Genomic DNA, 72089 nt, shown 5'->3' with positions numbered 1-72089 from the left:
CTTTGTGCTCAAGATGCTTTCAGTTTGGGGCAAGAATACAAAAAGCTGAGGAAGGGATCCCTGCGTGGCGCAGCGGTTTAGCGTCTGCCTTTGGCCCAGGGCGCGATCCTGGAGACCCGGGATCGAATCCCACGTCGGGCTCCCGGTGCATGGAGCCTGCTTCTCGCTCTGCCTGTGTCTCTGCCTCTCTCTCTCTCTCTGTGTGACTATCATAAATAAATACAAAAAAAAAAAAATTAAAAAAAAAAAAAAAAAAAGCTGAGGAAGGATTACAATAGAGTGACTATCACTCTACAAGACAGAAGGATAGAAGTCTGTAGGAGCAGCCGAAAGATGACCTGGCCCAGTCCAGCAGAGGTGATGGAGAGCATTCCAGAAAAGCAGCATCTGAGCCAAGATCTCAAAAACAAATAACATTTGGCCATTCAAAGGGACAAGGGAGATGAGGAAAAGAAAGATACTCAAGTGAAGAAAACAGTAGGAATGAAGAGAAATGGCAGTGTTGTGTTCCGGCAAATGCAAAGGGTTCCGAAGACTACAGGGCAGGAACAAGTGAGGTGGGCTAGGAGCAGCCCAGGATCGGCCTTGCCTACTGCGCAGAGGAGATGAAAATTGGTAAAATTGGTTCTGAGGACATGGTGAACCAGCAAAGGGCTTAAGCATAAAGTGACAAGATTAGTTAAACCCTTTTTCAACTTATCTTACCTTCACTTTGTGAGGGTTAAATTAATGATAAATAATAATCTGGATCTTCCCTCTGCCTTGGCTTCTGAAGTTGCATCAAGATTGCATGGATAACCATAACCACTTTTGTCTTTTCCTCTGGAGGTGCCTATCTATCTGTTTTGATTCATTTTCTTTAGTGTTTTATATATTTTTCCCCTCTACTATCTGTTTCTGAAAGTTCCAGTTAGATACTGGCTTCTGAGATTCATCTTCTATGATTTTTATCTTCTTCAAAATCTCCATCTCCTTGTCTTACGGTTCTACTTCTGGGAACATTCCTAGAATTTATCTTCCAATCCTACTACTCATATTTTTATGGGAGGAACAGCACTATCATATTTTGAATTTCTAAGAACGTTATTGGGCTTTTTTTTCTTTACAGTAATCTGTTATTATTTATGGACTTAATAGCTTCCCAAGAATATTCTTCCCAAAGAATATTCATAAACAGTTTTAGCATTTGAATGATCCCTGAATTATCTCTATTTTCTTCCTTTTCCCTTATTTACCTTATTCCCTTGTTTTTACCTTATTTATTTCAGTTCTTCTCTCCATAATTAGGATTACCCTTAACTTTCTAGTGATCCAAGGTTGTTTGTTCACAGATAAGAGTGGTGCTTTAAAATCTGAATGGAAGCTCAGCCCAAGGTCAGTCCAAGGGTGGACTTCCCTTCAGGGAGGTCTGGTAGAGAGCCCAACCATTTCATCAGGGCTTCCCAACCTCTGACCTATTGGGGTCTTTCTTCTGGTGATTCAGTTTTTCTAGAAAAGTAACCTTTTAATCTGTTCTCTTTGGGCAGCATCCTGGTTGTATGTCTCGTGCATATGAAGGAAAAGGGGACTGGGAGTCCAAACCATTCTAGAAGTTTCTAATAAGAGCAGACTTATTAGTTCCCTTGCATTGAGCTATGATTGACCTTCACTCATCTGTCATCACACCTGGTGTCATGGAATCACCAGCCACTCTTATTCAGTTTCTCTAGTTAATTAATGATGCTCTGATTCTCTTGTGGTAATAATGGGGAAAGAGTAGGAGGTGTTGTAGGCATAAGTGTTCTTTCTGTTCATGGTGGGCCCTGGGGAATTGGAAGGCCCTGTTAGGGTTCCATTCCTTGGGGGAGGATCAACTTAGATAACCTTACCATCTATCTACTCCTTGGTCCAGCCCCATGCCTCAACCTCCATCTACCACGCCAGCTACTGCGGGGAGCTAAGCCTCTTTGGGGTTCTCAGTGTGAACTGCTTTACTGTGCTACCTGCACAGACATGAGGTCTGGATTCCTCTGCATTAAGAAGTCAATGTCTATACCTTTATCTACTTTCTGTCACTCAGTGATCTGTTCAAATAGCTTGCCTGCTGAAGGCCTCTTCTGTTCCCTTTGTCCTTTTAGGTTTACAGCCTTTTATTCATGTAAGTTTAGTGGGGACTTGGGAGAGAGGAGAATAAACATGTGAGTTCAATCTGCTTTCTTTAACTGAATACTGTATTTGCAATTTAGATTTACAATGTTTTAGCTCAAATAATTCCTTAGGCTCATGCATGGAATAAATATATTTTCTGAACCATAAATCAATAAGCATGATCTGAACATAATGAGAGACATTTGAAGTCAGAGCTATCATGAAAATTTAAAGTGCATGGTCGTAGCTCCTAGCTACGGGTAGCTAGAAGATAGCTAACACCTACCCTCTGCTTGCTTCTATTTTTATACTGTTTCTGGCCTCAGTTAAATTTTCTAAAGTCATCAGCCAAGATAGAATAATAAGATGTCAGGAAAATGAACCCAGGCAGTTCTCACTCACGATCCCAACTTTCTCATCCTGATCCCCCAGATACTTTCACCAATATTTCATGGAATTTATGCACACAACTTCAATCTTTAACCTAGATAAGCGTCGACTTTTCCACTCTCAGCTCAAGAGGACATATCTTTTTTACTTTTGCATTATTTGACACCACACAACTGAACCAACAGCTAAGATTTTAAAAAATCTGCACTTTGCAGTAAGTTCGGTTACTCTGATATTTACTATTCTCCTGCTCAATTGTTTGATTTCTTCCTTTTTCCTTGTAACTTTCTCAAAAAACACCTTCTCCACAGGGCAAGACCTGGAGGGATTCTCAAATACTAAAAGTTTAAAAATATATATATATGCATAGGTATCCTCCTCAAGGAGGGAAGCAATTCTATTTGAAACGTCTTAATAAATCTTTGGTGTGGATGATAAGAACCTGAGGGCGTGAAAAGGCTGGCACCGAAAGAAATAAAGACAACTCAGCACATGACCGACAGGAATTTAGAAGCTTGTGAAGACAGGAGGGAGCAAAGAAAAGGGATTTCTAAATCACTCTGTACATGAAAAGAATAGGCATTCAAGGTTAGGAAAGAGTATGGCTCTGCCAGGGAGCAAAGAATAAGACTTTTAATTATAGAGATGTGTAATATTCAAATATGTGTGTGTACATGTCACAATAAATAAATATGTATTTTTAATATTATTAACATATATAATATATTTAATTAATATGTATACAATAGATGATTGATAGATGATAGATAGATAGATATATAGATAGATAGATAGATAGATAGATAGATAGATAGATAGATGATGCATGTGACAGAAAAGATATGCAAAGGTCTTGATTTAGGTGGATTTCATAAAGGGGTTTGAGAGAACTGATCAAGGAAAGATGTTGAGTTTGACATGGTACTAAATAGAGGTGGCAGCTGAGGAACAGCAGAGTAAACCATGACTGAGAAAAAAAAGTAGCAGAAACAAGAGCTCCAAGCCCGCAGTGGCCAGGAAAACTGTAAATCATCTCTCTCGAAAATCCACGGAGAGACAGAAGGAACTCAAGGTTCGAATTCTAAGTTCATAAATACATCAGCTGACAACTGGGCTGGTTTTATGTGATGTCTCAGAGCCTAAAAAAAAAAAAAAAGGTAAGCAAAACTTGTAGTTTGCTGAAGGAGGCTGCATCTTATACTCTATCTGCTTTTGATGAGGACCAAACAGAAAAAGTCTTTAACCTAAGTACAGACAGTATAGAATGCCGCAGGAAACCCCCTTAGCTGCAAGTGTCCCTGGGGAGGTTGAGGCAGGGAGACGTGGCATTGTGCAGGGAATGTCAGCATAGGGTGGGAGAGATTGGGCTGGATGGCTCCCAAGGTTCTTTAAGATCCTGAGAGTCTAGGTTCCAGGAGGTACACAGATTCAGACCATTCCAGTTTTCCCCAAATGTAACTATAAAGTCAAACTGATGTTATGTATATGCCTCCAAGCTCTCTTAGCAAAGTTCAGCCACACCACATGGCAGTCCTTGTTCTTGTTCAGGCCGTGGTGGGGAAATAGAGGTCTTGCAGAAACTATTCCAGTATTTCCTGTTGGATCAATTCTGTCGTTCTCTAACAACACCAAAAGGAGAAATGAATAGAGTCGAAAGTGGAAAAGCTTCCAAAACCAGGAGGAGGTGGGCCAGCGTGGAAGAGCAGGGTCAGCCTCTTACCAGACAGAGGTCTCCTCCTGGTCTGGACTGGGTTTTCATGTCTGTGAAAAGGGTCGGCATGCTAAATAATTGTTGGTGTATGTGATGCTTTCTCATAAGCACCCTCCGAGGACTTGCATTTTAATTCAAGACGCTGTCTTTAGTTTAGGGATAAATCAGTAAAAAGGGTCGGCACTAACCTGTCATTTTCCTCTTCTATTTTAAAGCTCTCTGAGCATGGGAGTTAACTTCTCCCAAAACAAGCATTTGGAAAATTCCTGGTTAGGCCGCTTGCTTGTTTTGTGAATGATGTTTGTGGTCAGCTATAACATATATAGCATGCCTTCTTCATATTGCTGTCCTTTTCATGCATGTTTTTCTTATTTTGGCATTTTTATGGAAGTGATTAAATATTACTTGGTTTCAAGCTGGTGTAGAAATTGTAGAGATGTGGAAAATCCTCTCTAGCTGAAATCCAACATACACATACCCTCACAATCATAAATACACATGCATATGCATGCAGCATTCCTAAAGTATGCCCCAATAGCTTTCTTTCCTCTTTCTTTCCTTCTTTCTTTCTTTCTTTCTTTCTTTCTTTCTTCCTTCCTTCCTTCCTTCCTTCCTTTCTTTCTTTCTCTCTCTCTTTCTTTCTTCTTTCTTTCTTTCTTTCTTTCTTTCTTTCTTTCTTCTTTCTTTCCTTTCTTTCTTTCTTTCTCTTTCTTTCTTTCTAGTGTGGAGGGAGGGAAATGAAAGTAAATATGATTTCCATTTCATGTTTAGCTTGCTTTCTGATAGAGGCAGCATTGTTTGGGTGCCCGGGCCTCCAGCTCTTACCCAGAGTTCAATATTGTAGAAATGTTGTTCCAAGTCTTATTCAGAATGACTGAAATATTTGTGCAGAATGTCACCTTCCAAGCTTTCATGAATGTTTACAAGTTTCAATAGCAAGTTGGAGTGGTATAGTAACTCTTAAAGGGATATTCTTACCCCACCCCACTTTCCAAAAAATAAACTAAAATTAAGCTGAGCAGAAAGTAAATCTTGGGATTTTAAGATCAAACATTTGGGACACACTGATTAGCATTTAGTAAGTTCCAAAAAATATCCCCAAGAAACAGAATATTTTTTATTCTATTAAATCAGCTGTGCATATGTTGTATGATAAAATCTAACAATTTTAGAAGAAACTCTGTATTTTGTTGTTAGAAAATTCAACTTCAAAAAAAAAAAAAGAAAATTCAACTTCTATTGATCACTCAAGAGAAGGGGAGTATGAAAGAGTAAACTTGGGACTCATGCCAAGATAAATTTTTTATAAGAAATTCTACAGCTCTCAGAAGACTTAAAAAGTCTATTCAATGTTCAATATCACCTGTAGACTTAATGTGAGAAAAAAAATCTATTCCATTAATTACTTCTTTGAAGATTTAATTGGAATACTGGCTTCATTGCTATATAATTCAATAGTTGGATCTGCACAATATTTATGTGATAACTAAAAGGAGATCATATATTTAGATATATTTTTAAATACTCTACTTACATATGTTATTATAATAATGATTGACTGCATATTCAAAAAATTTCTTTACCTATCCATATTATTTAGTTGCCAGGAGACAAATAAGAAGCATCTAATATTATTATCATTAAATAGGTTATAATCCACTTTTAATTTCACAGTAAAATTCCTTTTAGATGTGTATTTATTCAGACTCTGTGGGTATATTACATACTCAGTGCAAATAACATCTTTCTCTGCCTGGTCTTTGTTTATAATTTGGAGAAGGGTTAATAAACATGAATCTTAAAAACTAAGCACGTTGAGGATCCCCTAAAAAAAGTAAGATAATCTCTAACTCAGAGCATTGTTGAATTATTTGCAATTTAAAATATATTATGATTTACATAAATCAATTAAAAGCAAAATGTTTAATTTTGTTTTTGTATCAAAAATGTGTAATGATAGTATACATTTCTGTCATGATCAATTTTATCTCTTTTATTAACACAGGCAGGGCATGTATTTTTCAAATTGAAGAATGCTGCAAACAGAGAGTAGTTATTTGCCACAGGACACAAATAATGGCTGTGCCAGTATTAGCCACAAGGTCAACTATACCCTGGCCCAGTGTACCCTCTATTGGAGTGGAAAAAGGATCTTTTCTACTGAGGAATCTCAAACTTGAACCTTCCTTGCTTTATATAAATTATCTTATGATTCTTGTGTCCTCATTAACGTTTGTATTCTTTAAAATGACTATCTTCCATTATATTTTAAGAAGATCCATTCAGATAAATAACTTACTTCTTTAATTAACATAACACTTTTATGGTTTAAAAAAAATATTTTCATTGTGTCCAGACTTAGTGGCAGTTCAGTTTGGGGACTATTCAATAATAATGAATAGCTTTTGGGGATGCCTGGATGGTTCCGTGGTTGAGTGTCTACCTTTGGTTCACGTCATGATCCCAGGGTTCTGGGATGGAGCGCCGCATTGTGCTCCCTGCAGGGCGCCTGCTTCTCCCTCTGTCCATGTCTCTGCCTCTCTTTCTGTGTCTCTCATGAATAAATAAATCTTTTTTTAAAAAAAAATAATGAATAGCTTTTGAGTAATGAGTAATTCTTCAAAAAGATTATTTCAGCCCAGAATGTTTCCCAATCCAAAGAATAAGTTTTTCACCTGATCCGTCTCAGGTTTTACGTTTTTTTTGTGTGAGTAGTACTTTGCTGCCAACTTTACCTCTATTCTCCCTCTATTCCCTCACATTGTTTTTCTTGCTTGGATCAGAGGCTCTATCTCTCCCTATGAGCTTTACTCAGGGCTGCTATAACCAGTGAGCATTCCTCCGCTAAGAAGAACCAGATGGCCACGAGGAGATGTTAATGTTTCCCTCACATGTCCTCTGGGCAATCCTTCTTCACAGGGGACAAGTGTGCTGACTTACCACTACTCTGAGACTTATACTAATCCAAATAACACAGGACAGTTGTCCCATCTTGATGGCAGACATAAGGCAGAAGAATCCTACCTTTATGCAGCAAAAAATCAACTGGTTTGGAGAATAATCTGTTTGCAGAAAGTCGTGAGTTGTACTACATATGATATATACAGTGCCATTTATTATACATACAATAGTACCAAAGTAATTTTCCAATTCAACTAAAATATTTTAGGCAAAATAGAAGTAGAAGGCCCCATGATTTTACATTTTAGTGCTCAAAGATACTTGGAGTTTAAAAAGTGTATGCATCTAGGGGTGCCTAGGTGGCTCAGTCGGTTGAACATCTGCCTTTGGCTCGGGTCATGATCCCAGGGTCCTGGGATCAAGCCCTGCATGGAGCTCCCTCCTCAGTGGGGAGTCTGCTTCTCCCTCTTTCTGTGCCTCTCTCCCACCCCTGTCGTGTTCTCTTTCTCTTTCTCAAATAAATAAAATCTTTTTTAAAAAGCATTTGCAATCTAGCAAAATAAAATAAAACCATAGCAAGTCCTTAGCATCTGTGCTAAGAGACTATTACATTAGGGATAATTTAAAATTCTAATAATCTATATGCTTCTTCCTTCTCCTTCATCATATGTTTAAAAGTTCATTCAGGGGTCCCTGGGTGGCGCAGCGGTTTGGCGTCTGCCTTTGGCCCAGGGCGCGATCCTGGAGACCTGGGATCGAGTCCCACGTCGGGCTCCCGGTGCATGGAGCCTGCTTCTCCCTCTGCCTGTGTCTCTGCCTCTCTCTCTCTCTCTGTGTGACTATCATAAATAAATAAAAATTAAAAATAAAAATAAAAATAAAAAAATAAAAGTTCATTCAGAGTAGATGAAAGGTCACTGGTGGGGTAAGGAGAGTTAGAAGAATGTGTTTGAATCTTGGCACCTTCACAAGCAATCTACATGCATTTGAAGGAGTACATTGATTCTCTGAGACCTTTAAAGTGGGGACAATTATATGACTCTAATTTGCAACAAGGATATGAGGATCAAATGAGAATATTTTTGAAAGTTCTTTAAAGTTGCATGCAAAAATGCATGATCAACATCTTCATGAATGTCAAAGTCCTATCCTATTCCTTTCCTGCTCTGGTTAGAGGGGCCACTCAAGCTTGAATGACAGGAGGCTAAGCAAGAAGAGTGATGCCCCCCCTCTTCACCCTCAAGAGATCAGCAGTACCTTCTCAACGGAGAATTGCCATTTGCAGCTATATTCTGACTACGAAAGACACTGCCAAAAGAAAATCTACTTAAAGCTTTGTAGATTAATTCCCTAACTTGATCAAGCAAGGAAAAAGAAAAAAATAAACTCTGGAACATCTCAGCAGACAAGCACATGACAGCAATACAGGCCTCTCTCTAGGGCTCAGAAGCCAGACTTTGTACCTATTTGCTCTCCTTGCCCCCGTAGTGTGAAGCAGACAGGAAAGGCAGGTCAGTTTGCAAATCATCTGACTCCAGCCTGAAATCAGTAACCCAGAGTAAAAGCGCTCCGGAGCATAGTGGTATTAAAGACAGGGCCAGGCTGGGCCTTGTGATAAGGCCTGATGTTGGGTAGAGAGTGGCTATGATTGCATTGACCCTTGATCCTGAAGGCTCTCCTGCAGCACCACAGATGTCTGCACCTGCCCTGGAGGTGACCCAGGGAACAAAGCCATTATCTCAGTCAAGGGGCACCATGATATCTAGAATCCAAATTCTAGGCTTCTAAATGCTGAAAGAATATTTATTTTCCTACAAAATAGGTCCATGTGAGAAGCTCTCCAAGCTAAAGCATGGAATCCTAGGGAGTGAAGCCATGGTTTGTTTATCTACAGCACCCAACTGGCGAACCAACAGTAACTAGCTTATGGAAAATGTTGGATGAATGAATGAGTGAATAAACGATGAACAAATTAACTGCATGTAACACCTAATAGTAACAGTGATATTTAATTTTTTGTATTGCAGAAATTTGCAAATATAAACAAAAATAAAGAGAATTGTATATTGAATGCCTATATGCCCATCACTCTGCTTATGGTCTTGTTTTGGGGTGCCTGGATCTGACTCTTGATTTCAGCTCAGGTCATGATCTCAGGGTCAGGCTCTGTGCTGAGCGTAGATCCTGCTTAAGATTCTCTCTCTCCCTCTCCTCACCCCTCTCTGCTTGTGCATTCTCTCTCTCAATCAACGAAAATCTTGCTTTTATTCCCCCTCAATTTGAGTGATGGAGTAGGCTATTTTAGAGAAAATCTAAGATATCATCATTACGTCCATGCATACTCCACATTACATCTCTAACATATAAGGATAATGCGTTTACACACTTGACAAAATTAACAATAATTACTTAATATCTTGTAAAATCCCAGTTTCTCTGCCTCAAAAATCTCTTTTAATGTATTACTTATTAGACTCATAATCCAAACAAGACTCACAAAATTGCATGGTTTGTCTTTTAAAGTCTTTATAAATCTGTAGCAGTTGCTCCCACCCCACACCACTCTATTTTGTTAACACCATTGACTTTTGGAGAAAGTAGGCCATTTATCCAGTATAATGTGCCACATTATGGATTTGGTTGACATGCCTGGTGGTGTTATTTAATTTGATCCTCTATCTATATTTCCCTTAAACTGCTAGACATATTTAGAGGCTTATTAGAGTCAGGCTACCTCAAACATACTTCACCATTTGCTGTGTACTTCCTATAGCATCTCATGGAAGAGATCTTTTAAAAAGCACCAAATGGCAGGAATCTATTTGGCCTGTTAACATGTTATAGAACCTAACAGGCTCAAATTCTGGACCTATAAAAAATCAGATCCTCAAATTAAGCAGTATATCCCCTCTCTTTTTTGGTTTTACTTGCATTAATGGATCTGTATCAGTGCAGTAACTAACTATGTGCAGCTGTTAGTTTCTTGAACTTGGGACCAGAGGAACAGTAGGAGAAGTCAGACAAGTTGAGTGGGCACTCCTCTCACTAAAGAAGGGATGTCCCCATGGATAAGGATAAACATTTCCAGTATGGAATAGGTGAGAAGGGAAAGCTAAATTGTGTTTGGAGATTACAATGATTTGCTGATAGCTACCACCAATGAATCATATTGTGTAAAGGAAGTTAAAAATCATCAGGCTTCGTCAGGATAGGTGCTCTGGGGAAGGCACATATTAGAGAAGAGGAAATAGAGGATAAGGTAGGAGAGCACAGTAGTAGCAGTGCAAGTAGTTAGAAGCTATCAGATAATAAGAATAACACATAAAAATGTTCCAGATTTTTTCCTCATTAACACTTTAACACTTACCTCTTTTATTATCAAGTGCTTTGTCACCTGTTAGTATTCATTCCCAGAGAGTAGAGCATTTATTTCCTTTTTTTTTTTTTTGCAGTTAACATGGATAGCTACCACCATAAGGCTTGCTATTTACCAAGAATTGGTTATTTTATGTCCATTCCTGTGTCACTTAGTCCTCGAAATCCACCTGCACCACAAGCATTGTTTTCCATTTCACACGTGCGTGAGTATCAACTTTAGAGAAGTTAAGCAGGGATCCCTGGGTGGCGCAGCGGTTTGGCGCCTGCCTTTGGCCCAGGGCGCGATCCTGGAGACTCGGGATCGAATCCCACGTCGGGCTCCCGGTGCGTGGAGCCTGCTTCTCCCTCTGCCTGTGTCTCTGCCTCTCTCTCTCTCTCTGTGACTATCATAAATAAATAAAGATTTAAAAAATTAAAAAAAAAAAGAGAAGTTAAGCAGTTTGTCCAATCATATGGGTAATTAATGACAGAACCAGGATTCTAATTTCTGTATGCTGAATCTCAATCCCACGTGATTTTCATTGTACTACAGGGTGAAGCAAGAAAACAAAGTCATTATTCTATTTGAGTACCTAATCACTGTGGTCCAGATCTTTAAACACCATGTTCCAGAGAGACTTTACTGGATGTTCTTCATTTGTGGGTAGTTGATTAATCAATCTGAGTGATTATCATTGACCAAGAGTATTGTGAAAAGAGGCTCTTCAGGTAGTCAACATAGTAGAAGAGAACATGGCTCGTATAGACCTTATAACAGGGGTGTGCTGGAGCTGAATGTGCAAATCTCTGTCCATCTCCACGTTAATGACATCACAGGATGCCTTGAAACAAGCCATGATGGGGGTAGGTACTCCATGGAAATCAGCAAACATAGTAAAACAGAGGTTTTTTTATTCAGAGACCAACAAACTATTGCCTATAACTCAAATTTAGTCACAACAAAATATAAAGGGATGAGAGAGAGAGAGAGAAGGAGAAAAAAAAGAGAGGGAGAGGAGGGAAAAAGAAAGACGAGACAGTGTTATCAAATTACTGAGTGTAGTTAATGTCTAACATTAGTTTAAAAACTGCCTCAATATAAACCAAAATAACAGAATGTGTCCACTGGACAGATAAACACATTTAAAGTTTATGATTACACATTTCCTGGTTGGCCTCGGCAAAAGGACTTTAGGACTTAAGCATTTTCAGCAACAACTGCAGAGTTCTGGACCGGTTTTTCATCCATCCAAACCCACACCCAGCCTAGCCTTCCCAGGTGGTGTTTCTTCAGCAAACACACTTTTGGTGAGCTCAGTTCTTCCATGGAAGACTGAAGTGACAGCGATTGGGGGAGAGGCCCGCTGATGGGTTTCAGGAGCTTTGGCTTCTCTCCCAACAGAAGCTAATGATGAGGTTTCTTTCCCTGGGCTGGCCTGGAGGAATGTTCTTTTACCAAAGATTGATCGAGGAGGAGAATCACTCTCAGTATTAACCAGAATAAGTATGCTTTCCTTGTCCTGGGGGCGGGCGGGGGGGGGGGGGGAGGGATCAGGGTGGCTCCATTTAGAGGGATTACCGATGTCTGAAAGCCAAGTAGAAATTGTTTCAAGGATTATTGGTTATTTTCGATCATCCCCACAACTTTGACCAGTATTTCTCCTAAAAAAAATAGCAGCTTATCTACTGAAAGTACATGCACATCCCGACACACACACAAGCACACATACCTTCTACCACATTTACTTCTACCCAATCTCTCTCTCTCTTTTTTTTTTTTTTTAAATTATTTTTTATTTGGGAGAAAGAGCATGGGGAGGGGCAGAGAGAAACTTTAGTGACTCCCTGCCCCACCCGGGACTTGATCTCAAGACCCTGAGATCATGCCCTGAACAGAAACCAAGTCAGATGGTCAACTGACTGTGCCACCCAGGGCCCTTAAAGTCTTCCTCAGATTAAAAATCCTTTCCAGGGGCTCTTTGCTGCTGTGCTCAGCTGTAGCTTATGACTTCCCATTTTCTCTCTCTCAGGGCCAGACCCAGGGTCAGGACAGAACTTTCCCCTTACGGTCAAAGTCTAGACACCAGAGACAGACGTCCTGGAAAGGGTGCTGAGGTCATGATCAAAGCCAGAAAAACGAGTCCAAATGAGTCCATTGATCCCAAGAGGGCAGAAGAACAGGAGCTGAGGTACAAAGCCAAAGTGGGATGGAGAAGGCCAAGGGGCCTGGAGGCAGAGTAGTCACAGGAACAAGCAGAACGTGATCAGCGCGCATTCCCAAGCTGTGCCGGGGAGCTAATGTCACTCACGGTCTTTTTGTTTCTTAATGAAATTCTAATCAGAGTCAGCATTGCATAGGAGTGAAGTCGCAAACCCTGGAACCAGACTCCCTGGGTTTGAGGCCTGGCTCTGCCGTTTACTAATTCTGTGGCATTAATCAGTTTCCACAGTTTCTTTCTTCATCTGTAAAATGGAACTAATAATGGGTTTTAACTCACAGTGCAGTTGTGAGCATTTGATAAATTCATATCTGTAAAGTGCTAGGAAGAGCATCCGTATAAAAAAGGTGTAAAACAAAACAATATTCACCCATGTACCTTAAGGTCAAGTCTTAGGAGAAAAAGATTATCAGTGGGATCGAACCTCCCTTGTATTTATCCTTCTTCCTTCTTTCAAAGGAAACCACCATCTTGAATTTGTGATTGATGATTCTTGCACATTTTTATATTCACTTATATGAATAGTTGTATCTCTAAGTATTGAGTGATTTTATTTTTCATATTTTAGATCATATATATATATATATATATGTATAACTGCCATCATGTCTGCTGTATTCCTCTGTAATTCGTTCTTCTTACTTGATTCATCTGTGTTGATATAAGCAGTTCTGGGCCATACATTCATGTCATTCCTGTTATTGTTAGAGTATTCCCAGTGAATACATGCACCGTAATTTATTTATCTGTTCTCCTGTTGATGGACACTTAAATTGCTTCTACTTTTTGCTATCGTAAGCATTCTTAGACATTTCTTGGCAGATGAATGGGAGTTCCTCTAAGCTGACTTAGAAGTGAAATCTCGAAGGTTTAGGGTAAGCTTATTTTCAAATTTACTTAATATTTTTCAAATTATTCTTTTAAGACATTCAGACAAATTCACATGATCATTAGCACTCTACTATGTGCCAACTGCTGCTTGAAGTCCTTTAGATAGATTAATTTATTCAGTCCTCAGAATGAGGAAATTCTATTATTTCCTTCACTTTATAGATGAGAAGTTCAGTCATTTTCCTCAGATCACATAACTGGTAAGCTATGGAGCTTGGATTCACACCTGGAGACACACTGGTTCCGGAGTTGTGCTAAATGCAAAAAGGATATAATAAAAAGTCAAGATACTCTGACCAAAAAGTATCACAAGGCAAATAAAAAGATTTCATTGAAGGAGGTGAGGTCTCATTAAATCCAGTATTTCCTTGTCTTAACTATGTGTGCATAGATCTTATTTCCAAATAAGGCCTAGTCCAAGGTTCCATGTGGACCTGAATCTTGGGGAGGAGAGACCATCTTCAACCCAGTACAGGATCCCCTTCTACATCTGTGGCCAAAGAGAGGAGTCTAATCTACTTTCCACAGGAAAGTCTTTGGATATTTGGAAAGAGTTCTACTATTCATAGATATCCCTCTCTATCCCCTCTCATATGCCCAAGCGGTCTCTTGCCTTCGCTACACATGCCCAACTAGCAGGGCCCCCAGTAGTTCTCACTTCTCAGGGAATTCCCTCACTGTCCAAGTGGCCCTACTCTGGATGCCCTTCCATTTGCCAGCATCCTCTGCATATGAAGGAGCATCCACAACAGATACTCTTTTCCAGATGTGGACAGATCAAGACAATACGGTGAACCCTAAGAATTGCCAGTAACCCTTCTAATACTGTTTGGGCCATGACTGCATGAGCCATACATTCTAGATCATTCAGGAGAGCTGAGTTGTATTTGTAGCTCTGCCCCTAGCTCTATAAACAGAAGCAAATCGAAGTTTCTGCAATTACATTTCTCAACCTTTAGAAAAAGTAATACTTGTCCTAACCTGTTTGACAATAATGTTGTGAGGACAAATATCAGATTGGTACAAAAGCCTCAGATAAAATCCTCAGATAAAAATGGATAGGAAGAATGTGGCTATGCACCCATAGCACAATGGAATGTAACCTTGTCCTATGTCATGGAGGCCTTTAATAATCCAACGAAGTCTACAGTGCACTGCCTCAGAAAATGCACATAAGCATGGGCACACACACACACACATATAAGCTTCCAAATAATTGGGGAGTTGAATTACCCTGGAGTCCAGACTCAGATTCTCCTCATTCTCTAATTAAGAAGTGATTTTGAGACTGAGTATTAAATAACTACAGAAAAGAGTATTCCTTCTGGATTCACAGATGGTTCAGAACTGAGGCTGTGTAGCCAGCCTCAGCACAGCATGTGGCCATAGTTGGAGCAGTGTAGAAATATTTTTGGATGGAATTCAGTGTCTATAGACAGTGAAGCACCTATCAGTAGTAGCAACAGAACTCCAAAGTACAAGAGTCCTCTCTTTCTCATTTTCTGTCTTTTTCCCCCTTTTAATGTCATTTCTGCAGAAATTTACTCAGCTCTCTTTGAAAGGATGAAAGTGATCCATGAAAATGATCCTCACTAATATGCTAGAATATCAAGGTCCAAGACTATTTCAAGTGAGAAGTTAGCCTTAAGAAAGCTCACCATGGCCAGAGGAGCATAGTGATCTATCACATGATTTATTAGATTTTCTATTGGCGGTAGAAATAATTTAGGACAAGAACACTTTTCTTACTTACATGACTAATGTGTTTTTTCCATAATTTTAACATAATTTGTAGCATTCATATAGCCTCAAATTCTTCAAGCTCTTCTTATTGGATATGATTTCTTTTGTTTTCTGTCAAAAACCAAAACAAGAGTGGAAGACAAGGAATACCCATTTTATAGATAAGGAAATTGAGTCTTTGAGAAATTAGACTCAAATCTTGCCTTAAATCTTGCAGGTAGCAAGAGACAGAGCCAGGACTTACCCAAATCTGATCCTAAATCCCACTTTCTTTTGTTGTATCATAAAGGTAAGCATGTACATAATATCCGAGTTCAGTTTTCCAATGGCTCTTTTGAAGCCAAGATGTAATATGACTTCAGGGATAGTAGAAGGTCATCCCAGGAGTCGGAAGTCATATAATTCTTCTCTCTTTCTGGGTAACCTTCAACTGGGTGCATGGTGGAGTTGACAATTGCCTCCATCTGATCAAATTTAGGGAAAAAAGGTCAGTTCCTATTCTTACTGAGATCTCTTTAGCAATGAGCGGTGCCTTTCATGCCACAGTAAGACACAGGATTGGAAATGCAAATATCTGGGTATAGGTCAATGCAAATGGCTGATATCAGATCTTTCTCCGAAAACAAGTCTTGACAGGGGAGAGGGTAGGGAAAGAGTCACCGCCAAAGCCAGGACACTGTCAGAGGCTGCCAAGAGCCATGGGAGAGAGAAAAGTCAATGTCTAAAGGCCAATGGCACCTGACTCCTATCATCCTTGCGGTTCTCTCTCTCCACTGAATTCTCCTCACTCAGAGAAGAATAGAATGAGTATGCTCTTGACTGCAGGAGTGTTTCTCAAAGTGTGGTCCCCAGGACTATAGCACCTGAATCACCCAGAAGTGCTGGTTAAGCACTCAGATTCCCAAGCACTTCACATCACACCCCCCAGTGAACCACCCCCACACCTTTCCAGTCCTGGTCTCTGGGGCTGAGGCCAGGAATTTGCCCTTGTAGCAATCTCCCAGAATGTCTTCTGCGAACATTAATGTTTGAGAAGTATTGTTCTTTTTATTTTTAAGATTTTACTTATTTATTCATGAGAGACATAGAGAGAGAGGCAGAGGGAGAAGCAGGGTCCCCTCGGGGACCCCAATGTGGGACTTGATCCCAGATCCCTGGGATCATGCCTTGAGCTAAAGTCAGATGCTCAACCACTGAGCCACCCAGGCATCCCTAGAACTATTGTTCTAAAGGCTTAATTAGACCACGAGAACACTGATGAATATTCACTTTTGAAAAATCTTGAGGAAAACACCTCAGTGAAAGGTATTTTATGGATTTTTTAATAACCCTTCTCTTTCCTTATCTTAAACTCAATTGGTGTGTTTTTAAAAATTATGCAACCCAGTGCATATACTATTTCAATTAGATGCACAAATGTGATCTCTATATATCTGCATATGGGTTATTTTAATTTCTTTTCCCTTTCCTACAGTTTTTACCTCTTTGCGTCCCCTGTCTATTCTCATCTCCATGAATGGCCCCAGTAATCTATAATGCAATCCAATCTCTAGTCTCCCTTAAATTATGCACACTCTCTCTCTCTCTCTCTCTCTCTCTCTCACACACACACACACACACACACACACAAACTTATATGGATAGGTGTTGCTTTTCATATTACCAAAACAGAAACATTTTACATTTTTTCCCTGTATCTTATTTTTCTCCCTCAATAATAATCCTTCCATATTACAAGACTGAACTCTAATTTACTCTTAAATTATTGCATGTGATTTCACACTGCAGATGAATCATAACTTATTCAATCATTCCCCTATTGAGAGACGAAATTTTTCCCCAGGTTCCTATTGTGGCCGATGCAGTGATTGACATCTCTGCTTTATTTCTAGGGATAGATTCTTATTCATAGGATAGAGAACCACGTAAATGTTGGCAACAATACTAATTAGTATTGGTATTTTGTAGGCTTATATGTACCTTTATTTTTAACAACTCTTTTCAAATTGCTTTCTAAATAAGATGTTTTAACCGGTAGTTAATATGAGTATTATTCTTCCCCTTTACAACTTCTCATTATAAAAGTTTATATTGGTAGCGAAATGCAAATTAGTTAATACATTTATCATATTGTATTTCTAAATGTTCTTCACGTTGAATATCCCAACTTTCCAAGTACCATTTGAATTTTGCTAATACTACACATCACTGGCAAATAATAAGTATTGAATTCTGAGGTGCTATGCAGGTGTAACCAAGAAAACAGACCAAAGCAACCGACAAAACAAAACAAAAACCGGCTGCCTTCAATTAGACTTCCCTCCAAATATTTTAGATTTTAGATACATCAATAGATAGAGAGATGACAGGAAAAACCTCCAGTATTTGCCAACAACCAAATCTGATAGGGTCAGATTTTCTTCTATAAATATGCAGGATAAGTCAAGGTCAAAGAACATTTTCTGGGAACAATAGCTATTTTCTTCATTTATTTTTATGACACTGAGGAGGAAGAAGAAAAGATGTGACCTTGCTAGATCCACAAACTTTAACCAGCCGTTGTTTGATTAGAACACCTGGAAGCGTCCGGCAAGGTATCCAGGTGCACGGACCGTTCACCTATGACCACATCCAAAGTGCCATTAACCTAACAGTTCATGGGAAATGGCAGGACTCAGAATGGGATGTTTAGGGGAGACAGGAGCAGGAGGATGGAAGGAGGGCTGGAGAAGAGAGAGGGAAAGCATTAGGTCTGTGAGCTAACAGTGGGGAAAACCAGCTTAATTATGGAAGAAAAGACACACACATAGGATAGCTCACCCAGGCAGAGTTGCTGTGGAAGCACATTCCAGGAAAATCTTAAGAGATTACCTTAATAATAAACCATGCATTCTTCAGCAAGCCTTCACGGGATTAACTACCCCTTTCCTTAGGCTGGGAACACAGTTGTCAGGTTTTGGTGTTTTTTTTTTGTTGTTGTTTTTTTACTTCTCCTTTACAGGCAGGTTTTGTGCAAGGGAAAGTCATGCAAGGACCATAGTCGTGCATTGACTTTTCCTCACCTTAATTTGCTAAACGTTACTTTCAGCAGTGATAAGAAAAACCATTTAGGCAGGGTCAGTGTCTGGGTGGGCTTGGGTGTGATTCTCCAGCTGCCAGGATGTTCGTTTTAGACCTCCTGAAAAGTGAATGACTTTGATGCATAGGAAACTCTGTTCCATCAGAAAGAGAAAAGGTTAAATTTATTTTCATATTTCTTTTTTTTTTCTTACTGTGAGCAGGATACTGAGTTAGTGCCAGAAGCAATATCAGCACTCTTGAGTTATAAAAATACTCTTCAAATCAGAGTTCTCCACTGTCAACCCTTAAGGTTTCTGCATAAAATGACAGAGTGGTCTATTTTAAGCTGTAGGTGTGAGCCCACTGCTCATAAATGGACGTTTTCATCAAAGTCTTCTCTTGAAACTCCAGCTCACTGCAGGTGAAAGCATTTTCTTCCTCTGGCTCCTGAGATATACCCCTTCCTTTTTTTTGGCTAACTTTTTATTATTATTATTATTATTATTATTATTATTATTATTATTGGAGTTCAATTTGCCAACATATAGCATAACACCCAGTGCTCATCCCTCCAAGTGCCCCCCTCAGTGCCCATCACCCAGTCACCCCCATCCCAGGCCCACCTCCCTTTCCACTACCCCTTGTTCATTTCCCAGAGTTAGGTGTCTCTCATGTTTTGTCACCCTCACTGATATTTTCATTCATTTTCTCTCCTTTCCCATTTATTCCCTTTCATTAATTTTTATATTCCCCAAAAGAATGAGACCATATAATGTTTGTCCTTCTCCAACTGACTTATTTCACTCAGCATAATACCCTCCAGGTCCCTCCACGTCGAAGCAAATGGTGGGTATTTGTCGTTTCTAATGGCTGAATAATATTCCATTGAGAGACATACCCCTTCCATTTGGTAGAGCAAACATACGTTAATATTTCTAGCAACAGTCTTTTGATTTAAAGAAAATAAGTTTGGGGTGGTCACCTCTGAGTTGAGAAGTTATGAGAAGCCCCTTCCCATCCCTCCACCCCCGAATTGCCAATGTGTCTATGTGTCTGAAATCAGCTGTCATTTTTCCAGCTACCCAGCCTTTGGAAGGAAAATCATCCTTCTGAATTCCTGGGTCTTAGAAGTAAAGCCGTATGTCCTGAAATGTACCAGAATTAAAGCTCTCTGCATAAATGTTATAAATACTATCCTAAGATTAAATAAGACAGTTTTAAATACTATTCTAAGATTATCCCCCATACCTCTTAGCATTCACAGGAAGTCTTTTTTTTTTTTTTAATAATAGCAAATTAGCTCAGAGGAACATTGAAAACTGTCAGCACTCCCCCACCCCCCACCCCCACCCCGGCACACTCAGGTGTGAGGAGATGAGACAGGTGGCAGAAATAGTAGAGGCCAGGAGAGGTGATGCTCTCACTGACACAGTGTTGTGCAGCTCTGGCCCCCTGGCTCCCTGGCGGTCCCAACCCTGACCTACTTGAGAGTAGGGACAGCCACTCACACTGAGCTGCCCCAAATTACACAGTGGCTTTGCAGCTGGGCTAGGCTTGGACCACAAAAATACATCCTTGGTGTCCCATGAGCCCCATTTGAACCCTCAGTTTCCAGAGGTAAGATGCAGATCCACTGTGTGTTGCTCACTCAATAAAATCAATAACCCCTTCTTCTGGGTCACAATTTGGCATTTTCACATTCAGTGCACACTGTCTCCAACTTAAAAAAGGTGGTGGTGGGGGGGGACATAGACATGCTTTTCACAGGTATAATTTCAAAATTCTTAAAAAGTGACAGAGTTTCTGGGAGATACTGTCCAATTGTTCATGATTTTCAACTCTGGAGAAAAGGAACTCCCAGCACCAAGGTCTGCTATGGAGTGCCTTCTGCGGAGCACCGCATGCCAGTATTTTCGAATGTTTTCTTTCTTAGGTCTCATGATTTTTCTTAGAGGTGTCGGGAATACTGCGGAAATCAGCGCAGATAGTCAGGTTACGGGTCTACACACGGATGCACACACCGTAAGGGAAGTGAGTATATTAACTTTGGGTCTGATGCACGGATTTTTTTTTTTTTTTTTTAGATCGGTTAGAGGTGAAAGCTTTCGTTGACGTGGGTCTCGTGAAGCGCTGTCTCTGTCTACGGGGATTTTATTTCGTACGTCGATGCAGTGGGTGTGATGCGCACCCACCCAGCCCCCACCGAGTTCAGTGCACGCACCTCGGCCGCCGCGCGCGCAGCCCTGGAAACTGCAGATGCGAGCGGGGACCCTCGCCTCCCGCCAGCGGAGCCAGGAGTAAAGGCAGCGCTTTGTCCCGACGGCCGCACGGTCGGGGCGGCTGCGGAGCCGCAGCCCTGCGAGGGGCGATCCAGCGAGGAACGGGCGAAACCAAGGTCGGGGTGGATCCCACCCCTTTCCTGCGGGGCTTCCCTTTCCTGTCCTCATTTGCCCCCTCCCCGGCCCGCGTGTCCAGCTCCCGGGGGCGGGGGCTCCCTCCAACCGGGGCCGTCCCCTCGCAGTCGCCTCCCCCCGTGCCCAGCTCCCCCGGGCCAGGGGCTCCCTCCCCCGCGGGCCGCCCCCCCGCGGTCGCCTCCCCCGTGCCCAGCTCACCCCCCGCCCCCCGCCCCCCCGCGATCGCCCCCCCCTGCCCAGCTCCTCCGCGGGCCGCCCCCCCCCGCCCCCCGCCCCCCCGCGATCGCCCCCCCCGTGCCCAGCTCCCCCCCGCCCCCCGCGATCGCCCCCGCCCCCGTGCCCAGCTCCCTCCCGCCCCCCGCGATCGCCCCCCCGAGGGCAGCACCCCGCCCCCCGCGGTCGCCGCCCCCGTGCCCAGCTCCCCCCCGCCCCCCGCGGTCGCCCCCCCCCGTGCCCAGCTACCCCCCGCCCCCCCGGCCCCCCGCGATCGCCCCCCCCGTGCCCAGCTCCTCCGCGGGCCGCCCCCCCACCGCGTGCCCAGCTCCCGGGGCGGGGGCCATCCCCCCCCCCCCGATCTCCCCCCCGCCCCCCGCGATCTCCCTCCCGCCCCCCGCGTGCTCAGCTCCCCCCGGCCAGGGGCTCCCTCCCCCGCGGGCCGCCCCCCTCCCCCTCCGCACCCCCGCCCCCCGCGGTCGCCCCCCCCGTGCCCAGCTCCCCCCCGCCCCCCGCGGTCGCCCCCCCCGTGCCCAGCTCCCCCGCGGGCCGCCCCCCGCCCCCCCGCCCCCCGCCCCCCGCGGTCGCCCCCCGCCCCCCGCCCCCCGCGGTCGCCCCCCGCCCCCCGCCCCCCGCGGTCGCCCCCCGCCCCCCGTGCCCAGCTCCCCCGAGGGCCGCCCCCCGCCCCCCGCCCCCCGAGGGCCGCCCCCCGCTGGCGGGGCTCGCGAGCCGGGGGAGCCGGGCGCTCGGCTGTGCTGCGCGTGGCGGCGGCTCGAGTTAATAAACAGTTAAGTTTGGAAGACTCAGCAGACACGTTGAGGGGGAGTTACCGAGCCCGGGCAGCAAAAACATCCCGGCGCATTCCTGGGGAGCCCTCGGCTGCCAGCATCTGATTAGAACCATATCTGCCGGGAGTGGCCGCGCGGCTGCGAGCTCCCGGGCCGGCGGCTATTTAAGCGCGGCCGCGGGTGGGCTGGCGGCAGCCTGCAGGCGCGGCTCCGAGGTCATGCGCGCTCCGCCGAGGCGCTAGGCGGCCGTGAGTAGCCCCGAGCCCGAGCCCCGACCTCCCTCCCCGGGCTCCGCGGGTCGCGGTCTCCTTCCCTCCTGCGCGCCCCTCCCGGCGTGCGGGGCCGGGACCTGGCGGGGGACTTGGCCGCGAGAGGCGACCGCGCGCGGGGAGCAGCGTCTCGGGCCTGACGCCGGGGAACGCTTCCAGGGGACGCGTCTACCTTGGGGGCTCGGCTGCAGACTCAGTCCCGGCTGTGACACCTCGCCAGCGCCTCCCTTGTGTGTGTGTGTGTGTGTGTGTGTGTGTGTGTCTGTGCGCTCCGGGGCTGGCGGCGCTGCCCACCGCCCGCGACCCCTCCGAGGCTGCTCATTCCCGCCCCGCGACAAGGGCCGGGACCTGGGTGGTGCCCCCCTGAGAAGCGCTTTCCCGGTGACTGACAACGTGCGGCATGAAAATGTGAACTTTGTCTCACACCCGCATTCTTAGGGAAGTATCTGCCCAAGAGACTCAACAAACTTGTTTTAAATCCCTGGAGCGTTTAAAAGGTGTCGGCCTGCTTGCTTGCTGTAAACTGGCTGGGAAGATTAAGTGAGAATTCTAGAAAAGCAGGGTGGGGGGGGGATGAATGGGTTAAACCCTGGAGCCGCAGTCAGCCTAGCGGGTTTCCCAGCATAGAGCCGACTCTGTTACTCCCGCCTGCTCCCCTTCCTCTGGCCTGACTCCCTCCCTAGCCTGGAATTCGGTCCCCGCCGTCACTTGCAGCAGGGAGCTGTTGGAGTCCAAAGGGAAATTTGACTGGATTAAAAGCACTTAAAGAATCTGGATGTTATCTCCACCCCTTCCCCCCCCCCCCCCCCACCTTTTCCTCTTTCTCTTTAGTTTGTGTTTGGAAGGAAGAGAGGGACTCTTGTAAAATGAGAAGAGCAGAAATAAGCTTCCAGACACATGGAAAGACTTAAAAATTATGGAGGGGAGAGAGACCTCATGAATAGTAAATGTTGTTATTACACTATAAAGTGACTTAATGAAAAAATGTCTGGCCCTAATCGGGCAAAGCGGGGCAGTGGGGGAGAAGAAGGTAAGCCAGCCGGGGCTAACTCGCACAGAAGTAATGGTTGGAGGAAGGAGGCGGCCACAAAAATGCCTTCGAGATGTCTGATAAGGAAGCCCTAGGAGTGGCTTTGATAGGACAAATATAATTGATCTTCTTTACAGGCGTAAGGTTAGCTCCCTGCCCGGGTGTGTCAGCTACTCCTCTCCGGCAAGGCAAGGCTGCCCGGGAGGGAGGAACTGGCTGGGAATGGGGGAGCACGGGGGCTCCCCGGTGGCTTGTCTCGGTGCTCTGTGACATCTCCTTGCTTGCCTCTTCCCCTGCTGCCACCGGTCAGACCACCATCCTGCTGCTTTTCTCTGGGCCCCAGGCCCGGGCCATCCCAGGTTCTGTCTCTCCCTCCTTGAAGGGAAACAGGCCTCAGTGACACTGTAGCAAAGTTTATTGCCTTGAGAATTCAGAAGTATTGGGGACCAGGCCCTCCTTAATCTTTGGGGAAGGAGCTTTTTGGTGAAGCGCTGGGCGTGGGGCAATAGACAGTGCCACACTTGCCACAACAGCAACGTGGAGTGCGCCAGGTGGACCGTCTCCTAGAGAAAGCGCGAAGGAGATCTAGTAGCCTTTCCCAGGGTGTGTTTCTGGGACTGGTTACTTCTTCCAGATTCCTGATGGGTCTCCCCCTGAGGCAGACTGGATTCTTTTTCCTGTTGGTGAATCACTTGACTCGCCCTTTCCCTCCTCACTCCCAGCTCTGTCCTTTCTTATCCAAACAACTATCCTACCAGCCAGTTCTCCTTCAAGCTATAGGCCATTTGACTGATGGCCAGAACACGCTGATGGCCGTGAAATGTCCTCCAGCTTTGAACTGTGACATATATATTGTTGGCCTTCTGATCCTGGACACAACGGGATCTTCACCTGAGGCTGTAGGAGAGGGGAGGGAGCCCTCCATGGCACTTGTTAAAAGCCTTGTCTAATCAGTCGAGGAAGACTCTGCATTTCCACTGAAGACTTTTTACAGTTTTAGACTCATGGAAAAGTCTAGATTCCTGTGCATTAGGTTTATTTCTTGTCTTACCCCAAAGGTTGAATGGATTGTAGTCACCTTGTTTAGGTTGAGGGAATTGCTTTTAAGACACTTGTTGGCATGAAGGTGGTACAGGGACCTCTAGAAACTTCTGACCAGGTGGTTGGGGGTGATAGCTGTTGGCCTGCTTGGCCATGCCTCAGTTATCTGAAGATTAAGGAGAGCAGGAAGGTATATGCCTTGCTGGGTGGCGCCTGGCCTGCAGGAGGCTTTGTGGACCTTGGCGGCACAGCAACTATACGCGGCTTCATTTCTAATTCTGCCCTAAGCCTAGGCTTGCCACCGCTGATATTTTGTTTGAATGGTTTTGAAGGCATCGTGTGTTTCTCTCCCTTCATCTCTCCTGCCTTGAGGATTTAATTGATCGTTTTCTCAGACAAGTGGAGATGCTGAAATGCTCAGGAAGGCTGCTGAAGACTGAGCTCTCCTGTGTTCGGTTGCCCTCGCGGTCATCAGAACATGCCTCCCTGCGTGGAAAGGCTTGAAAGCAGATTGGCTGGGGAATGTCGGTTAACAGACTGAATGTGTCGGGTTTCCTGTCCCCCAAAAGGAATCAGAACGAGAACTACACTGGCAATAAGAAACACCTGAGTAACAGGATGTGGTCTTCCAAAATTCTCCCTGGTGCTGCGTGTACGTGTAAAGTTGAAGCCGTGCCACCGAGGTGCACAGACGCAGGCCAAAGTCACCTCTAGGTGAGCTGCTAGCTGCAACAGCAGTTAGGTGTGCTGCGTGGAAACCTCGCTCACGGCAACGTAGCCTGGCTGGACTGAATGAATCACGAGGAGAGCAGGCCACCGGGTCTCCTCTTCTTCAAAAAAACATACTAATTTCTGATGAGGGGAACACGTGATGCCGAGGATGGACACAGAGGGCTAGCGCTCATGCCACCTTCTGCCCCCCACCCAGAACAGTCAGGTAGTGGGTTGAGAGCAGGGGTTCTGGAGTCCTGCTGTCTTGATTCCCATCCCAGCTACACCACTGCTGCTTACGTGACCTTGAGCAAATTGTGTGGCCTCTCTGGACTTAAGCTCCCTGGCCTGGAGAGAATAAGAGTACCTAGCCCACGTTTGGTAGGGAGATTGTCAATCTAACATGCTTTGAACACCTTATTCCAACCTAGAAATGTGTGTTTTGTTTTCTGGTTGCCCCTCGAACAACTGGATTACGTGTCTTTGTGAAAACCAAAGGCCCACTGGAGAATTTCATCAAAATCAGGCACTGCTCGTCTACCTGAAAAGCGTCATTCAAGCACCTAATATTAACAAAGCCAGTGTGTTTGCTGTGCTCACACTGGAACAGACAGGGAGTTGCTCTCTGTTCTCCGCCTGGAAGCCTGTAGTTTGCTTTGGTCAAGCTGACCTCCTTCGGGCTCATTCAGGTCTCCACCCCCTCGCAGCCTCCCTACAGAGGGGGAGCCGTTCTTCCCCAAGTCAGCATTATAGCAGAAGGAAGTGGGAAAGCAGGGACCACCCATACTAAACGGAGTGACTGGGCTAGAAATAAAGTTTTCCAAGTGCGTGCGGCCCCATCCTATCCTTGCCCACATAGCTGGGCAGGTTGCCATGGTTACTCCCCTTCCCGCATCCTTCTCCTACCCTGGAAGGAAGCCTGCCACTCTAGGGTGAGCAAAATCTGAACAAATTGCTTCCTGATCCAAAAATGGAAGTGACTTTTTTATTGAGGTAGGATCTCCTGTCTACCTACCTCATCCTTTTCCTCCCCTCAACTTATTTTAATCTCAACACTTAATTATCTAACTCTTTCTAATTTCTTACATCATCAAGGTAGCAGCACAACATTAAGGTTTATGGAATTTCAGGAACTAGGAGCTATTGCCTCAATATTAAAGAAGCCTGGCAGTGTTTCTCTGCTACCGTCACATATACAAGCTAGCTAGAGGCAAGTGACCTTCAATGCCTTAAACTGGTAAGAACTCGGAGTGAACGGAGCAGGCCAAGTGTGAGTGTTCAGCTATAAGGAAGTTACCAGAAGGTGGAATCCAGGAGGGCTGTCACTGAAATTTTTAGGTAACCACAGAGTAAGGGAAGCAGTGGGATAGGAAGTAACAATTGTGGAAAAGTGAGATTTAAAACCCTGTTTAACCTGGAAGAAATTGGGGGGAGGGATATGTGGTTTCACATTTTCTCTGGGTAGGAAGCTACCCTATTTCTCCCTGATGCACAGTGTTTCTCTGAAACAGACTGAGGTCTTTATGGGACAGATCAAACACATAAACTCTCATTTTTACAATCAAATTCATTCAGTCTTTCAAGACTGGATACTTAGTTACCTTCACGTGTATTTCACAACTAGAGAGAATTCATCTAGAATAGCGCTTCTCACAGTGTGGTCCCCAGACTAGCAACACCAGCATCATTTGGGAACTTGTTAGAAATGCAAATTCTTGGTCCCCATCCCAGATCCACTGAGCCGAGCTCCAGCAGTGGGGCTCATCCAGCTGTATTTCAACAAGCCCTCCACATGATCTAAAAGTAACTTTCACAATTCATTTGTTTTATAATTCAGTCGTTCAGGGGAAGCATAACAAAGTATTTGGATTCCTAAGTCATGGAAATAATAAAGCAAAGCATTTAAACATAGCTCAGTTTAACTGGATCTTAGGATGCAAAAGATGAAAAAACACAGACCTTGACATTTTCCTACTATCTCAAGCGTTGCTTTCGTGATCCGAGGAAAACCGATATACTCCTTAGTTTTATATTATCACCTCACTTCCAAATCCTTTCTCCTCCTTTGGGTTTTTTAAGAGCACGATTAATCTCCATTTATTAGGAGACTGTCCCAGTTACTTCTTTTAAAAAAGATTCTAGTAAACTAGATCATTACCCGGGAACCAGATGGCTTTCTCTAACCTATAAAACTTTTTATTTTGTTTTTCATGCAATGCCCAGAGTACGGATGAAGGATTCTCCATATTGGTAAATGAATCTACTACACTTAGTTTTTACATAGCTTTATGGTTTAGAAAATATCATTCCATTTATCCTTCACTTTAAAGAACTTAAGATAGAAAAAAATATCTCTGTTTCTTCGTTCAAATATGATAATTACTTATCTGCTTGCTCCAGGTCATATCACTAAATGAAAGAGCTAGGATTCAAGCATGTATCTTTATGACTTGAATCTTGGTGTTCATCTGAATATTTACTAAGTACCTACTATGTGGATTATGTTGCTAGCCTGGCCGTGGAAGAGCGCCTAGTGAGTGGAAAACTAGAAGAAAGTCTACATCACATGAAACAAAGAACATAGACTCTGGACTTGCATTGCCATTTCCTAGGCATGCTACAATATTCCTCATCCGTAACTGCCTCACTCACCTTGCAAAACAGTCCTAAGAATGATGGATGCTAATCAGAGACTGATGATTAGCAGAGATCACACCTTAGAGTGAGAAATATAAGGGTGTGATCCAGAATTAGAGAACTGGAACTCTGGTTTCAAGGAGATGACATAGGTTAGTGGTTAAGACCTTGGACTCTGCACTGCAAATGACTGTGTCCACAACTCACATTGCCATTTAAGACAAGACATATCATGTCTGAGCTTCATGTTCTCCATCAGGAAAATGAGTTGCCTCAAAGTTAGAGTTAATGGTGAAGCCATAAAAAAAAAAATATATATATATATGCTTTCTCAGAACTGCTGCTTCAGAAATGCACCTGCTCTAGAACTACAATTCTCAATGCACCAATTAAGCTGATATTTGGAAAACGCTCCTGTTTTAATTGTTTGTGAGCTTTAGGCAAGCTAAAATCTAAAGATGAATACATTTCAGCTGAAAATTAGAAGACTTTCTTTCTTGCACACCTTGAAACTATTAAATGTGAGGGTCAAGCAGCGAATGTGGCAATGCTTCCTAAGCCAATACAGGCCCACAGATATTAACTCTTAAGGTACCACTTAAATCTTCTTTGGGCAGGACAATACAGTTCTCTTAAGATCTAGAGTTAATCCATACTCAAAGAATTGGAGAGTGATGAATAGCGTCACTAAATGTGTCCATATTGGATATAGCTGTCCTCCTTGTTCTAGACATTTCCTACAACTGACCTCATTTATTTTCCATATTTTAAGTGTCCTATTACAGGCCCAAACCTGATTTAATCTTCTGTGATATGTAATGCAGATCCTAAGGTGCTTTCTGTTATCATTTAGTTATCATATGCTCGAACACCTGTCAAAGGGCTGGCCTGGTTATATGAAGAATGCTGAGCAGTCTGGATTTGGGGCACAATGTTAATCCAGGTGGGAAACATATAACTGACCTCTAGATCAGAGGATCAGAAGTGGAAATGGCATGTTTCTGAGTAGTTGCTCAAATATCTGTCCTCTAAAAGAAAGTCTCTGATGTGCTTTAATTTTATTAACACTGGAGGGTGAGGGTGGTATTTTTTGTTTTTGTGTTTGGGCTTTTTTTTTTTTAACCTTTGCTTCTAAGGTTAAACATCTTAAATGCATCCCATTTTTGAAGTAGAGCTGGTTGATAATAAGGAGACTGAATATCAATTTCTGCTTGGACCAATGTTCAGCTATAACTGAAGCTTTTCAGAAGTGTATATGTTGACAATTGACAAACAAATTGAAAATTTAAATTTATCCAATGTTGAAGCTGTCTTCTGAAGGGTATCTTGTTGCATGGATGTTTGTATAACTGCCTGTTAACTTGTTCTTTGGAAATTTCTTTTTTTTTTTTTTTTTTTTTTTTTTTTTTTTTTTTTGTTCTTTGGAAATTTCTGATTTATTCAGCTTGTCTAAAGTTCTCAATGACTAAAAGTTGGCTGTAATTGAAAGTTGGATGATAATATTGTCCTGACACCTGCTAGCAGACACATAAATGTCAACAATCGCTGCCTACAAGACATTTAGACCAGATGACATCTCTTCAACTAATGTATGGTTTTATTACATTTAAATGGTATAGAGAGGGTCCAGAGAAAGAAAAGGACACCAGTGTGATAATGGACGTGGCTTTTAAAAGAATGGTAGGAGTCAGATAGAAGAAAAACGCATCCTAGGCAGAAGTACATATGCAAATTTTGCAGACATGTGTCCAAAGATACAGACTGGCCAGTTTGACCAAGAGAAAGTACAGATGGCAGAGAGGGAAGACATGAGTTTGGAAAGGAGAGATGGATTGCACTGAGACTCGTATATAAGGACAAAGAACTTCAATCTGTATTTATTATGTAGTAGATCTCTTTGTTAAATCAGGAAAACAAAATGCTGATTCAGATAAATTAACCTAGCTATATTGGCAGAATGAATTTGAGCAGAGATCATTTAACAATTGAAGAAAAACCTACATTTCATGACAAATCAGCAGCGTAGAGAAAAGATTTGCCTAAGCGAATATTATGGAACACGTGGAAACTATGTTATCACTAATGTTTTAAGTGCACTATTTACCAAACTACGTGGGACATTGAAAAGTAGGACCTGACCTCAGAATTTCATTGAGTTGGGGAAGGAGGTCCATGTGAATCAGAGGGCAACAATAGGTCATGGCAAGTGTAGAAAAACCGTAGGCTAGTGAGAAGTCGGTGAAGACTCTGCTAAGGCAACACATCTTGAGTGGACTTTGAATGACAGGCAGGAATTCACATAGGTGAAGCCAGAAAATATTACAGGCTAGGGATGCAATACAAGAAGGTATGGAGTGTGTGTGTGTGTGTGTGTGTGTGTGTGTGTGTGTGTATAGGGCAAATGGAAAAGATTAGCCTCTCCAGGGAACAGGTCTCTGTCTCCATCTTTCCCTCTTGCTCTCTCTAAAAATACATATATACATATACATACATAGAGAGAGAGATACCAGATAATATAAAATCAGGAAGGCCATGAGCTCTGATAGGGCATTACCACAAGAATTCAACCATAAAAGTAGATCAGTTACAACTCGTTTCTTACAACTTAGATTCTCATTGGATTCTTTTGAGAAAGTGAAGGAAAAATTCATCCCACAAAGAGTTTCTTTACTTCAAGTATTCTAAATATCTTAAAAAGTACCTATGTTAGGCCTACAGAAAATACCAAAATAATGCTGTAAGATGAGCTGGCTAATTGTGAGGGATAAGATACATGATACAAGGAAGTATTGCTTTTTTGGAAACAGGAAGTTGGGGTGGTGGTGAGGCAAGATTAGGGAGAAATACTAAAAATTTTAAAAAATTTTTGGTGGGGAGGGAGGAGGAGAATGGACATAAAGGGCAGTTCCAGAAAATAGAGGGTCACAGGATGGCCAAATTCAGTAGACATTTGAACAGTCTATGATAAAATCTTCGTTTTATGCTAAACTACAGAGAGTAAGTACTGTTACTGATCTTTTAGGCGTATTCACATACCAAATACATTATGTTGTTCTGTTTCCAGGTAGTGTATAGAGATACGAATGTTCAACTTTCTATGTAAGAACTCTTTAATAGAAACAATGGAGGCAACCGTGTTTGGTTTTAGGATCTGGACTCTTAAACTTCATGTAGCCAACACCTGTTTAAGGGCTTACTATTTGCAGTGATAATGAAGTCCAATATTTTAAAGACTGACATCAACCAGTGCTATTGGACACTTCTTTTTTAATGCTCTTGTCAATAGGCCATGTTACTTAAATACCAAAGCCACTTTTGGGACAGGCCCTGGTTAAATTTTCATAATATTGCTTCATTAAAATCTATAATTCAGTAGTTTTGCCTGATTTGAAAGCGGCACTGTTGTACCCAGAAAATCTGATAATTAAGAGTGCCACAGAACGTGCTTGGTTCTAGAATACCGAGGTTCATGTCGTCTCTGAATTGCTTGCCCTTACGAAGTGACAAAACTGAATGCCAAGTGAGCATAGAGTTTCTTTCTGGTATTTATGAAAATAACGTTGATTCAGAAATTTGGCTAACTTTTTCAGGAATCATCACTGACATTCTTTAATAACCGAGTGTATCACAAGATTCTTTCCTCCCACTGGCTCTGTCACACAGATGCTCTTCCAGATTGTAATATGGTTATAGAAAACTCCCAAACATTGAATGTAAATATCCTCCGTCTAATTAGCAATTTAAGTAAATGTCATAATTTTAAAACTATCTGTTGAAGAGGGTAATTAAGCCCTTAAGACAAAATTTGCATCTTTCCATGATTGATAAAAATAAGAAAGCAATTTATATAGGGTTCCTTGAAGTAGTCTAATTTTGCTCTTATTAAACATTACTAATGGCAATGAGGCTTTCTACCCTAATCAGAAACACTTCCTCTAAAAAACTTAGCACCGAAAAAAAAAAAAAAAAAAAAAAAAACTTAGCACCGATTGTAGTACTTGCATGTTCTCTCTCCCTTGCCTATATCATTTTTATTGTTGTTGTTGTTGTTTTGGTTTGGTTTCTTAAGATTTTTTTTTAAGATTTATTTATTTATAGAGACAGAGAGAGAGAGAGGGAGAGGAAGAGACACAGGCAGAGGGAGAAGCAGGCTCATGCAGGGAGCCTGATGTGGGACTCGATCCTGGGTCTCCAGGATCACACCCCGGGCTGCAGGCAGCACCAAACCGCTGTGCCACCAGGGCTGCCCTAGAATTTTATTTATTTATTCATGAGGGACACACACACACACACACACACAGAGGCAGAGACATAGGCAAAGGGAAAAGCATACTCCCTCCGGGGAGCCTGATGCGGGACTCAATCCCAAGACTCTGGGATCATGACCTGTGCCAAAGGCAGACACTAAACCACTGAGCCACCCAGGTGTCCCAGGCGTCCGTCCCTTGCCTATATTGTAAGCCCCTTGAGAACAGAGGGCATGTGTCTTTAATCACTGTAGATGTAGCATAGCTAGCATTTGGCACACAGTAGGTGTTCTATAACCAATAACCAGATGGCCAAGTGAATGAGTGACAAGTTGCTGTCATTTGCAACATTGATTGTGATTTATTATGGAGTGAGCAGAATGGGAAACTTCAGTTCACCTTATCATCTATTGGTACAAGTAAAACAATTCCAAGTCCTTTTTTTTCTTTTTTTAACTTTAAGGTTATTTATAATGAGTAATGTCTGTATGTTCCTCTAGTTTATGTCTGCTCAGGGCCTGAGAAAGGCGGACAAGCTGTTACTGAAATTCTCCAAATGGTGTGATCTTTTCAAGTCCTTGGGTTAACTTCTACCAATGGAGTATTCATCATAGCTCTTACAGGATCTGAACCGATGGGTATAATCACCTGGCGAATAATTATCATAGTGGTGAATAGTTTTCAACCTAATACTTCACCCGAGGACAACTTCTTATTCTCCTTCAGTTTCTTTCTTTTTTAAAGTGGCCACTAAACTGTTTCCAAAAAAAAAAAAAAATTAAAAATTAAATAAAAATGGAGAAAGTAGATGAAACCTTTGGTTCAAGCACTGAATAATTAATAATTATCCCTTTGACTTAACAGAATTTCTGCCAATATCAAAAGAAACCTGTTTTTTTAAATAGCATACTGCAGCTATAATGTGGGTAAAGATCTGATATCCATTAGGCTCTTCAAAATGCCTAAATTGGGTTGCCAATTCATTATTGTTGCAAAGACCTCACTGGGTCCAAGGAAAACAGCCTAAAAATCAACAATAGACCATACACTGCCCAACTTTTAAAATCCCAGCATAAGAGAACTTTTGAAAATTCTACTGTCCATTTGACTCAAGCCTTACTGTTCATTTTTTTTTAATACATCAGGAACTTTTCTCAATCATTTTGGATAGGTAAGTATCAATGAATGATGTCTAAGCCAATAGTTCAAAGCTTATGGTGGGCAGCATTCTCTATGGTCCGGACATGTGTGTATTCACATCGTAGTTTTAGCTTTTGAGTTTAATTTTATGTACTGAATTCTAAAGTGCCCTCGTGATTCTATCCCTAGCCTAAGGTAGTCTGTAGATTTACCTACATTTTAGATATTGCTACCTGACAAATTAGCTTGTCTCCAAGGAATTTAATTTTTAAAATGCGGAAAGGCACATGTCACCCTTAAATCACTATTCTAAATGCATAAGAAGCAGAGACCTGTCTCTTACCCTGCTCACTCTCTTCTTAACCAGCATTTCCTTGGTACTGATCTTTCTAGTCTTTCAAGTTCTATGGAGAACATGTATAAAATGGGGAAATGCTATATATTCTCCAAATGAGGCGCTGTAACGACATGACTATCTTAGTAGCTGGCTTTTATAAAGGATGTTCCTTTAGGTGCTCACATTTCAAACTACCAATTCACTTATATCAACTTTTAGAAAACTGACATTATGGGACTTCTATTTTTAGGATAAAATGGATCTTCTTAGAATGAAGGTTATAAGACATAATGGCCTTTGATTTTTTTTTAAGCCACCTTTAGGACATTTGGTTTATTTGAAGTTTGAGGGTCACAGTGCATCATAGCTTGGCACAATGGGCTAACCTTGGATCTGACATTTGAGATTGTTAGACCTTAACCTTTCAATCAAAAGGCTTTGTTTCCAAAAGATTGGCCAAGTATTTAAATGAAAAAGCCGGAGTTGAATCACTCAAAGTGGCAAGTTCATGCGACTATCCTACTACAAAGCTATGTGACTCTTTGATGCCATGGTCCATGCTCAGATTTGTCACCACCCCAACCTCCACACCATTGCTCCAAACCTCAAAGTCTTCCCGATACCTCTAGACAAAATGGAGTTCTGAAAATTCACTCTAATCCAGTTTGACCCACCTTTCAGTCTTTCCCTCATATCACCCAGCACCACTCGCGTACTAGCCAAGCTGACATAAATATCCTTTACTGACTGCTATCAATTCCTGTTTCCTGAATGTATTTTCTGGCAAATTCACTTTCCTCCAATCTGAAAATTCATATTCTTCCAATCTGAAGAACTGAGTTTAATTCTCTCTTTTTGCCTGTATAATTCTAAAATAAGTTAAACAGCATATGTATTAGACTTCTGGAATTTTTAGTGGGTTGGTTGACTTTTGTACTTCATCTTCTCTCCCATCAGGTAGGGATGATGATACTTTAGCATGTAATGAGACATCACACCTCACACCTGGCATATAACAAACATCCAATAATTTAACTTATAAAAATATGGTATTCCTTCTGTGTTCCTAAGAAACCTGTTTAAGCCATCTCCTACCCGGCTGCTCTCTTTTTTTCCAGGACATTTATCACCTTCTGAAAGACTATAATATATTTATGTGTTTCTCTGCTGGAAGGTAAACCCTACAAAGGTATAGATCTTTACTTTGCTCACTGACATATCCCAAGCTCTAGAAGAGTGCCTGGCACATAGTAGGGACATAGATTTATTACATGAATTAGCTTGCATTTGGGGGCAAACTTTGTTTGCAGTCTCCATAGTGGTTTTAATCTGAGATTAATCACCAATCCCAATATGCTCTGAACAAAAGAAAATTAAATAATAATAATAACATATTTTTTAAAGCTATCAATATTCGAAGACCTTCTTAATCTTCTAATAGCATGACTTCAGGGTAAAATCTAGGGTAGCCAATGACTTCCATTTAGTGTAGTTACTCTGGCTAGGCACAATGTGAGCTAGATGACAGGCTTTTCAGAGTCAAAAGGAAAGGCATTTGTTTATACCCTTTAAGGGAGTTTCTTAGATGGAGGTATAAATGTAGAATGGAACTTAGGGTAGAGAACCTCGACACTGGGCAGATTGACCCTCAGAAAGAAATATTAATCACATCCACTTCTGAAAATTAGCCCTCAGAGTAGAACTTTGCTTATTTTAGTGGATCTAAGAAAATTTAGTCCCTTAGTGTTACTTCTCTCACTATTTTCTTTAGTAGAACTCATTATCTACATGCTTCTCTAGTTCATTAAGGACTGCATCCTAGTTTTTAAAAAAATACAACTATAAACATTCCTAATTTCAGATTTTGCTGCACCAGACGGCAGCTGTGGGGTATAGAAGGGCTTGATCATTAGTTTTTTGAGGATTTGTTTTAACCTCCTTGTCTACAATATTGAGTCTTTTTAATAAAGATTGGATTAGGAACTTAATAGTGGCTTTCAAAGAAGACTTGTCTTTGCACAGGGCTATAGAGTTCAGCTGAGGAAATGAATGATCTAATTACATTCTCTGATGCTAAAAATGCCTACATTCTAAGACCAGAAAATAGCAGATGCCACCGTGAATCTGTCCAAAGCTTCTAGGACCAGCTCGAGTTACATTTATTTAATGACTATAATAGGGATAATAAAGAGAGGCTATACATGGAGCACCAATCTAATCACTTATATTCATCCCATGGTTGCCATAGTTAAGTGTCAATTACTTAGCAGGCACAGAATTTTGCAACAGGTCATTACTAGTTCAGAGACGGACGAGATAGCTCTAAAAGCTAATGAAACATGTTGCTTTAATATTACATTTTTTATGAACCAGGGAAACTTCCTTTACAGTGAGTCATTGATGTTGACATTCCTGTGTAGGCTAACCAGAAGCCTCTTTGTAGTTCAGTAAAAATAGGAATATCTCATAATGGGCTGGGAGGTCTCAGTGAAAGCCCAGCAAAGTGGCATGTGACGAGCAACCATTGCTACTAGTTCATCTTATGCTAGAACTATAGACCCAAGTGGCACCCCATGTTTTATCACCTTAAAAAAACCCAGATAGGGATGGTATGCATTTAAGAGGCCTGGAAGAAGGAAGAACTCTCATTCCATTTGCTTATTCTGGAAAAGGCTTCTGTGGTAAGTCAGTATGTTAGAAAATCTTCCAAGTCACTCTTTAAATTTTAGAATAAACTTTTTTTAGACTCTATACAGATTAAGATGATACTTGAGGTCTTTTCCTTGTGTTCTTTGATTATTATTATAACTAAGAAAAAGATAAGCACGTTGTATGTCCATTTTGTAAGAACACTTAGTTCTCGGAAATACCACCTTCATTTTAATCTTATTGGTAGAAGTCACTCAAATGACTTGCCAGAGGTGGTATGGAAATTGACTTCCGGGGCAGCCTGGGTAGTTCAGTGGTTTAGTGCTGCCTTCAGCCCAGGGCATGATCCTGGAGACCCGGGATCAAGTCCCATGTCGGGCTCCCTGCATGGAGCCTGCTTCTCCCTCTGCCTGTATCTCTGCCTTTCTCTCTTTGTGTCTCTCATGAATAAATAAATAAAATCTTAAAAAAAAAAAAAAAAAAGAAATTGACTTCCTGAAAGTTTCTTTGATCAGGAACATTGGTTAATGTTTGGGATCATATAAGGGTGGCTTTTCCCTGAAGGCTGCAGTAGATACAGCATTCCTTGAATTACTTTTCCCAACTTTCTAACTGTGCTTCGTGATTCCTAAGGTAGATGTCTAGATGTGTTTGTGGAAGGGAGGACCAATTAATGGTGATGACTTACACGATTCTAACAGGCATAATTTCGGCCACATTTACTTGGATTCCTAGAGAGTTCATGAAACAAAACCTGTCTCACCTGCTTAGACTTTACAAGCAAGAGTTTGACATTAAGCGGTAGGTTGTCTAATTGCAATAGGAGCTTCCTACGCTCATCTATCTGTAGTGTGAATGGACCCTATACAGATATTTCAATAGAGTTGAATCATTTAGTGTTTGATATAGTTGCTTCAATTGTGCAGCAACTAAAATCCCAAATCTGTTTCCTTTAGCATGGTTAATGTGCTACTTTGAATATTTCCATCCTTCAGTTTAATTTAAAAATGCATTTATTTATTCTCACTACTTACTTGGTCCAATACCATTTCCCAAAACATGAAGGGATAATGACAGAGAGTGAACTTTAACTCAGGGGTCCTTGTGCATATTTGCCATCTTGTGGTGCTTGATCTGCAGTATTGGAGTATTTGTATATATACATAGAGTTTCCAAGCACGTAGTCTAGCTATTTCAGGACCTTTTTTGCATCCTGTCACCTAAATTTTCCACACTTGAGTAGTATTAGCATATCACCTCAAGAAGCAAGAAAACAAGTTGGCAGATTCACCTGAAATTACCTTGGGATCTCCTATCTTTAACCAGTCTAATTTGGTCAGCAACTAAGAAGTAAGCAAATGAGCCTATTTTTCCTATTTCTTCCAGAAGAATTCCTCTGGCCTTTTAGATAAGCATTCTGGAACTTTGTAACCTTCAGTTTGGTAGAGCACTGGTATCAGGAGGAGAAAGGGCTGGTTATCAGGTTGCTGGTTCTATGTCAACCTGAAATTTTACAAATAAATAGCAAGTCTCCTTTTATTTTGTAAATGATTCTTTTTGTCTTCATCTCCTTTAAGAGCAACCAAATCTTTTCTAAGGAAAATCAGCTAAGTTATGAAGAACCTTCCATAAAGCAATAATTGATTTATAAAGCAGACAGATAACAAAAAGTAGTTTTAAAAACACACATATTCTTGGGGCACCTGGGTGGCTCAGTAGTTGAGCATCTGCCTTTGGCTCAGGTCATGATTCCAGGGTCCTTGGATTGAGTCCCATATCAGGCTCCCTGCAAGAAGCTTGCTCTGACCTCTGCCTCTCTGTGTCTCTCATGTATAAATAAATAAAATCTTAAAAAATAAAAAAATAAATAAAAATATATATTCTTAACCATGGGGGTTAGCAGGACCACCATGATTCTTAGAGATGAAGTGTAAATGCCCTGCTGGCAGTGGATAACTTGCCCAACTAGGAAGATTATATCAGACATGGAAATGTGAGCCAATGGCAAGTTTCTCATGGAAGGTTAATTCCAACTCTAAGGGGAGATTGAACACTAAAACAAAGGACATATTCTGCTGGAAAGGCCACCTAGAACCCAGAAAGAACATGTTAGGGTAAGATAAACTGATCCTGTGTTGTTGTGGAAAAAAAAAAAAAAACAACTTTTTTCCATAGTATTGGTCTACATACAGACGCAGACAGAAAAAGAAGTTCTGCCTTCCATATACAATTACTACACACACCACAGTTTGACTCTTCTGTGCTGATATTACAAGGCAACTGGATTCTCGTTCTTTTAAGCTCTTCAAAACACAGCTTGTCTCTGAAACATGAGTTGTGGAAAGGTACAGAAACACTCAAGCAATGGCTTTGAGGATTATATAAATGTGGGCCTCTGCCTGGAAAGGAAAACCACATTGGGATTTAATATAATTCAGCCAGGCTATTAAAGAACAAACCAAATCTTAGGCAATGTTTCTTGCACTGGTTTTTGGAAGAGGAAAAGTTTAAGATTACCTGCTTGCTTTGAAAGTGTTCTGCTGTAGTATATCATAAAATAATTCTACTAGGGTACGTGGCTCTTCTTTCTTAGGTTTAAAATGTAGATGGTTCTAAATAACATGCTTTCTGTAGCTCTTCTAATATCCACGTAAACCTCCAAGATGACTGTTGTAATGATATTAGAGTAGAAGGCAGACTGTGTTTAACAATTAGGATTTATATGTACAAGTATCATAGGTGAAGGGCTCAAATGAACAAACTATTGTGTCCTGAAGTCTACACACTAGATATGCTGTACGCTCATTTTGACTTAATTCAGGACTATTTCATATGGGAACAAGAAAGCATAACTTGGTGTAGTGTGTTCTAGGACACAAACTAAGATTCATTTCTATGATTTATTTTAAAAGTAGCTTGCAGCTAGAAAAAGGAGTTTGTTTTGCTAACTACCCGAACTTGGGAAGTATAGACATGAAAAAAATGGAATACTTGCTTGTCAGTTTGGGTGGATATACATACAAGTAAGGGAAGACTGTTGAGAAAGGTATTAATAGTATTAGTGCATTGGCCTAGGCATCAAATGGTACAATGACAATCTTTTTCCCTCACCTTGGTTCATTAGTTTTTAGACGACTTTTTCCAGCAAGAGTTAAGTTAAGCATAATATCCATTATATATTTAAATGCCAAATTCAAAGTAAAAGTCGTATGTTTACTGTGTTTTCATATCTGTTCCATAATGCTTCTCCTCAAATCACTTCCCCAAAGGCCCTGCAGTGGAAACTTTCTAGAGGCTTCCATGTTAATAGCGGTATTTTTTTTTTTTAATTTAAAACCCTAAAATTGTTAGTATAAATTGTTCATTCCTTTAGAATACCTTCTTCCCTTCACTTTAGGATAAGAGGAAAGCAGAATGAAATATAGTATCCTGCTTGACCATTTAATAGTACACAATAGAGTTCTTCTCAATTCAAATTTTAAAACTCGTTTATTCCATTTGCCCATTCCAATTATCTATCAACACTTCAGCTTCTAAAAATCTTATTCCTTCCACATGCTTTTTTGGCATACTTTCTGGTTACTATCACTTCATAACCAGAAATGGCAAACTCTGCAAGGGCCCTTCTGTCACTGTCACTATAGCACGTGTCCTCAGTTGTGTGACAGCACCTTGGTGCAGGCTACTGTGCCACCACTAAAGCATGCTGGGTTTTCCCCACTAAAGCAAGTGCTTGGTGACTGAACCAGGTGCTGCCATCACTGGCCCTGCAGTAGTGTCTCAGCAGGGGGAGAAATGCCCAGCAGAATCCTGGCCTGTCTCCACAGGCCCGTGGTCACACAGCTCGTTCAGCCTGCTTACACGTACTACCCACTAGTCACTGTATCAGTGAGGCTGCCCAAAGTGCAAAAGTATCTTCTTGGCTGGGTTAGGTGGGAACTCTGACATTTTAGCCCAAGTCTTTATTGTAGACTTCTTACTGAATACCCGTTCCTCAGCCATGAAGTTTTCCCTTAATCCCTGCTTACTCACCATATTGCCAGCTACTTTTGAGCCTAAAGCCCAAGGTGTATGGCCCTCCTACCCCACAAAAAGCTATGGTATTCCCTCTTCCAGAACAATGAATTCCGAATAGCCTTTCCTTGGAATTAATGGGAATCATTCATGGCTTCTTCCATAGGTGACTTGATAACTTTCTAATAGAAAAAGCAGCAGCCAATAAGGTGATTCAAGATGGTACATGATATAAACTTGACTCAAGGATGAAGTCATCACCTTGCCAATCTCTCTTCCCCACATGACTCCTGAGGTATAATTACAAATGAAACAATAGCAGATAAGGAAACTAAAATACCACCTTGTTAGGGGGAATCAGGGCCCAGGAACCCCCAAATGCAGAGCTCTGATAAATCTAGGTTGAAGCACACTGTACACTAGACCAGAAATGACCCATTCCCTTTTCTGTGTCAGGTTGTATCTGCTACATTGCTCTGCCCAGCTCACTTGCGATATACAGAGCACATGTGCCATAGCTAGTTGAGCCACATCCAGATGGTTACTGGTGTCAGGGGTACCATGATAGAGCATAACCCAAGTGATCCATTGCCAACAACATAAAGCAATGACAGAAACATGATTTCAAACCTCCAAAGTTTCAATGTAACTTCCTTCCCTTTGTAGAAGTGAGTTAAAGGATAAAGTCACATTCCAGTTTTTCTTCTGTGTTCAGTCTAAGCTAAAGGAAGTGATGTTCAAGAACTGGGGTTGAATTATTGACTGGGATGTTAAAGTTGAGATGGGTATACACTCTAATGTCAATTAATCCAACTGCAGGCCTCATTTGTCCATGTGCACAAGAATTCCACATGGCCAGAAGACCACAGGGCTATTCCAATACTACAGTCTTTCTTAGAGTCTGCATAAGTGTAAAGAGAAGTTCTAGACTCAGTGCTCTATGTATGTCTTCGTTCATGCAAGCATACTAACTTATGCCCAGCTTTTCCAAAAGGCAAGAGCATATTTTTATTATGAGCTTACACTTTTCTTTTTCAAACTCTAGAGAGTTAACTGTTCTGAGTAGTGATAATACTGAAAGAACTGAGTAATATGATTATAAAATTGAGCATAAACTTAATACTTCAATAATTCAACTTGTGAACAATTTCAGACATTCCTAGTGAACCGCTTGCATTGCCCAATCTAGAGAATGGGCCCTCATCTGGATAACGTTAAGCTCCTTTTTAAAACTTAAAATCTCTTAAACACTATCATGATGCCATTTTTTAGGTTCTAGTAGGAGATATTCCTAATAAAAATTTATTTTAAAAACAAAATGGGTGTGGTGGGTACAAAAATTAAGAGAGGTCAAAATAAGTCAAAAATATTGAAAGTTGCCAACCCAAGAAGTCAAACTTTCTATTGTGCTTTAAAAAAGAAGGAAGGAAGGAAAGAAAGAAAGGAAGGAAGGAAGGAAGGAAGGAAGGAAGGAAGGAAGGAAGGAAGAAAGAAAGAAAGAAAGAAAGAAAGAAAGAAAGAAAGAAAGAAAGAAAGAAAGAAAAAACGAGCCACACACTGAATAGAAGAGAATGTACTAAAATGAATTTGAATTCTTTGATCTGTGAGTTGCAGCTCAAACCTAGCCAAATACTTTCATCCAAGCAGCCAAATCAACATTAATAAACCAGTTTGACCAAATAGGACTCCAGCTACCTAGGTAAAAAAGAATCCAGTGATAATATGTGATTAGATCACATAAAGTCATTTTTCTGTTTGGGTTCACAGAACACCTATGAAATGAAATTCTGCTAAAAATTCTGAATTTTTAAAAATTCTGCTGAAATTCTGTTTTCCTGTTCTGTGCTTGCTAGATCTACTAAATGGAACGTATTCTTGGTTCAGTCTGTATGTAATGGGCTTAGCACAGTCTTAAAAAATAGTTCTAAAAAAGTGACACATATAACCTCTAGGAATAGGACAGTAGAGTCTCACGTTAGGATTGAGATTTCTCTTGGCACCAGCTTTATCCCAACTAGCCATTTACCAGTAGACAAGTTAAACATTCTTTCTTGCCATCAGTTTCCTAATCTTTTGTAATGAAAGAGAGTGACCAATTACTCCCCGAGTTTCTTCCAGTTTAAACTCGAACCACTTGGTATTTCTTTAAGGGGACAAAGGATCATGGAAGTAAATGGTTGGACTTCACACTCATTGGTACATTAGAATTACCTGGGCATCCTTAAAATATATTGGTATCTATGTCTCTTGCCCTCAGAGATTTGGATCTAATCGATCTGGGTGTAGCATGCACATCTTTTTAGGAGCTCCCCAGTAAGAGTTCCCCGGGTGATGTGAGGTAGACCCTCTAAACTGCCAATGGTCATGATGTAGGCTTGGATTTGACTCAGCATCTCTTGGTGGCTCAGAGTAAATTCAGAAGCAGGAGTTGAACAGGAGTGGCTTTACCACTGGCAAACACTCTCGCTTCTTCACTTGGGCCTTACGGGTTAAAGCACTACATTCTTTTCTGTGTGTACTTGCTGGCTGTTTACTTGTTGGTCCTAGTTGTTCTGAAATTGTTTAAACAGTTGCTGTGGAAAAGCAATGTTGCTTGCAATGTAAGACTACACAGTACAGCACGTGAGACACAGCTTTGATTTAATCACAGCCACCATTCATTGTGCGCTTTCTATACAGTAGGCACTGAGGTTTCTTGTAACAAGTCTGCAAACTGTATTCCCATTTTACATAAGTGAATAGTAGAGAAGTTGCCTCAAGCTGCAGAGCTAGAAAATGGTGACTGTGTGTGAGACTTCCCCCAAGCCCCCACCCTTAGCAGTTCCGCTGTCATATCTCTATCTACAATGAACTGTCTGGGGAATTCTTGGTTTGACTTGGTTCCAAAGACAGGGAAAAGCTTCTCAGTTCAGTTCACTAGGTCCTTGAGCATGCTTTCCAAGGGTCAAAAGCAACGAAAAATGCTCCCTGTCAATGCATAACTTGTGTATACCTCCTTGACTCAGGCATGTTTTGTCCCTGAGGCCCCCACGGCAGTGTCAGCAGTTATAAGAGAATCTTCTAAGGACTCCTTTTCAGTGTGCATTAATGTAGTCTCATTTCCCCAATTAAACAGGCTGCAAAAATCTTACTATTACACCTGGGGCCTTTGCAGAGTAGAGTAGGTTTCCCTCGCCTAGGATTCCAAGCATTTTAAAGGAGAAAGGTCTTACGTTGAGTATCAGCAACAGCCTAACTTCGCTGTATCATTTCTGGCAACATCCCTTATTCTCAAAAGGCTACTTGGGAAATAATGGCAAATGCAGCTTGCTGCCCTCTCGGACCCTGAGATCTGCCTTAGAGGTTAATATTTCACATGTCCTAATGCACTACCTCGGCTGAGACAGGCATAAAGTTCCAAAGGACAAGGGAGCATATTTTCTGACAAGTACAAAGTACTGGACCCTCTAGCAAGGATGTTTATGTTGCTTTGTTCTTGATTCTTCTTAACTCTTTTCTGTGTCCATTTTATGTGACTCTTTCTGAAAAGTTAACTGGTATGTTAAAGTCAGTGGGAATATGCCTTTAAAGGCAACTTATAATACCAGTTAAAATCAGTGTGATTAAAAAAAAAAAAAGATAAGAGCAACCAGCATCTATAGTAGAAAAGCAAACATAGATCATGTTCAAATTTGAGCCTAATGACTTATTAGTGATTGATTTTGTTTTACTGAGTCCATTAATCTATAAAATAGACATATTTTGTTTCACAGAGCTGTCAGGATAAACGTTTCAAGTGCTTGGTAGGTTAAGTGTTTGTCCCACCCTCCTTAACATTAAAAACATAACATACCATTTGTGGAATGGTAGCCCCATTAAGCAAATCCTTAAGTTATTCCTTTTACCAACATTTGAGAATGACCAAGCACGTTTCTCTCTGCTACGTATAATTAGGGTAAGGAGATTGCTCAGAAGAGAGGGCCCACAGTGTCAGGATATTGCTGAGAATCCTTGAGTCATTACACAGTATCATTGCTGATACCCATGCAGTCCTCTGATGAAAAGGGTAAATAAGAATGAGGAGGTGCCAGCCAAACTTCTCACAACACAGATTTATCCCTATACTGGTATTCCAGGATCCTAAATACTGAATTCTTGAGTGAATCACCTTAAGGGATAAACAAACTAGCAGATTTTTTTTTTCTTGTGCAAGGGATATACTTGTCATGAGATGACTCAAGCAGTCTTCTTGTATACATTTCTCAGAACCTTCTCAGAAACTGAGAAAAGATGTTGCAAGCTCCATAATCTCTTCTAGTCATGTGATTCTTGTGCCATGGAAAGGGGAAGTTCCTGCTTTTTTTCAGGGAGGTTTGTGTTAAGTCCAGAATCCAAGTTATATATCTTTGCTCAAATGAGAACTAATTTTCTTGACTCAGCAAAGTCTTTTACAACTTTCTGTTCTATATTAGACCTTAAGAAGGAGTCAAGAATATACAATACCTTTAGATCCTCCTCTCTTTCCAACTGTACCTTCTCATTCCTCTCCTAGATCTTCTAATGAAGGAAATAACCCATCCCTAAGAACAAGAGGGTTGAAAAGAAAAAAAAAGAACAAGAAGGTTGTGCTTGTTCTAGCTAGGTTTAGATGGACAACTGTTCACCTGACCCTTTTTTAAAAAATACTTTGTTTATTTATTCATGAGAGACACACAGAGAGAGGCAGAGACAAAGGCAGAGGGAGAAGCAGGCTCCCTGCAGGGAACTGGATGCGGAACTCGATCCCGGAACCCCGGGATCAAGTCCTGAGCCACCTAGGCGTCCCTCACATGAACCTTCATATATGTTTTCGAGCTTCAATTTATAATCCCTGCTTCAAGATAAAACCCCTTGCATGTGTTTCCTGATTAATTTTGCACTTCTTGGTCAGAAGAGCATCTATGACTAAACCCAGTAAAGAAGGCTTTCTAGATTCCTTACATCTACTTGCTCCCCTTTTTGAAAACCTTTCACCTTACTAGAGCTTTAAAACAGAACACATAGATTAATGCAATCTACACATTTTTTTTTTTTTAACAATGCCCCTACTTTGGGAAAGTGATCAAAGAAAGTAATACGGCACCTTTTGGCCCTCAGATCCCTTTTCCAGCCCCAAACCCTTTCCAAAAACAATTCATCATAAAACCCGCTGAAGGTTTTATGAGAACAATGGACAATTCTGTAACATTGTTAGAAGGATTATGCATTTTAGTTTTACATGCTTAAGTTGATTATTCTCTACAGTGGGACCTGAGTCTAGAAGCAAGACTTTTTCCACCTACTTAATGTCAAATGGTAGGTTGGACATTTGGAAAGTCTGTGGTGGGATATTTGCTCTTCTAACCTTAGGAGAAAGGTAAATGTTTATCACTCTGGCATATGGGATACTGGAAGGACACTTTTATTAAAACCTTTCAAAAAAACCTCTAACATTTCATTATAAAGGTTTATCTCTGAGATTTGGGGCTCTGGGGCAGAGTCTATTCTCTGATCATTTCAGGGAAATAGGATACATTTTAAATGGTCTGGCCTGCAATGCAGACCTACCTTTCTTTAGTTATTGCAACCTGATATTCATATACCTTTTCTTCTTGGAATTTATGCTGAACAAATGTTTTCTCTCTATCATTTTTTTCTTCCTTGCCCCTAAAAACTGCTCATTCCTAAACAGTGGAAGGATATAATTAAAGGATACCAAATAGCTTTAAAACAATTCCAATAGTGTGAAAGGCTGTACTTAAGTGTCTGAAAAGAGAAGTTTTTGCTGTAAAACCAAGGTAGCACCATTCACTTTAGAACTCTTCCATCTTTGCCCAGTCTTCCAACACTATATTTGAGACCTGGTCTTGAGCTGTGAAGTTGTTGAGTCTTGTATTACTTTTATGGCTTATATACCACCATTCCTGCTCCCAAGCCCCTCAAAGTGTTTTGTGGCACTTCTCAAATTTCTTTAAAATATTCTCACTTTAGAATAAAATTTGCCAAATTTAATGACCTAAATATTGTCTTGTCAGAAGTAACATCCTGCAGAAAAGTGCAATATTAGGTTCCAAAGATGGTCAGTAAACTCTTTTGCCCGGATTATTTTCAAGCTGAACCGGAGGGGAGGAGGGGCAGGCTTCAGAGAGAGGTCTTACCTACTCTCTTCGGGAGCAAATAGGTAACTCGATGAACTAGATGTGGGGGAGAGGTGAGTTTGGCATATTTGAAAAGGTAAAGAGTCTAAAAACAAATAATTCTCTAAAAAAAAAAAACACACAAGAAACTTGAGGATGCTATACAAAGGTGTAAAGAAAGAATATTAACGTTAAGAAGGAGCAGAATCTTTAAGAGTCTTGCAAACAAAACCCAAAATGTCTAAATTTTGTCCTAAATGCAAGAGGAACCACCACAAGATCAAGAATGAAAGCTTCCAATGTCATTCTAAAATTTAGAAGAATTTCATCGTTTAAAAAAAAATCCAGATCATCCTAATGCAGAAAATACATGCCATGGACTGGAGCATCAAGGTTGTTATGGGAGCAAAAGGGAGGGAGGGAAAAGGCTCACAAAAGGATATAAGTGTCTGATGTATGCAGCCAAATACCCCCAAAAAGTTGAACAACAAAGTAATTGGATTTGGGCAGGATACCCATCAGCAGTTCTAGTTGATTTTCTGAGAGTAGAGTTGAGATGAACAGTTCTTTGAGAGGAAGGGAATATGAAAGAGTAGAAGGTAGGAGACTATCAAGTATTTAATCATGAAGGAACATGAGATGACAATTAGAGGACTACAAGGTCACAAAGAAGTGTTTTCCTTATTTCTGAGAAGAGATATGAGCAACTTATAAAGGAGAGGGCCTGATGGGAAAAAGGTGAGGATGCAGGAGGGTGCATGTTCCTACAGAGGACGTGCTTAGGTCAGAATTTAGTCTTACCTCCTGATGTTGTTAATACAGGCAAATATCCTCTAGAATTAGAATAAATTCTCTGAAATTAAGAAAATAATTATTAGCTTCCTGAAATTAGAGGAGTATGGATATGACTAGGAGACTTATCATGTCACCAGAAAACAAATCATGGGAACCACTGAAATCAGTCAAGACATATGAAATAGAGATAGTCGCATTAGTTTCCTAGGGCTGCCATAACAAATCATCAAAAACTAGTCAGCTTAAAACCACAGAAACCTATTCTCTCACAGTCCTGAAGTCAGCAGCCCAAAATCAAAATGTCAACAGGGCTTGCTTGTTACTTCTGGAGGTGCAGATGGACAACCTGTTCTGTGCTTCTCTCCCAGCTTCTGGTGGACATTGCCAATCCTTGGCATTCCTGGTTTGTCAATGGAGTCTTCGCTTCTGTATTCACATTACCTTCTCCTTTGTGTGTCTGTCTCAAATTTCTCTTTGCTTTGCTTTTATAAGGACATCTGTTATGGGATTTAGAGTCCTCCCAAATCCAGGATGATCCTAACTCAAGATCCTTAGTGACAATTGCAAATATCTTTTTCTCAAATAAGGCCACATTCAAAGGTTTGAGGCTTAGAATTTGAACATAATCTTTTTTAGGGGCCATTACATATGTGTAATAGAGCATCTCTGTAGCTTGTATGAGGCTTCTCAGAGGAGAGCCATCAGGGTAACATGTGAGGAACTTTGGCTTCTGGCCAGTCAGCCTGGGTTAGACCCAGGTTTTACCACTTTAGCAGCTGTATAATTTAAAACCCCCGTGCTTTGGCTTTCCCTCTGAAAAAGTGAAATAATACTATATCATAATACTCATAGGGTTACTCTGAATTTATTGTCATTAATACATGTTAAAGTCTACTAGTACCTGGCCCCAAACTGGGTCTTGAGTAAACAGGGCTTTGAGTCCTCTACTACGTAAGACTTTTCATCTAAAAAGAGACTGTCTCCCTGGCTGTCGACCAGTCAGGTGTCTTTGAGCAAAATTAACTACTAAATCTCCAAATTAAAGAATTCAGATAACATTAATCATATATGGATTTCTGTATGTGTGTGTTTTCCAAGACTATTAATACTATAGAGACTATTTAAAGACTCATGGCAGGGTGGGGGGGATGAAGTATGCACCTTGAGGAAAATGTGGAAATTTACGAAGCCAGGGAAGTGCAATTTAAAAAGCTGAGTAGCAGAAATGTAAGACTTTTTATCCTTAAGTATCTAGATAATAGCATACATTTCCATGTGGGGGACTTGATCCTTGAGTTTAAAAAATTCAAATAGAGCACTTGTGTGACTCAGTTGGTTAAGCATCTGCCTTTGGCTGGGGTCATGATCTCAGGATCATGGAATCAAGCTCTGTTTGGGCTCCCTGCTCAGGAGGGAATCTGCTTCTCCCTTTGCCCCTCCTCCCTATTTAGGCACAAGTACACTTTCCCTGTCTCTCAAATAAATAAAATCTTTTTTAAAATGCTCAAATAAATGGGTGCTTTAAAAACAGAATTAAGAGAACTTTTTGGGATGGGAGAAGTATAACAATCTGTGGGTGGTGGTAACAGGTTAACAAAACTATGCATGGCTCGGCTTTCCTCTGATCTTCAGTCCATGTAGAAGGTTAACCTTTCTCTAGCTCTCTCAGAAGCTATGTAGAAACTTTGACTCTTGGAGGTGAAAGAACCTTTTAAAACATTAGTTCACTTCTTTGTGCTTACAATGACTCGAAGTTTTTCTGTTTTACCTGCCATGATACATAAGGAAGCCTTGTGAGAGCACATACCACAACTGCCTTGAGGATAATAATGGTAAAAAATAGCATAAAAGTATTTACACTCAATGAATTGCACAAGAGACATCCCATTAATTCATTCTTCCCCTAGTGTGTTAATGTCAAAAACAGTTGTCCTTTATTTTATTTTTTTTAACTGTATTGAAGTTTGCTTTGCCAACATATAGTATAACACCCAGTGCTCATCCCATCAAAGTTATAGTGCTCAGATAGCCCTGGAAATCATATGCAGAATCACAACATGTAAAAATACATATATATGTATTTGTCAATAAGAATAAGATAAAATGTATGCCTCTATTTTTGACACTGCCTTTACAATTAAATGAGGTTTTGAAGAACCGGAATTTATAATGTCCAATTTCAGATGCTAATTACAATCATCTCAGACTCCACATCCAATATATTTGTATTTTGCTATGAAATCCTATTTTTGCATGTATGACATGTTTTGATCCCTACCTTTAATACTGGATTTTTATGCCAAAATTCCAATGCAAACTACTTAGGTAGGTAATCCTTAAATGCTACCAGATATAAATTCTTAAAGAAAAACCTAGTAAACTCCTCTTCCCATTTTGGAAAGTACAAAAAAAAAAAAAAAAAAACAGTCTACACACTCCTATTCTGAGTTTGGTCTAAGGGGAGAAAGAACAAAATGAGTCTGAAGAAATATACTCACAAATCACTAGTTGCAAGCCTAGTAGGATAAAGTCTGGGTTTGCCATTATGATCTCATCATGCCTCTAACACTCTGCCCACAGGTGTCTGTAGTAGGTTATGCTCATTTGAGACTTCGGGGATCGCCTGGTGTCACTCAGTGTCTGCTGGTGCTGGAGTTTGCTGTCTGCCTTCTCGCCATGTCTAACGAAGTAGAAACGAGCACAACTAATGGTCAGCCTGACCAACAGGCTGCACCAAAAGCACCATCAAAGAAGGAAAAAAAGAAAGGTATGAAGAAATCTGAGGCCATTGAGGGGAGCCAGTGTTGCTTACCTCTGAAGAAATGTGGGGTTTGAGGTAAATGAAGTAAGAGCTGGCCCTTGCTGCACTTCAACCACAGCCAACTCTCAAATTCTCCTCTACAGGAAAGTTGGACTTTGGCAGAGACTATTTTACTCCACTTACATATTGTAAGACAGATATGTCTCTGAATCCTGTGATTGCACCAACTGGATCCTGATGAGAAGCATTGATAGTAGCTTGTTTAATTGATAAACACAACTATCAATTATTATATGATTATCTTTAGGTAGCCTACTTACCACGTTGCTTTACTGAAGTAGCTGTTTTTCGAAAACCAAGATCTTTATTTTCTTAGACCCTGTTCTCTTGACCTAAAGGACCACTAGAAAGTGCCAGAGTCCTTAATCATTCATAGTTTAAGAGTATGCCGTGGCTTGCATGTCTTTTACTGTTATACTTTAGCTGCAGAATGAGACAACTGCAGTCTTTTTAAGAAAATAAAAAAAAAAAAGTTATAAAGATGAGATAATTATCTTCATGATTTTCAAACGAATTTATTCATAATTTTTTCTGCCTTAATGACAGTTCGAAATGCTAGTAAGTAGTGCAGTAGCTTATTTCTCTTTAATTAAAAAGCATTATCCTCTTTATTTTCTTTTGAAAATATTTTTTTTAATTATGATGAAGAATATCCCCAGATCTCACCTCCCACGGTCCCCTAAGTTTTCCATAATTCAGTCCATTTTGTACTTTAAGAGTTCATTTTTCTCTTCACCCCAGTGTTACAGATTACAATTTTACTGAAAGGAAGTAAGAATAAAGACAGAGTATTGTATATTTGAGCAATTGTAATAAAACCAATATTTCTACTACTCAGATTTGGAGACTCAGGAACATATTTGGTCATACCTGGGGATGATATTTAAAGACCTTTATAAATCTTTTATCCTATATTTCTTTTTTTGTTCCTCAGGCTCTGAAAAGACAGATGAGTATCTTTTGGCCAGATTCAAAGGTGATGGTGTAAAATACAAGGCCAAGCTAATTGGCATTGATGATGTGCCCGATGCAAGAGGGGATAAAATGAGCCAAGATTCTATGATGAAGCTAAAGGTAAGAAGGGAAAGCATGCTTTGTCTCCATCTCAAGCAAATATCCAGCAGAGAGAATTATATTAGAAGTTTGTGTTTACCTATATATCAATTATTTGAAAGGAAAACATTTCTAATCACATAATTGATCCAGTGGTGCCTCATTTTCTGAGGAGTCTTAAGTTTGCTTTCTTATTGTGAATGCAAACAGGGTTCAGTCTAATAGGTCTGAAATTCTAGGGACCTGACTTAATCTCATACTTCAGGACTGTAGATGCCTTTTCCTTTGGGTAGATCAAGTTTTAGATCCTGGAAGGACTCAGGTGAAATTCAGGTCTCTATTTGGAGCCTGTAGCTCTTTAGCATTAGCCCTGTGGGTTGTTTTTTGTTTTTGTTTTTTTTTTTAAAGATTTTATTTGTATTCATGAGACACAGAGAGAGAGGCAGAGACACAGGCAGAGGGAGAAGCAGGCTCCATACAGGGAGCCCAACGTGGGACTTGATCCCGGGCCTCCAGGATCATGCCCTGGGTGGTATGCAGTGCTAAACAGCTGAGTCACTCAGGCTGCCCCCTTGTGGGCTTTTAAATTTTTAAATTCTAGCACTGTCGCTATGTGAAACTAATTAAATAAATAATAATTGTTAAATAAGGCCAGACCTCGAAGGAGCATCTTTGAAGATCTAATCCAGTCTTCTTGTCTTTACCAATGACCATTCTGAGGCCAAGAGAATTAGAATGACTTGTCCAAGGTCACATAACTAACACAGGATGTCCTGGCTCATTGTCCTCTCTTTCATTCCACCCTCTCTTTCATCTATTATGAAAGGTGCCTGATTCTTTTGTAGATGGTAAACCAATCTGAAAATAGAGCTGTCTTTTAAATGTTTTAGCATCAAGAGCATCGTAGGGTAGTTTTAACTGGATTTTTCTTGTTTTCCCAATACCATCAGGGAATGGCAGCAGCTGGTCGGTCTCAGGGACAGCACAAACAGAGGATTTGGGTCAACATTTCTCTTTCTGGGATAAAAATAATTGATGAGAAAACTGGGGTAAGAATTCACTTTCACTAACACCTTTCTGACTGCCTGAGTCTGACAATGTGACTTAAATCTCAGCTCCCTGTTTTCCTTTTCAAAAATTTGTAGGGGAAAAAAAAATATATATATATTATATTATATTTATATTATATATATATATATATATATTACTTCTCCAGAAATAACAGGCAGAAAACAGATAGGGTAGGAAGTGGGGAGTCAAGATACTTTATTTTGAAATTTATTTTCTGTAAGGGATGTGAACTTCCAGTCTATAAACACAGATGTGCTGTAAATATCACTTTAGTATTTTTTGGACCCCAGGTACACAGAACTAGATTAACCCTCAGCCCTGGTCTGTGACACTGTCATAGATCTATGCCTGGCTTTCGTTTTAATATATTGACTACATGCAAACTTACAGGCCAACCTGAAGCTAAAATATTACCTGTAACACATTTACCTTTTCTTTCTTCTCTCTTTTCCCTTTCTCTTCACCCTACAGATGTATCCTTGCTTTTGTGTGTGTGTGTGTGTGTGTGTGTGTGTGTGTGTGTGTGGTTGCTGTTATTCTACTGCATAGGAACAGCCATGCTTATTTTGTTTATTTTTTTGTGAACTTATCAAACGATGATCATACCTCAGGTTCTCTGAGACTTTATTTTCTCTACCCAACATAACATCATAAGATTCATTTACTTAAAATGTTGTTTGTAGCTCATTTCCATTGCTATAAAATACTCTGTTGTATCAAGGTATTGTGGGGAGACCGCCAGTTATTATCCATCCCTCCCTAGAGATGTCCATTATCTATCATGCAAAATCCACTGGTCACATATAGAGCCCTGGAACCCTGACACCTGCTCGCTCGCTCACCCTGCTGGTCCTCATGCACTGCTGTTTCCATTCTCCTTCATCTCTCAAGTTGATTTTCCCAAGCCCATCATAGAGTGGAAGCAGGTTTCCCTCAAGCATTCTTGTTTCCCAAATCTTCTAAAATACCCAGCATGAACTTTGCAGTGGCACAAGACATTTGGAAACAAAAACCAAGACACATTATGACCACCTACGGATATCCCTGAAGAGTTGAGCCCTGCTATGTGCTTGAAAGGATTAAGAGAAAGGGAAGCAGGAGGATAGAGGGGAAGGCACTACTAAACCAACAAACCATGTAACTCCTCGATACTGATGTGAGCATGGGAAATACTTGATGCCGGCATTTGATGACTTCCAGTATATTCTGGGGATAATTGTTCCAATGGTACTTAGGATGATTTTTCTGGCCACTCAGAGCCACTGTCAAAGGGATCCCTGTGAATGCTGTTCTAGCTTAGTTATGCTGTTCACCTGGGTTTGTCTTTTAGTTGGGAAAGTTGACCCACTTGAATGGTTTAGTAGTAAAACATCTCATCTTTGCTTTAGAAACTCTTGGTCTCATAATCCTCAATCCTTTCTTGCCGTGTGGCATCGCATCTTGGGGATGAAGCCAATCAAGTATCAATATTCTAAGAAGTGTTTTTCCCATTTCTGTTTTCTATTCTTGGTTCTTTTTGAAGTCCTTACTAACAAGGATAAATGTAGCTCTGGCCTTAAACCAGAGGCAAAGATTTCTTCCTTCAAAGATTTTGGCTTTTCGGAAATGCCTGGGTATCTGATGCTTTGTTGTGTTACATTGTAGATTCTAGTTGTATCAATAAATCTTTTTTTATCTTTCTTTTTCAGGTAATAGAGCATGAACATCCAGTAAATAAGATTTCCTTCATTGCCCGCGATGTGACGGACAACCGGGCATTTGGTTATGTGTGTGGAGGAGAAGGCCAGCATCAGTTTTTTGCCATAAAAACAGGGCAACAGGTAAGCCCCAAGCCTTGACAAATTTCTGGAGGAGGGCTTTGTCCTCAGTTGAGCATAGAGTGTCTTCAACTAGAGATCTTGCTAAAGACAGTTGGATATGGGAAGACTAAGTAGTGATTGAGAGGATGACCATCTTCATTGGCCTTAGGATAAGACCTTGTCATTGGTCATTGAGGACCATGTCATATACGGATAAGAATTGTTAGAATGGGCTTTCTCATAAGGTCAATGTTGATTTTAGAACAATAATGGATTATTCCCCAAAATCCTGAAGGGACTTGGAAAGTTACCATAGTCCTTGTTTTGTTTAAATACTTCTTTATTCTGCTGCCCTTTATGTATCTGGCAGTGAGGATGGGGGTAGTGGTGATCCCCCATAAACCAGGGGAGGATAGTAAGAGGCTTTAAGAGAAAGGAAAAAAAGAAAACAGTACTAATCAGAACTTATGGGGGAGGCAAAAAGAAAATAATAAGATTAAAATACTCATAAAGATGCTTTTTCTTGCTTCAGGCTGAGCCATTAGTCATCGATCTTAAAGACCTCTTTCAAGTTATCTATAATGTAAAGAAAAAGGAAGAAGAAAAGAAAAAGGCAAGTACTACCCACTAGTGACTCTATTAAACTTAAGACTATATTCAGGACCATGTTTGAACTTTATGTAAACATATGGCCTATCTGGAGAGTTGACTTCTTTGTGGCTCGCCAAAGAATAGACAGTTTAGAAATGTATTGTCTCTTTTTCCCAGTAGAGCCATGGATGGATGTTATACTTAGACATTTCTGATTTTCAGTCCCTGACTCTTTTCTCCCCACAAGCTTCACATTGGTTCCAAAGACTGTACTTGATAACCAAGTTTAAGTGCAGAAACTGTATTCAAACTTAAACCAAGTTTAAGTTTTCAGAAACTGTATTTAAAAATTCAAATCTAGTATTGATATGAAAAGGGCAGAGGAATGTAGGGCTAGAAATAATATATATATATATATATATAATATATAATAATATGCAAGATCTTCTCTTGCCTCATGCCCAAGAGCCTATATATATATATATATATATATATATATATATATATATATCCCTTTAAGTGTAGTTACTAAGATCATTGAATTTGTGTCTTTCTTTTTAGATGGAAGAAGCCAACAAAGCAGTAGAGGTAAAACTTCATCTTTACTTCTTGTGAATTGCACATGTGTTGTATATAAGTCCTTGTTTGCTACCTGTCCAGGCATGCTCCCGTCCTAGCTTATGACTATGTGTCCATGATCCCTCTGGCCATAGAAGATGTGTATTTGAATTATCAGTGCCAGAATCATAACTTCTTAGCAAGCTGATACACTAGGAAATTAAATTCTATAAGAAAACTCACCAATTAAACCGTTAAATATTTGCCATCTTTTCAGAATGGGAGTGAGACCCTACTGACCCTTGATGACCAAGCTAACAAACTGAAATTGGTATGTATGTGATTTTTTTATGATTCTTATAATTGTTATTTAACTGAACATGGGTTTACTTCCTATAGATGTTGCTAATACCAAATCTGCATTGAATCTGTATGGAAGTCCAGTTATGAGAACAATTTCCCTAAACATTAATATAACAAAGATTAAAAGTAATCTTTTTAGTAAACACATCTGAATCTAATCCACAAATTTTTTTAAGAGTGTGGACTAGATGGATTTGTTTGGGGACATGCCTACACTTCCAGACATAAATAGCCTAATATCAAATCTATGTTAGTTAAACGAAAATCAAATTATGACAACAGATTTTCCTAAACTTTAGTTTAGGAAACAATTACAACAATATACAAAGTAAAACTTTTTGTAGACACATCTGAATCTAATCCAAATACTTTTTTAAGGGTGTTGACCAGATGGATTTGTTTGGGGACATGTCTACACCTCCTGACCTAAATAGTCCAACAGTAAGTGCCTGTTTTTAAATTTGCAATGTAATGAAAATGACATCTATAATTCAAATTGGCAATTAACCAGAAATCTTGAGCATCTTGTTGAAACTTGGAAGGTAACTGCTGATTTTTCCACATAAAATTTTACTGGCTACTAGAACAAAATTGCATCTTAAGTTACCATGGGAACCTATCTGCACTAATTCAGATATATTAATTTTGCTTGGAGGTTAGATCTGAGCAGTAGGACAGGCAATGAAATCCTTCTTGGTCTTACTTAGACTCAGAAAAAAAGCTGAATAATAATCCTTGGCATAAGTTCCACTTGAAGGAAGTGTTTGCTAGATGATTAATTGTAAAACCACCTGGCCTCTTCAATATTTTTCTATTCTTTCTAGTGTGACTTAACAGCCTAAGCTTGGTATGAAGTAAGACTTAAATAAAATGCTCAGTTATGTTTAACCAAGGGCTGTCCTTGTTTTAAAAAGTTGTTCATTCTTTGAAGGACACTATAGTGTATCAAGTCTTCTAAATATTGATCTGTAACAACCCTCTGAGAATGGAGCAGTATTTTCCTTTATGGATAAGGAAATGGTGATTCAGAAAAAAACTCACTCAGCCAAGAAAGAGATCCTGATTCAGAGCTTAAGCACAAGTCTCAGACCTTCCAAAACAGGCCTCAAGTTAAACTACCCATGTAATTTTAAATGACTTCTTATAACTATTATTTTTTTTAGCAGTTTCTTGAGTACCTGACATTCACAGGGCACAGAAAGAAGTGAGCTGTACAATGTCAATGACATCATGGAGTTTACTGTCAAGCAGGCAGAGCTTGCTTAAAACTAATCACAAAAACCATTAATTGATGTTAATTACATGATATTTGTCTAGTTTAGAAGTTCATATAGTGCCTCGAACTAAATGAGTTTCTGGACTTGAACATAAAAGATGAGAAGGCAATAACCAGACAAAAAGAGCATCAGTCTAGAATTATGAGAAGAATGTCTGTCTAGGAGTCTCTTATATCAGGGAATTATCAAGAAAGTCTACTTGGCCAAGAAGGTCATAGGAATTAAAGCAGCAGCAGGATAAAGGACTGGGTAAGTCTCACTTGCCAGAATATTGCAGAGAATGGCAGCCCATGAACTTTCACATAACATGCTCAGGCCTGATGAGGTGGGAAGGAGCAGAGGCTGCATACTCTCTTCTCTGTCCCCAACTCTATGAGATTCATGATGCAAAACAGCATTTCAGAGGCTCTAAAAAAGCCTGCAGTAGAGAAGAAGCCTGTTCAGTGTTCTTTTCAGTGGTGAGTCCTAACTCACTTGTATGTGGAACCTTTTATTCTTCATAACATTTGTTACCATCCTAAGGATAAACTTTTAAAATACAAGATTAGATGATCCTGAAATGTCCATGCTAGCCCTGAAGTCCTTTTGATTCCTAGACAGCTTTGCCCCCTCCTCCATGGTAGCACCCTTCCCAAAATGAATTGATATCTAAATGATCTACTTTCCAAGTATAACTGACATTCAAACATGTATCTTAAAAGAGATCAAAACACTCAAAGTAGAATTCCAGTAGGATAGGCAGGAAAGCACTAACTATTCCATCTGCTTCTGTAGACTTGTAGTAAGTTCTGAAAAAGGAAATGAAAAACAACATGAGTATTCCTTAATCTTAGTTATATTAGACCTAATGCATTCTAAGAATTTTTGGTTTATAGAAATTACAAAAAGTTTTAAACTAATAATAAATTAAAGTAATAAATACCATCATTGGGCAGCCCAGGTGGCCCAGGTGGCTCAGCAGCTCAGCGCCGCCTTCAGCCCAGGGCCTAATCCTGGAGACCCAGGATCGAGTCCCACGTCAGGCTCCCTGCATGGAGCCTGCTTCTCCCTCTGCCTGTGTCTCTGCCTCTCTCTCTCTCTCTGTGTCTCTCATGAATAAATAAATTAAATCTTTAAAAATAAATAAATAAATAAATAAATATCATCAAAGTAGATGGTATCTGAAAAGTGAGAGCGTGTTAATGGCACTCATTGTGTGCTGGTTGGATTTTGCCCACGTTTGTACATATTGACTCCATAGTCATAGGCCACAAAATGGACTTATTTCTACTTGATAAAACTAGAATGTTTAAAAATATTCATAACCTTAAAGTGGTTGCTCTGGAAGAGATGAAGAGAGGAAGAAACCTAAATTACCTGGACTTTATTAGTGGTTCCCTGACCCATCTGCCCCTCCCCCAGCATTTAAACAGAATAGTTTTATGCATTTTATGCGTTTCAAATAAAACTCATGTTGCAAACTAAGTGGCATCCCTTAGAACATAATTTTTATTGGAAAATAATTGAATAGTATCCTTCCATACTGCCACTCAAAAGAAAAAGAAGAAAAAAAAAAAAACAAAAGACATTTCTCAAACTTTAAAAATGACCATTTGAAAGCACAGTTATTATGAGAAGAACATAAGGTATGACCCTCCTCGCCCCTGCCCCCCACCCCGAAGGCTGTTAAGTCTGATACAGGGATGGGATCAGAGCACAAAGCACAGTATCATGTGTACATAAGATGCCATGGGTGAGCACAGGTGATGCTGAAGTAGAAAGGTGAATGGGAAAAGGCTTTGTAAGGAATTTGAACTTGACTTGGGTCTTTGAAGTGTGTAGGAAAGTAGAGAGTAGTTCGGCTAAAGATCAACTATTTTAAGTGATTTTGAAAGGCTGGCTAATGAGGCTTATTTTAGGATAGGGGATAGCAGGAAGCCACTGGAAGCTTTGAGCAGGAAAGTCCAGGATTGAGCGCTGGAGTAGTTGGGAGAGATCAGCTACCTGGAGAAAGCTAGGTTGTGGAGCTCAGTATGTAAGACCTCACCTTCATGCAGATACCTCTCTGGTTGCCTACTTCCTCCTCTTACTGGAGCTTCTTAAGAGCAGGGGTCACATTTCATGTTCATGTTATCAGTGCTTGTCTCTCAGGTGCTCAGGTGATGGCCAAGTGGATGGAATGTTGACAATCCAACAAAGATTTAATGAAGTTCTAACCTAGGGGGTGGATGAGGAGTCCTACATTGTTCCATTGTAGTCTGTGAACTAGACTCTTAATCCTGGATTAACAACAAACCCAACCTGAGGAGAGCCTTATACATTTTACTTATAGGGTGACTATTCAGAAGTCTAACATTGTGGCTCCTGTTTGGTGTCCTAAGAACTTCTTCTGAAGTATTTGAAAAGGAGAACTCTACCAGCTGTGAACACCCAACTGTTCTAACCCAGAGGTGGCTCATCATAAATGAATAAATATTAAAATCACAAGCTTTTGTAATACATTTTGTCCTATCTTTTGATTGTTAAAGATCCCTACATTAAGAGATCTTCCAATCCATTTCTTTGATTCAAAAAAAAATTTTTTTTTTAAATTACAAGCTCTTTCTTCTGACAAATTCTTCTGGTTATAAAGAGAAAAACTGGCTTTTAAAAATTGCTTTTATACTTAACAGTAAAGGAAGCTAAAGATAGAATACCAATTAGGCCTGATTTAGGACCTAAACTTTCAAATACTTTGTTCTTGTAAAGCCAAGGAGACCTATTCTGGCTCCTTTCTACTCACTAGTTTGAAAATTTCATATTCCCTTGAGGTTGTTTTTGTCCCAATGCTCAAAAAATATTTAGTAAGCCTCTCGGAGTAATGCTAGACCTTAACTTCCATCTCAGCTAGGCATTTTTAATTTGTGTATATTCTTCTGTGGCTAGCATAGGTGAGTAGTTAATGGATTAAATTCAGTCAGAAGGAAGGTGTGTCAGTTTGACAGCCCTGCCCCAGCGTAGGCCCAAATTATTTATGTCACTGATCTGAATAAAGACATGTCATATTTTTCAAATTTTCTGTTTTTATGTTGAGAGGGATATCTTATCTAACAATTGAGAATGGAAGTAATTAAGATCGAGAGGGAATAGACTTTGTAGAGTTAAGTATTTGGTATGTTTTTTAAATTGACTCTAAACCCACCACTCCACCTTATATATGAATTAAAGATTACATTGTACATAAATATTAAATCTAAATTGAAGATTAGCTGAATTTATCCACCCAACGGATGAGATTACTGTCACAACACAGGCAACTGTAAGGTGCATTATGAAAACATGCACAAATACAAGAGGTTAATGTGATATGTTAGAATTTATCAGTGTTTTGAGTATCGCTTTCTTCTTTCTCGAAGGACACAGACAAAAGGTTGTGTCCCAAAGAGACTAGGATGATGGGAATGAGAGATCCAACTTGACTAGCACCTTGAAAAATATCATTAACTATTTAAAGGGGCATACCTGACCGGCTGTGTGATGTGATGGGAAAAATCTGTTTTTGTCCCTTGGTGGAAAGAGAAATTATAGGGAAATATGTTTGACCTTAAACTTTGTTACAACCAGAACTATAAAATATTAGCCAATGAATTCAGTCATTTAAAAAGATGCTGTTACATCGATTCTGAGGCTACAGTGTGCATCAGGTGGGAGGCTGGGTTAGGCTTCTGAGGTCTTTTCTTACTTTTAAGCTCAGTATGCTTAGATAATTGCTTAGAGTGACATGCCATTGATCCCCTTTAAGACTTGCAAAAGCAGCAATGGGAACAGCGACGATTGTGAATGCCGCCAGTCGGCCAGGGTGAGCAGACACATGACAAAAGCAAACAGTACAGTTTCACTTAATGAAGGGCCAACAAAGTTGAGACCTAAATAAAAGGGCAATGGGCCGGGGAGGGTCAGGGGTCACCTATTCAGCTGCTAGTAAAGAAATATACTCAGGGAGGTGATGGGAGGAGGTAACGGTCAACCGGTCAACCGGTCTGTCAGGACCAAACATTAATGGGAATTTTGATAATCCTGATCATCTTATGTAGCTTTCTCATTTGAAGTCACAACATGGACTAACCCTTTCTTTTTCTTTTTTTTTTTTTCTTCCCAAATGTGATAGGAAAGCAAAGATATCCTGTTAGTGGATCTAAACTCTGAAATCGACACCAATCAGAATTCTTTAAGAGAAAATCCATTCTTAACAAATGGCATTACCTCCTGCTCTCTTCCTCGACCAAAGCCTCAGGCATCTTTCTTGCCTGAAAATGCCTTTTCTGCCAATCTCAACTTCTTTCCCACCCCTAATCCTGATCCTTTCCGTGACGATCCTTTTGCACAGCCAGACCAATCGACACCCTCTTCGTTTGATTCTCTCAAATCTTCAGATCAGAAGAAAGAGAATTTGAGTAGCTTGTCTACTCCACTGAGTAACGGGCCCCTGAATGGGGATGTTGATTACTTTGGTCAGCAGTTTGACCAAATCTCTCACCGGACTGGCAAACAGGAAGCTCAGGCAGGCCCATGGCCCTTTGCAAGTACGCAAACACAGCCAACAGTGAGAACTCAAAATGGGGTATCTGAAAGAGAACAGAACGGCTTCCATATCAAATCCTCCCCGAACCCTTTTGTGGGAAGCCCTCCCAAAGGACTGTCCGTACTGAATGGCGTAAAGCAGGACTTGGAAAGCTCTGTCCAGTCCTCACCACATGACTCCATAGCAATTATCCCACCACCACAAAGTTCCAAACCGGGAAGAGGCAGAAGGACTGCTAAGGTGAATTGTCTTCTCCACATATCCATTGGCAGAATGCATGTTCGGTACCAAAGGGTGGTGTGATGCAAGCTCTTTTTCCTGCTGCTATTGTAGTTTCCTGTGTGGCTGTGACATAGAAGGTGGGATAAGGCACATCTTCCTCCAGGAATACCTTCCTCTGACTGCCACCCTTCCTAAGCTTCTCACTCAGCAGTGTTTTCACACCCTGCTTTCCGTTTGCATGTCTTGTCACTTATTATTAACTAAACACAAGTTTTTCCATTTTTAATGCTGCTATGCTTCTGTAACTCTGGTAAGTTCGATCGTCATATTCTGGAAGGGGAGGGCAGGGGTTCTTTGTGATGCCTCGTGGACCTTCCCCACACTAACGCACGCCCCACACACCCCTCATATTGCGTTAAGGGCCAAGGCGGTGGAGGGAAATTCTTGAGTTTGCCTCCTCTATTCACCGTTGACTGAATAATCCATTGCTTTAAAAGACATTTATATATTTACTATTACCAGTTCATTCAAAAGCAATTTAAAATGTGGTTTCTGGGAATATATTTTTTAAAAACTCATGCAGGCTGGCCTAATAATTAGACAATAGTATTATCTGTAGGCAGACTCATTTAAAACCAGTAGAAGAGTAAAAAATATGTAGGTTACCTATTTATTTAAAGTTGTCCTTACTTTCCCAGCTTCAAGCTTTTATCTGACAAGGAGACCAGATGGATACAAATGCGTAAATGAGTAAAATAGATTTCACCTTGAGAGTCCTCTTTACATCAGTTACCAAGAACCAGTATCTGTGCATTGCAGGGATCTGTCTTTCTGGGGGTGGAGGAAAGGAGAGGGGAGCTTTGGCTTTTTGTAGTAGTTTACCAGTAAGAGGAAAAGGTTTTTCTTTTTGTGGTTCCTAAATTTGAGGTACAGGATAGGAGACAGAATGAAACTTTCACTATTACTGAGTAACTCTTGGGTCTCCCTCTCTGCCCTGTCAGTCTCCAGCAAAAGACTTGCTTGCATCAGACATCTTTACCCCTCCCGTCTCAGAACCTCCAGGCCAGACATCACCTACAGGACAATCTGCAACCCTACAGACCAACCCTCTGGATCTCTTCAAAACAAGTGCTTCCACCCCAGTGGGGCCCCTTGGGGGTCTAGGTAGGTGCTTAGAGATTGAGTTAGATTTGCCTCTGTTGCTTTCACTCATAAGATTACAAAGCACAGGAGGAAGGTACTTCATATCCATATGGGTTCCAGGGACATCAAGACCTGAGCATCCCAAGGAGGCTTTCTTCCACTTTGACTTTCGTAGACCTCACCCTCATTTGGTTACTTTTGACTCACAACTGAAATTTGGCTCCTGTAGTTGGCATGTGGGAAGAAAACCGTTTTTGATATTGCGCTTACCTGAGCCAACTGGCAATGGCTTACAGAAGACAACTGTAAGGGATTCTGAAGCTCAGACCAGCTTCCTTGGAGAACTGAGGCAGAGCTGAGAGCCTCATCTATCATCTGTATTGGAAAAAACTGGTGACATGCACGTCTGCTGTGTAACTTGCCATTACTAGATCGAAGATCTATCCTCTATTAAACTGATATGCTTCTTGGACAGGATATCCTGTCCTATCCCAGAAAGGGATATAAGTTAAGTCCCAAGCAAGCGTAAGTCATATGATCAAAGTCTTGGGCTCTCAGCCCAGCTCTGTTGCTAGGCATACAAGGGGTTTGAGAAAGGCGTATATCCCGATCAGTCTCTGAATACTTAAGCCTTAGCTGCTCCTTGCCAATATTTTGGCTGAGTGTTTTATTAGAGTTAAAAGACAAATGCTAGAAACCTGAAGTCAAAAAGAACAGGGAGATACGGGAAGAGATGGGATTCGACCAGATGCCTAGGATGTGCCGGTGCTCATTCATCAGTGCGTTTAGCTCACATGAGCCACTGAGCCACTCTGTAGCAGGACACTGGGGAAGGCCACTTGGCTGAGGACTGGCCCCGCTGGTGTTTGCCCACAGCCTCCAGTCCTTTTCTGCCTCCGTGGTACAATCTTCAGAAATCCCGACAATAGTCCTTGCTGTCCTGCTGAGGATTCTCTTTGTTGTTTTGCTTCTTGGCACTTCTACAAGCTCCAGACACGCTCTGTCTTGGGCGGGGGGGTGGGGGGGGAGCTATGGATGAAGAGGGACTCTCTCCCTCACTTTGTAAAATTTGACCAGAGCTCTTGGTTTTCTCTGTCTCCTGCGGAGTCAATCATCAGGACCCTATTTTTTTGTTTCCCTTGCTGCTTTCCGGCAAAGGAAAATAGTTTCACTTTGTCATATTAAATCGGTTTAATCTAATCTGGAGCATGGCGGCAGGAGGAGGTTGTTACCCAACTGTTGAGTGGCCAAAATCAATGCGGGCGTGGGAATCCAACTTGTTCTAGGTCTCTGCTTGCATTTATACCATCAAGAGCGTCCCGAAACGCTTCACGTCTCTTGTGAGGCTTCCCCATTTTCCTGCCCCTGCTAGTGGAGCTGGTTGGTACTTTTCCTTGCAGAAGGCTTGAGAGTTTGTATGCACTGCCTGCGACTAGATCACATCACAGAGCTTGACAGTCTAATATCAATGCCCCGAAGAATTTTTACAGCCAATATTTAACAAGTCAGCTCAAAAATACAGCTGGACCCTATAACTGTTAATTTATTCAGACGAAGTGAAGCTTTTTGGCTAGGTGCCCCTGTTGAGGCCTTGGAGTATACAACTGCAGAATACTGATGATTCTTCCAAGTTTGGACATGGGACTCAAACTGAGCTCTACAGTATAGCCCCTGTCCACTAGCAGGGATTCTCCGCCAAACCATGGAAGGTTGTAGGTCTCGCTTCCGTTAGACCCAGCTGGGGGGACTGTCTCTTCTGGAGAACTGGGGGTGGGGAGACAGCATTGTAGAAAGCTGAGGCCTCAGCTTTGATAGCTACCCTGTGTTTTAATCTAGCATCGGGAGGTAATAAAATTAACATCTCATACCCACCCTTTCCCTTTCCTTACCTCTTGCCTCCACTTTCTCCAGCAGGGCCTTAAATATCTTGGAAACACAATGCATGGAATCCATCAGATGGGAATGAAGGCTGGCATAAGCATATGCTGAGAAAGCCTTGAATTCCCAGCAGATATCACATTTTTCTCTTTAACCACCACCACTCCCACCAGTACCATCTATGACTAAAGCCATACATCTTCCTAAGGGAAAGCAAGTCACCCAGCGTGAAAAATGATAAAATTCTACCTAATCTGTACATCTAGTTTGGTGTAAATTATTGAGTGACTTTGGCTTCGGTTAACAAAATTTAAATAATTTTGTTGTAACCTCCTAGCAATAGCTTCACTCAAACCCAGGCCGCTTTTAGAACCCACTGTTGTAGAATGTGAGAGGACTTCTCCCTTGATTAGTTGTGAAAACAATGTGCATACCCTTTAGTATAAATGAAGTCTAATTTCTGTACCTATGAAATTACTATTTGAATTAATTTCCGTTAAAAAAATAGTCCTATATATTGATGCCAAGGAGGCAGAACAGGAGACCAGGGCACTGGATTTGCAGCTGGTATCCCTGAGTTTTAGTTGTCACAGACTGTGAGCTTCCCAACTTTAATAATTCATTTCTGGTACCCAGCTCCCTAACCTCAAAAATAATCATGTTAATTTAGTAAGATGACCTTTTCTGAAGCCTACCACTGTTTGTGAGCACACCATGCATCATGGCCAGATGGCTAGCATTCATGCTCACACAGTGGAGTCAAATAACATCAATTTCCAATACTAAGAAAATTTAAGATAGAGTATCTTGCTACATCAGCCCCGGAACATCACTTTCAAAATATTTCTCACTCTGGAAACAAAAACATTCCTAACCCAAGTTAGAAGTTTGGAGGCCTTTTCCTAGTTCAGTTAGAAAACTTTCATAACTAAAGAATGCTCTTACTCTAAAGCTCAAAGCAAGCAGATTTTGAGAGCAGGGCATCATTCATGAATAGGTATGAGGCTGAATTTAGGGGTTTTTTTTGTTTGTGGTGGCAGTTTAACTGGGTCATTAATATACTTGGGAAAAGACAGAAGAGAAAACGTCCTACATATTAGAACAAGATGTAAGGAATGAGCTTCTCAAAAAGAGGTGGGAAACGTTGGAGAAACCCGCATTTTTTAGTGATTTCTTCAATCCTTAATCGACATGGCAAAGATGCAGGAGATGGAGCCAATCCTGCAAAAAGATTAGATGCTTGGACACAGGCAATTAGTTACCTCAGAAGGTTTTGGGTTTTTTTTTGGGGGGGGGGGGCTTTGGGGAGGGTTTTGGGTTTTAGGGTTTTTGGTTGGTTTTTGTTGTTGTTGTTTTTGTTTTGTTTTGTTTTGTTTTGTTTTTGCTTTGTGTTCTCTTCTCTCCCTCCCTTCCTCTCTTAAGTATCGTGTTCTGACTTCTGGCAAGGTTTAGTGAGTGACACATGGCAGGAAGCACTTTTATTCGAAACAGCTCTCCCAGGATAACCAGCCTTTCCTCCATTTATATGTATAAAAGTCTGAAACTATCTTGGCATCAACCAAATTTTATCATCCTTTTATATAGCTGTGTCAACCTTGGCAGCATTTAAAAGCAAGGAAACTGAAATGGTTTCTTCAGGATGCAAGCATGTTGAGGCCTAATATACATGCGTGATAGCTGGTTTCCATAAGACTCCAGACAGGAGCCAGCTGCCAAATGAAAAGATCAAATCAATGACTCAGAGTACCCAATGGATTATCTTCATTAACTACTTCGCAATCAGCATGGCTTGTTTATTAAATATATTCCCTCAACAAACACGCTCATGCTATTGACAGGCTCTGTCCTAGCTGTTTGAAATGTAGCGGTTTGATAAGCCCTTGTTTTTCCATGACTAGGTCCTTATGGAGTGTAGTACCCTTCTAATGAGAAAAGTTTAAAAATCTCTGGTAGGAAAAAAAAAGGGCTTCAAAGTGCAACCAACGTGTGAATACCAGCTATTCTGTATTAGCTAGTTTATCTTTAGGATGATTTAGTCTCTCGAGACCTTTTCTTCCATGTCAGCCTTGAGGCTTCAGGATGGTGTTTGCTATGTGGATGCCTGATAAATGCCCCTCAGAGAGTCATACTTTCTGAAACTCAAGCTTGTGTCCTGATAAATGCTTTCCCCTGCTTCCTTCAGGTGGTATCCCGGTTGGCCCCCCTCAGGCAGGCCCCTGGAACCCAACGTCTTTAGTCTTCAATCAGTCCACCTCAGTGGTCTCAGGAGCCATGATGAGTGGTCAGCCTTCAGGATTCGGCCAGCCAGTTGTTTTTACCACAAGTCCAGCTGTTCCAGGTTGGAACCAGCCTTCATCCTTTGCAGCCTCAACTTCCCCTCCAGCCCCTGTTGTTTGGGGCCCATCAGCATCTGTGGCACCCAATACTTGGTCCTCAACAAGCCCTTTGGGGAACCCTTTCCAGAGCAATATTTTTCCAGCTTCTGCTGTGTCTACCCAGTCCCCTTCTATGCTCTCCTCTCTTCTGGTCGCTCCTCCTCAACCACCTCCCCGAACTGGCCCTCCGAAGGACATCTCCAGTGATGCCTTCACTGCCTTGGACCCACTTGGGGATAAAGAAGTCAAAGAAGTGAAAGAAATGTTTAAGGACTTCCAACTGCGACAGCCACCTGCTGTGCCTGCAAGGAAGGGAGAACAGACTTCCTCTGGGACTTCAAGTGCCTTCTCCAGTTATTTCAACAGCAAAGTTGGCATTCCTCAGGAGAATGCAGACCATGATGACTTTGATGCTAATCAGCTGTTGAAAAAGATCAATGGTGAGCTACTCACTTCTCTGTCTATTGTACCAACGAGTATTTCCACTCTTGTATGGGCCCACAGAGTCCTTAGAAGAACCCTCTCCCACCCGCCAATAGCCTTACTCTTGCTTTCTTTGGTAATCAGTGGTTATGGAGACAACTTGACCATTTCCCTTATGGAGCGAGCTGTTTCTAAGGGCTGGCCCAATGCTGCCCTCTTGTGACAATTCCTAAAAGGGCTGCCAAGAGCTATTGAAATTCAGTGGGTTGTGGCGCCTGGAAGGTTGTGCAACAGAGCCTCAGCCACACTCCCCGGCCTTAGTGAGGGAATTCTGAATCTCTTTCACTTCAGGTCCATGTGCACAGCCTCCTCTTCTGATGAATTCGCCTGCAACAATCACTGGGAGTCCTAGTATTTGGTGGTGATTTTTGTTCCATGATGTAAATTCCAAAAGTATGGAACTGAATTTCTGAGATAAGCTTGACTGGGGGACTTTTGCCTATATTTGGGAAAAATTTGTCTACTGACTTCTTGGTGTTTCTTGCCTTCTAGAACCACCAAAGCCAGCTCCCAGACAAGGTTCCCTGCCAGTTACCAAATCTGCTGACAACACATTTGAGAACCCTTTCTCTAAAGATTCCTTTAGTTCCTCACAAGCCTCTGTAAGTATCAACTACTAGAAGCTGTTGTTCCAGAGTACATGCCACATAGAGCTACTGTGTCGTGAATTAATCTTGTTTGTATAATAAGTTTTTGGTACTAAAGGATGTTTAAGTTTATCATTGAGAACCATCACAGTGAAAACATCAACTCAAACTGAGGAGAGACTTTTTATGCAGGGGCTATCATCTTGAGCTTGAGAAACTAGTTTCATAGAGAAAATATCATTCGTATCTCACTTTGCCTGGCTCACTAAAGCATTTTGGGAGAAAACTGAGCCAAAATAATACTATATTTAAAAATCTTTCAAGGAGAGGCACCTGGATGGCCCAGTGGTTGAGTGTCTGCCTTTGGCTCAGGTCATGATCCCCGGGTTCTAGGATCAAGTCCCGCATCAGGTTCCCCACAGGGAGCCTGCTTCTTCCTCTGCCTATGTTTCTGCCTCTCTCTCTCTCTCTGTGTCTCTCATGAATAAATATATAAAATCTTTTTTAAAAAGTCTTTCAAAGATTTAGGTTCCCAATTTCCCACCCACGATCTTTTAGCTCATAAAAACAGGTACCTTTCATTTGGGGAAGGCAAACATCATTCATGTGAACCCTGACTTTGATGTAAATAATAAATATGCATCACAAATTGTAAGCAGGAAAACAGAAATCATATAATATCATAGACCCATACAATATCTGATTTGTCTGTGACTTAAGTGATTTTTAAAGGAATTTGAGAAGTCTTAATTATAGGGTTTTTTTTTTTCCTTCTTAACTGTATTTAAACTTATTGACTGGATGGTTTTATCTTCTAGATGGCTTCTCAACCCACATCTTCTGATGTATATAGGGATCCTTTTGGAAATCCTTTTGCCTGACTTCTGTAAGTAGAAGATCCTACTAAGCTTAGGTTTGATAAGGCAGCATGGCCCAGGGGGTGAGGGTGAAATTTTAATTTTAGAATTGATACCAAGTTAAATCTCTGTAACTTAGAAGTAATAGACGGGAATCTATGCTTAACTAATTCAGTAATGACTAAGCTGAGCATTTAAGAATAGAATTATACATGCTACGAAAATAGTAATATCCCCATGGGATATGGATTTCTATCATATCCTATGTTTTTGACATTTCAAAATAACACTTCTCTATGACAAGAAGACTCATATAACACATAATAGCTTTCTAATTGTTTGAGGGTTTTTTTTTTTACCTTCATATTGAAGTGACTGCAAAGCTTCCTAGTAGTTATTTGATTTCTAAAGAAGGTTTGAAATCTGAAGACTTCTTGAAGAACAAGTCAGCTAAACATATGCTGCCTCCCAAATCAACTTATTTCTCTTTGAGTGATCTCAAAGGTAGTCTAAACTAGTCTGAGGATATTGAATCCGAAAGTGGTGACAGTTGCCCATAGCTTCTTCAAAAGCAGCATATGACCAGATGAGTCTGCAGGTGGCTCTCACTAGTATACTTTATCCTAGGTGAGTTATTAGGTGTAACTGTTACCTGAGACTGAGACCATGGGAGAGCTTGGCATGACCTTTTCTTTATCAGCAGTGAGTGGAAGCAGCTTCATTTGATCTTAGAAAATTGAAGTCAGTTGAGGAAAGAAGACTTGTCCACATTTTAGAGGAGGAAGGGTCATAGCTGGTAGGGGAGAACAATAAAAAAGATGAAAGGAACCAAACCCTGTTTTTTTTTTTCAGTCTTGCCCCATCCAGGTGGGACTCCTAAACTCTGTCTTGACCCATCTAGAATTTAATTATTTTAAGTAGATAAACATCTTAAATCTGACATGAACAATATATTGACTTTATATGCAATTTGGATTGTTGCCCCTCACTTGACTTCTAGAATTACAATATTTCTTAAAGGGCTTTTCTGTAAAGTCTGCTTCAGAGAACAGGCTGAGATTATTGAAAAGACAAGTTCTTGGGCCCTGCTCTAGCCCTAAGAATTCCCCTCAGATGCTGAGGAAGAGCTCCATGTTTCAGGACGCCTGCAGTTTCTAATGCTGAGAGAGCAGTAAAATATACTGAAGGGCTAGAAATCTTAACAGAGACTCATTTTCACCTCATCTCCAAGGGAGGTAAATATGGACAGATGGAAAGGAATAAACTGCATCCAGAGTCGAGGAGGACTCTTTGCACTAAACTGAATTGATGACAGGTCTCCTTGGAGGCCCTTTCTTTCTTAGATCATGAAGGAAATATTATTTTGGTGAACTTGCTAAACTTACAGTTTGGGATTGGGGGTCGGGGAGCATTATCATGGGAGAAAATAGCTAACATTATTGAACATGGGTGTTAATCACTTTATTACAGGTTCTGTATTTATTTATTATCTTACTAAAGCCTCTCACATGAGCCCTAGGAGATACTATTATTGAGGTTTTAAAATGATGACTTGATATTTAATCCATCGATATTTAACCCAAAAGTTCTAACCACGGTTTGTTTCTTCTTTGCACTTCTCTAGGAACTTGATATGCTGACTACCCAGAGGAACAAAAAGGTTGGCCTTAGTGGTCAAGGACAAAGCTAATAGCCGGACACGTCCTGACCTCTGCTCTTGTTCCAGCTTTGACATATTATCTGTTGCCTTATTTCTTGTTGCCTCTTCCACTTGTAAAATGCCTTTCACTTTTCTGTTTAGATTAAAGCTAAACTGAATCTATGGCTTTAAATAAATTAAGAACCTAAATTCTCTAGCTTAAATGTAAATGAAGTAGTTTCCCCACTTGAACCATTGCCTATTGTGTTCCTAGAACCTTCTAGAACACTCTACCGTGTACCCTCTGGTTAGGAGACGCAGCCACCACAACTCCTCAGATGACACTGTTTTGAATAAATTTTAAAATCCTTACTGTTCAAAGTTGTCTGGGGTTCCGTTTTACAGCATAAAACCTAAAAGTTAAAAGCAGGCACGTTTTTTAATCTTGCTTCATATCCACATTTATAGAGAATTTTTAAAGTAAAATGGAAGCAAGTCCAACTTCTCTTAGACACTTGGGAATTTGACACACTTACAAACCTTTTTAAAAATATAACTTCTCTTCTTGAATATTATTTTCTCTGAAGGGCAAAAATGTTTGTTTGTTTTTTTCTAATCTCTTGCTAGATCGTGCAGATGAGGGAAAAGCATTACTTGTCTCTCCTCTCTTCTTCCCTCTGATTCTTTTTTCAGTCAGTTCTGTTCCCAGGTTCATATAACATAACCTCCCTTTCACAAGCAACAGAGTTTTATGGGGCAAAAAAAAAACAAAAACAAAAACTAATGATTCATGGATCTGAAATGTCTCTGCCTTCTCAGTAATTGCTAAACCCTATAACTAAGATTGCAAATGGACACAACCTTTATCCTCTCCATGGAATAGGAGGCCATCCTCTTGAGCTGAAGTTCCAGAAGAGCAGTTCATGTTGAAGAAAATGAAAGAAAAATTGACCTCATCAATGAAGGACTATATTCTGAAGAGCAACACATCAGAAAGTTCCATGTGATTGTGCCAAACATATTAGGTGCTTATTTGGTCATGCTAGACCTTTATCAATAACTGGAAAACTTGCTTGAAGCCACAATCTCACAGTTAATAGGAGGATAAATGGGTGGGTGGGTGAGAGGAGAGAAGCTGTAGAACGAGCATGTGGTGTTATCATTGAAAATCTAATGTCTGCAGTATTTTTATCCTTATAACCTTGGAAACTCTCCCAGTTCATTTCCAGTCATATTGTTAGCAGTTCTGAAGGATTTGTTCTTGCCAAAATGAGTTTCATTTTGTTATGTTTATGTTGGGTTTTTAAATGTTGTCTCTTGACCTCTAATACTCAGGTTCTGTGGGTGATAATCAACCATACAATGTTACCTTTCAGTAGAAGAAGAGAATGACTGCTCAGGATCTCAATAAGATGGTGACCTCCTGAACCTTTATTGATTAGCCCCAAGTAGTCCAAGCTAAAGTCCTGTGGTTTTATGTTTAATGGTAATAGCTGATCATGTATGGCATACTTTCCCATCTGGCTTCCTACTCAGTCATTATAAATACAGACTTAAAATAGTGTTTTATGTGTCCAAATACCTGAATATGCTCACCTGGAGGCAATTATTTCAAGGTAGTTAAATTTTTGGAAGTAGACAAATTTTGAAAATGATGATCAGCCACACAACTGTTTTGTACATACTTATTGTGCACTTTTCTGTATGCAAATAAAGCTATTAATTTACTCATTTCAATAAACTGGAATGGCGAATTTCATGTGTTAGCATCAATTTATTCTTACAGTCGATCCCAACTTTGAGTTGATGTGTTAGAGTCAAGGTATAAGATCTGTCGGTCTAAGGTGAACAAATATTAGTACATTCTGGATTGTCACAAAGATGAAGACAAGATGGAAATCTGTGAAATAGGACTATGAGTAAACTATTGTCTGTTATCTTTTTTTTTTAATTGTCTGTTATCTTTTAATGCCTTATTCTCCTCTCTCTGAAATACACATATTCCCTTCCTGGG

At 40.7% G+C, this 72089-nt stretch overlaps 1 protein-coding gene and 1 long non-coding RNA gene across 7 annotated transcripts; one reads left to right on the top strand and one right to left on the bottom strand.

The window, feature by feature from the left end:
* Nucleotides 1-11666: 11666 nt before the first annotated feature.
* DAB2 (DAB adaptor protein 2) lies at nucleotides 11667-71829 on the top strand. Of its 6 annotated transcripts, none has more exons than XM_041749869.1 (16): nucleotides 11667-11990; nucleotides 20484-20794; nucleotides 49399-49585; nucleotides 50574-50713; nucleotides 51643-51741; nucleotides 53452-53583; nucleotides 54095-54175; nucleotides 54715-54741; nucleotides 54989-55042; nucleotides 55453-55515; nucleotides 60478-61131; nucleotides 62115-62277; nucleotides 66317-66949; nucleotides 67485-67594; nucleotides 68398-68465; nucleotides 70061-71829. In XM_041749869.1, the coding sequence occupies exons 3-15, from the start codon at nucleotides 49495-49497 to the stop codon at nucleotides 68458-68460; spliced, it is 2310 nt and encodes a 769-aa protein (XP_041605803.1). In that variant the 5' UTR covers nucleotides 11667-11990; nucleotides 20484-20794; nucleotides 49399-49494; the 3' UTR covers nucleotides 68461-68465; nucleotides 70061-71829. The 6 variants fall into 6 exon arrangements, with proteins under 6 accessions (XP_041605803.1, XP_041605799.1, XP_041605804.1 ...); XM_041749865.1 differs by lacking the exons at nucleotides 11667-11990; nucleotides 20484-20794 and adding exons at nucleotides 21834-22062; nucleotides 40056-40184; XM_041749870.1 differs by lacking the exons at nucleotides 11667-11990; nucleotides 20484-20794 and adding exons at nucleotides 21834-22062; nucleotides 27089-27115.
* Nucleotides 13324-16237, bottom strand: LOC121487832. The gene is made up of 3 exons (XR_005986919.1): nucleotides 15584-16237; nucleotides 15350-15450; nucleotides 13324-13850 (listed from the first exon to the last, which is right to left on the bottom strand). It is a non-coding gene; the product is annotated as an uncharacterized LOC121487832 (long non-coding RNA).
* Nucleotides 71830-72089: the final 260 nt, after the last annotated feature.

This window comes from Vulpes lagopus, chromosome 3, assembly GCF_018345385.1.
Source record: "Vulpes lagopus strain Blue_001 chromosome 3, ASM1834538v1, whole genome shotgun sequence".
Taxonomy (NCBI): Eukaryota; Metazoa; Chordata; class Mammalia; order Carnivora; family Canidae; genus Vulpes; species Vulpes lagopus.
The sequence above is the reverse complement of the archived record's forward strand: the minus strand, read 5'-3'. Positions and strand labels throughout refer to the sequence as shown.

What these genes read in the sequence shown, in the direction of transcription:
- DAB2 (XM_041749865.1), top strand. An exon ending in AAGCTAACAAACTGAAATTG is followed by an intron (nt 55,043 to 55,452) that starts GTATGTATGTGA and finishes TACTTTTTTAAG; the next exon opens with GGTGTTGACCAGATGGATTT. An exon ending in GGGGCCCCTTGGGGGTCTAG is followed by an intron (nt 62,278 to 66,316) that starts GTAGGTGCTTAG and finishes TGCTTCCTTCAG; the next exon opens with GTGGTATCCCGGTTGGCCCC.